We start from the raw sequence: 65,434 nt of genomic DNA, 5'->3' as shown, positions 1-65,434 counted from the left end.
TCTCTCTCAATCTCTCTCCCTCTCTCTGTATCACTCTCATTAAGTTAACATAAATAGGATCTGGGTGGTGGCGCACCTGGTTGAGTGTACATGTTACAATGCACAAGAACTCAGGTTCAAGATTCCAGCACCCACCTGCAGGAGGAAAGCTTTGCAAGTGGTGAAGCAATGTTGTAGGTGTCTCTCCCTCTCTATCACCCCTTTCCCTCTCAATTTCTAGCTGTCTCTATCCAATAAATAAAATAAAGATAATAAAAAATAAAAAGATAAAATAATTAAAATATTTCACAAGAAAGTGAAGTAGTAAGCTATAAATATGAGAAAATGTTTGCAAATTACATACCTGATAAAGGACTTGCACCTAGAATAGATAAGAACTCTCAAAACTCAGTGAGATAAACGCAGGAAAATGTTGAATAGGCATTTCACCAATGATATACTGATTAGCTGATAAACTCAGCATGATTAGTCATTGGGAAAATGCAAATTTAAATCAGAGGGAGATATTATTGTGCATCTCTTAAGAGGCAACAATAAAAAATAGACCAATAAGAGGTACAAAAAATACATCTATTAAAAAGGTATTGATAAGAATGTGAAGAAGTAAGAATTGGTTTATATTGCTGGTAGAAAATAAGAAATGGTACAGCCACTTTGGGAAACAATTTCCCACATCTTTAAGTCAAATATAAATTTAACATATGACCCAATGATTCTACCCCTAGGTATCTACCCCATAAAAATGAAATGAAAACATATGTTCTATGAAGATTTGTGTAATTTTTTCATTAAAGTATCAGCAATTAATAATCCTAAGGTGGAAACAACTAAAATATCCATGATCTACTGAATAATAAAAATGGCATGGCCATACAATGTAATACTATTGCACAAGGATCTAAGTTCAAGCCCCTGGTCCTCACCTACAGGGCAGGGGGAACTTCATGAGTGATAAAGCAGTGCTGCAGGTCTCTCTCTCTCTCTCACTTCCTTTCTATCTCACCTCCCTTCTCAAATTCTCTGTCCTTTCAAATAAAAAGAAAGGGGGGGAAATGACCACCATGAGCAGTGGATTTGTCATGCAGACAACAAGCCCCAGTGATAATTCTGGTGACAATAAAGTTTTTAAACAATGCAATACTATATGACAATAAAAGGAATGAAATAGTGACATATGCTACAATACGGATAAAACTCAAAAGCATTATACTAAGTACAAGAAGCCATACCTAAAAGACCATGAATTTTATGGTTCTGTTTATATTAACTGTCTGGATGAAGTAAAAACTATAGAGACAGAGAGTAGATTGACTAGTGGTTACCTGAAACTAGGGCTAGAATCAGGGCTTAAAAAGCTGTAAAGGGCATAAAGGGTCTTACGGGGTAACAGAAATGTTATAAAATTATACTGTAATGACTTCACAACTTGGTAAACTTAACAAATTTACAATAACAGCAGTGCACAGGACTTGCATGTGAGAGGTCCCAGGTTCAATATGTTGGTCAAAAAAAAGTTCAGAGGCCAGGTGATGGCACACCTGGTTGAGTGCACGTGTTACAGTGTGCAAGGACCGAGGTTTGAGCCCCCAGTCCCCACCTGAAGGGGGAAAGCTTGACAAGTGGTGAAGCAGTGCTTCAGGTGTTTCTCTGTCTTTCTCCCTATCACCCCCTTACCTCTCAATTCCTGGCTGTCTCTAACCAATAAATAAATAAAGATAATAGGAAAAAACTTTTAAAAGACCATTTTTGCAGTATTTAATTATACCTCATTCAAGTGTTTTTTTCTTTAAGTTAAAATGCAAACAGAATAATATCAGGTATGCAAAGAAGCAGGAGAGTATAACTTATAACAGGATCAGGTGATCAAATTGACCTACAAAAGACACAAAAACGGAACAGAACACTCTCCAAGTGAGCTATTTTGTGGGCCCTTTCTATTTGAGTCATCCCAGAGTAGCAAAGCCCCAGCAAAGACAAGAAAAAGTTACATTGAGTGCCTAGGATGTTCAAAGACTGGGTTAGATGCTATAGGATATACAATGTTACAAGTTCACAGTAAAATTATAATCGTCCTGTAACAAGTTTTGGCTGAGTCTCAGCCATGAAATGTAAGTCAGCAGGCCATCTCACAACTCTCCATAAAAGGTTGCATGGGGCTGCAATCTACTTTGAACTAGGATGGGGCAGTACCTACAGGGACTTGTCTCAAAGTTGTATTTGCAGAGCAAACATACTGTCTTTGCTTAGATTAAGTATAGATCAGCAAAAGGTCACTTTTTAAAAAAAGTATTTTCATTCATACTTTCTGTAAGATTAAGAGAGCACCTGTCTCTAGAAACATAATTTGGGGTCTAGTGGAATAATTCACTTGGATAGTGCATTATTTTGCCCCCTGCAGGACCTGGGCTTGAATCTGCCCCCACTATATTGAAGGAAACTTTGGTCTCTCGCTCTCGCGCTCTCGCTCTCGCTCTCGCTTTCGCTCTTTCTCTCCCTCCATCCCCCCTTCCTCTCTTCCTTCCTAAAAAGATACACTAGAGGAACTGGGTGATGATATACCTGGTTGAGTGCACATATTATAGTGTGCAAGGACCCGGGTTCCAGGCCCTGGTCCCCACCTGCAGGGAAATGTTTCATGAGCAATGAAGCAGTGCTGCAGGTGTCTCTCTCACTCTCCTCTCTCTCTCTCCCTATATATCTCCCCCTAACCCTCTCAATTTCTATCTGTCTCTATCCAAAGTAAATCAATAAATAATAATTTTTAAAAAGAGATACATTAAAATGAAAAAAGGGGAAAAAAGAAACATTTGGGGCAGGGGTAGATAATATAATGATCATACAAAGAGACTCTCATGCCTGAGGTTCCAAAGTCCCAGGTTCAATCCTCTGTACCACCATAAGCCAGAGCTTAACAGTGCTCATATATATATATATATATATATATATATATATATATATATATATGCTGGGCAGTGGCACACTTGGTTGAGCACACATGTTACAATGCTCAAGGACCTGGGTTCAAGCCCTGGGGGAGAGCCTCACAAGTGGTTAGGCAGTGCTGCAGGTGTCTTTCTCTCCCATTTCCCTCTTGATTTCTCTCTAATAGGTAATAAATAATTTAAAATATATATAACTATAATATATAATTAAAATTGGGCCGGGGGCTAATGACATCACTTATCAGAGGGAAAGTCTGCTGTGTCACACATGCAACCCAGACACGGGACCTTGGTACAACAAGGGAGTCCAAGGCACTGGGGACAGCTGTTTTGGTGCAATCAGTGGTGTCTCTTCCTCTAAAATTAACTAGACCAGGGAGTGCCTCAGTGAAATCATGGTGCCCTGAGTCCGATGCCCAGAACTTCAAAAAAATAAATTAAAATAACGATGGGGTTTATAGTCAACAATATTTATACATTTTTTCCATATTTGGGAGCTACTCTCTTCCCTGATCCAGCTTTCTAGCCCTTTGTCCAGCCATGACATCATCTCCCCAGACAATAACTTGGGTCCACCTGTGTATCAGATGTCAGGCTCAGAAAAACTAAAACAAAACACTAGTATAGTCATGGGCTCTTTGGAATATAACTAAAATAGGCCTACTAACTATCTACAAAACGGAGACCCCCTCCTCCAAATCTTCATCTGCACTTATCCAGTCTTTAGGTTCATGATTAGTCAACAATTTGTTTGGCTTTATATATTAACTCTTCTTTCAGCCACCAGGTTCCAGATGCTACCGTAATGCCAACCAGACTTCCCTGAGCAGATGACCTCACCAGTGTGTCCTGGAGCCCTGCTTCCTCAGAGCCCTGCCACACTGGGGAAAGAGAGAGACAGGCTGGGAGTATGGATCAACCTACCAATGCCCATGTTCAGCGGGGAAGCAATTACAGAAGCCAGACCTTCCACCTTCTGCACCCCATAATGACCCTGGGTCCATACTCCCAAAGGGATAAAGAATAGGAAAGTTATCAGGGGAGGGGGTGGGATATGGAGTTCTGGTGGTGGGAATTATGTGGAGTTGTACCACTCTTATCCTATGGTTTTTGTCAAAGGTTCTTTTTTTTTAGTATTTTATGTATTTATCAATGAGAGGGACAAGAAAAGAGAGAGAGAGAGAGAGAGAGAGAAAGAAAGAGAGAAAGAAAGAACCAGATATCAAGATATCACCCTGGCACATATGCTGCTGGGGATCAAACTCAGGACCTCATGCTTGAGAGTCCAATGCCCTATCCACTACGCCACCTCCCGTACCACAGTGTTTCTTTTTTTATAAATACAAATTTTAAAAAAAGAAACAGAAAAAAATTAAAAGAATCGCAAAGTCAGAAAGCTGCAGAGGTAAGATTCAAAGAGTTTCAGCTCAAAATTCACACTCTTCACTCAAAACGTACAATGTTGCCCTTTGCTGTTAAAGACGAGGGCCACCCCACAGGCTAGAAGCTGCAAGGTTCAGCTGGGATGGTGACAGTGACGTACATAAAGGTGGGGAGATATGTGAGAAAGATCTGGTGGCCAGATGGTGGTGCACCTGGCTAAGTGCCCATATTACCAAGTGCAAGGACCCGGGTTCAAGCCCCCACTCCTCACTTGCAGGGTGACACTTCACAAGCAGTAAAGCAGATCTGTAGGTGTCTATCTTTCTCACACAGTGGCACAAAGTGCAAGAACCAGCTTAAGGAACCTGGTTCCAGCCCCCGCTCCCCACCTGCAGGGGAGTCGCTTCACAGGCGGTGAAGCAGGTCTGCAGGTGTCTATCTCTCCCCCTCTCTGTCTTCCCCTCTTCTCTCCATTTCTCTCTGTCCTATCCAACAACGACGGTGTCAGTAACAACAACAATAATAACTACAACAATAAAACAACAAGGGCAACAAAAGGGAATAAATAAATAAATAAATAAATAAATATTTAAAAAAAGAAGAAGAGCAGAAAGGGAAACTAAAAGCATGATCTGAATGAGTTTGGAGTACCACACCAAAGGGTGGAGGGTGAAGGTGGATGTTCAGCTTCACCGGGGAAGCAAGGAAGATGGACGGGACACAATCCTTTGGTGATGGGAATGTTGTTTATTTACACTCATATTTACTTGTAGTTGTATAAATCACTATTTAATTAATATTACTAAAATTAAAAAATAGTAGTAAGTTCAATGAAGCCAGTGGATTAGTCTGTTTTGTTTACCAGTGTGGACAGAGCTGACACATAGATCAAAGCATCTCCTGAACATAGACATTAAAATACCACCCAAAGCTGAGAAAGAGAGTTCGAGAAGTGACCATGAAGGCAGCTTTGGGTCCGTGGAATGATGGAGGCAGAAGTCAGATGGGTGGGTGCCTTAAAAAGAATAAAAGCATAAAAAAGGTTTTGTGTACTACCCTAGTGGAAGATTTATTGATTTTATTTTTTAAATTTCTTTAATGGGGGGATTAATGGTTTACAGTCAACAGTAAAATACAATAGTTTATACATGCATAACATTTCCACATAACAATACAACCTCCACTAGGTCCTCCTCTGCCTTCATGCTTCAGGACCTGAATCCCTGCACCCCCACCCCAGTCTTTCACTTTGCTGCAATACACCAGCTCTGGTTAAAGTTCTGCTTGAGGGTTTTCCTTTCTGGTCTTGTTTTCCAACTTCTGCCTATTTGTTGAGTTTAATCTTTATTGTTTTCTGGTTTACTTATGTATTTATTTATTGGATAGAGATAGAGAAATTGAGAGGGGAGGGAGGGAGAGAGAGGCGTGGGAGGGAGGGGGGTGCAGCACTGCTTGCAAAGCTTTCCCTGAGAGCCGGTGGGAACTGAGGCTTGAACCCCGGGTCCTCTCGCATAGGTAGTAACTGCGATTTACTGGATTGGCAGTCAGCTGAGGTAAAGAACAAACACCTCATCACAGACCCCTGCAAGCGTCAACCCAGCTTTGACCTAGCACGTTATGATTGGGCCCTCCTCAATCACTATGGAACAGGCCATGGCCAGTGCGCGGCTATGTTCCATCGCTGGGGAGCCAGAGATGACCCGAACTGCCCCTTCGGCTACAGACAGACTATGACCCACATAGTCAACGACTGCCACCTCTCCAGATTCAAAAGAGGTCTCCAAACTTTACATCAGGCTCGACCTGACGCTGTTAACTGGCTACGGAAGAAGGGCAAACGCTAGAAGAAGAAGAACTGGATATGCCATTACTCGCCCCGCTTTTTGGGAAGACTTGAAAGAGAGAGGGGCTACAACACCACTAGGCATGGTGGGGGATTGATCCCCGGATCTCCTACAGGCAACTGCTAGGCTCCATCCTCAGATACAACTCCTGCCCTGTGCAGCGCTATTAACTTTTCAAAATTTCTTGACAAGTCGATGGGAGGCGCGGAAGTTGGTGCCACTTCCAAAGCCTTAGGGGAGGCGGAACTCTCCAGAGGCTACTGGCCAGGGGGAGTCTGGGGTGAAAGGGAGGACACTGGCTTTGTTCACAACCAGCCATTCACTGGGCGTTTCAGAAAGCCTCGACCTGGCTATCGGCGGGCTCGTAGGGCGCCACCATCCACACACGGACGCTGGAACCTTTCATCTGGGATCCGAGGGGACAAAAAAGGCTCGCGATCGGCTCCCCAACAACGCGACAGCCCAGCCAGCTGTTCAGTCAACAAGAGACACGTGGAAAGCCCGGCGGAGGAAGGTCCACGCGTCCAGAGCGCATGGGTGGGCTGGGAAAGCCAAGGCCCGCCACCAGGTGGGCGGGGAAAGCCAAGACCCGCCCCCTAGTGGTACTAACGCATCGGGGGCGGGCCACCGGAAGTGACATCACGCATCACGCGTGATTGGCGGAAGCCGAAATTGCTTTTCGACCGGCACGGAAACTGCTTTCCTTTCGGCTTCCGCCCCAGGCCCATGTGAGAGATCGGGTGCAAGGATGAGCGCGACTCGGGCTTCAAAGAGGTGAGGGGCTGGGAGGAGGGCGACAGGACACCGAGAGGTCGAGTCTGCTCTGGGACCCGAGTTCCACTGCTTTTCGCAAGTGGAAGTCACCTTTAGTTAAAGCAGATGACAGTTGCCTCCCCTTCTCAAGACCTCGTTCTTGGTGACTTTACGCGATCATCCCTTGTGAAACTCTTTACCTCTTACTTCACGCTCTTACCTGGCCTTCTCCCCGCCATCCTGATGTGGCTGCCGCCTCTCCAGCAAAGTTTATGTTGCACTTTTCTCGTCACGTGACTCCCCCCCCACACACACACACGCATACACACACACTGGAGGTCCAGCCCTGGCCGCAGGCAGTGCCTTTAATGTAAACACCCCTCCTGGAAAACAGATTAGACTCATCTGCAACTGTTTCCTCAGATGTTTCATGACACTCCCCACCCCACCCCCCAAATCTGGAACTCAACAGAATCTGTTTTAACACCGGTGGCCTTGGATAAACCAATAGATACTGTTAGTTCATAGTAACATCTCACTTGTTTCTGAGTACCAGTGTCACTTGAGCATCTGACTTTTGCTACCTCCCAGGCCCAGGGAAAATGGCTTGTTTAGCTATTTGCTGTCCAATTCAGTGTGTCCCCATTGCTAGGAGAAAGTAGCCAAGCTTGTCACTTGTGAGCAGGCTGCACTTATCAAGGTGTCTTGCATGTGAAGAGTCGTTAGAAATGTTAATGGTGAAACTCCCTTGCCTTGGAGGCCAGCAGTAGTGTCTGCTGTCATTTTAGCTACAGTCTGACTTTTTTTTTTTACAGCCCCTCAAAGGCCTATGGGAATTGCTGTGCCAGTCACCTAGGAGTGTGAGCACTTTTGTTTGCCATTCCCATGGAGGTCCCCAACCACTGTTCACCTCCTGGATGTGGTGCCTGACACTTGCGGTTACTGACGGGTGTTTAAAAAGTGGCTTGCGGTCCTTGGTTTGTGCCCCTTGCAGCACATAGGGCTCTCTGTCCTGACAATCCCAATGATAATGTAAAGGTTGTTTGAATAGAAGAAAAGTGAATGAACATGATATATTATTCCTCTTTTTGTCACCTTTCACAGCCTTCTGGCTTTAAGCCAGCAGGAAGAACTAGAGGATCTGCCAAAAGAAGATGACGATGACCCTTTGAACACCAGTGAAGATGAGGTAGGTGACAGCTGCTAAACCCTAGTGTCCTTTTGCCTCTCTCCTCCACAGACCTGGAAAGGAAAGGGTATAAACGCCATATATATATATATATATATATATATATATATATATATATATATATATATATATATATTTTTTTTTTTAAATGGATGTGTGTGCTGTTGTTCTTGTTTATTTTTAAGGAGAGAGACCAGAGCACTGCTCAGCTCGGGCTTGTGCTGGGGATTAAATTTGGGAACCTCAGAACCCCAGGCCTGAAAGTCTTTTTGCAGAACCACTATGCTATCTTCTCAGCCTGGCAACATTATTTTCATGTGGACCTCACAAGTAAACTATTGACTATTTCATGTATGATATTAAATGAAGTGCTGTGGGGAATGAGATAATTACTAAATCATCAGGCTGCAATATTTTTATGTCTACTAAAGTAAAATCCACAGTAGATGCTATAGGAATTCTAACTCATTGTTCTTCTGACAAAACTACTATAAAAGTTTTTTAAAAATGATGGCAGAGGAGTACCTAGTGGGGGTTGAACTTTTATGTGGGAAACTGGGAAATGGTATGCATGTACAAACTATTGTATTTTACTGTCAACTATAAACCATTAAGTGTGTGTGGCTTGGGACCAGGCTGTGGTGCACCGGGTAGAGGGAATATTTTACCATGTGCAAGGACCTGTGTTTAAGACCCTGGTCCCCACCTGCAGGGGGAAAGTTTCATAAATGTTGAAGCTGTGGTAGAGGTGTCTCTCTTTCTCTCCCTCTCTTCCTCCTCCTTCCCTACTACTCTCTGTGTGTCTCTAACTAATAAATAGATAGATAAGTATGTCTTTTGGGGGGAGATAGTGCAATGGTTATGCAAAAAGACTTTCATGCCTGAGGCTCTGAAGTCCTAGATTCAATCCCCAGCACCACCATAAGCCAGAACTATGCTCTAGTCTCCCTTCTTCGTTCCCTTCCTATATCACTCTCATTAAAGTAAGTAAAATCTTTTTGAAAAGGTGGTTTCACTAATGAACTTTTTGGAAGAGAGAGAGTGTGTGTTAGCTTCAATGTGAGACGACACCATATAGTCTCTGTAGATCCATTCTCGTGGCACTTCTCTCACCCAAAACAAGTTAAGATATATGGTCTGTGTTTCTGTAGCATTTCTTTCCCTTTGAACTGCAATGCCAGCACATCAGGCTGCATCTTAGCCCCCACCCCCAGCTCTCCACTGCTCAAAAGATGAACAGTTCTCACATGGGCCTCAGGTTCCACACTTTTCCTCCTCCCCTCATTGTTCTGACGGTTGTTTCTTTTCTATGTCTAGGGAAACAGTGATGGAGAGAGAAAGCACCAAAAGTTCCTGGAAGCAATTGTTTCCCTGGATGGAAAGAACAGGTAACATTCCTGTTGGCTTGGTTATAACAAGCTAATTCTGTGCATTTGATCTGTAACTTCCATTTACTAAAGACACAATGTCGGGGGAGGGGTGTTTGTTTCCAGAGCACTGCTCAGCTCTGGCTTAAGTGGTGCGGGGGATTGAACCTGGGACCTCAGAATCTCAGGTATGAAAGTTTTTTGCAGAACCATTATGCTGATTTCCCTACCCTGTCGGCATCACTTTTAAGAGTACAGATTTTAGAGATAGACTGTGTTGGAAACGTGCTATCCTCTGTGAATCTCGGAGTCTTTGCCTAGGGTGCACAAAAAGAAAAAGATTGATGATAACTCCTACCTCACAGGATTGCTGACATTTAAATGGTTGACCCCTGTAAAGATTATAAACCTAAACCTGAGATACAACGAACATTGTATAACTCTTATATATTCCATTAGAATCTCTGTACTTGGGAATTTTGCACGATGTCTCCTGAAATGTTAAGTAGGCATTCTTTATCCCTATTAGAAAAACTCATTAAGGGCATGGGGGGATCGTATAATGGTTATCCGGAATGATGCTTTCTTTTTAATACACACACACACACACACACACACACACACACACACACACACACATTTACTTATTTTGGATAGAGAAAGGGAAATTGAGAAGTAAGAAGACAGAGAGAGACCTGCAGCACTGTTTCACCACTCATGAACCTTCCCCGCTGCATGTAAGGGGGCCTTGAATGTTGGCCCTTGTGCACTGTAATACATGCACTCTACCAGATGCGCCACCACCGAGTGCCCTCTAAAATACTTTCATACCTAGGGCTCTGAAGCCCCAAGTTCAATCCCCCATACCATTAAAAAAAATAAAATCTGGGGGTCAGGCGGTAGCGCAGCAGGTTAAGCGCACATGGTGCAAAACCCAGGGACCAGCATGAGGATCCCAGTTCGAGCCCCTGGCTCCCCACCTGCAGAGGAGTCGCTTCACAGGCAGTGAAGCAGGTCTGCAGGTGTCTGTCTTTCCCCCTCTCTGTCTTCCTCTCCTCTCTCCATTTCTCTCTGTCCTATCCAACAACAAACAACAACAATAATAACTGCAACAAGGGCAACAAAGAGGGGGGGGTGGCTTCCAGGAGCAGTGGATTCATGGTGCAGGCACTGAGCCCCAGCAATAACCCTGGAGGCAAAAAATAATAAAATCCAGAGCTGACTGAGCAGTGCTCTGGTAAAATAATAGTTATTCTCATAATTAACTTGCCCCACAGCTTTCCTGTGGTAGATTCAAATTATACTTCCAAGGGTGTCTCAGTCTTAGTCCAGTACCATTTCCATTAAGCCTACTCCATACTGCCTTTTATTTTTTAAGGGGCCAACTATAAGAGATTGTTAAAGTCCAACTTAGGAACAGATTCCCTGCTTGCCTTGTGACAAAAGTTGACTGTGGAAGAGAAATAAACCCAAACCCTGCTGAAAGAGTGAAGTGTTTGTTCTCCAACAAAATGTGTTCATTCCTATTATCTTCTTTTTTTCCAGGCGGAAATTGGCAGAGAGATCTGAGGCGAGCCTCAAGGTGTCAGAGTTCAATGTCAGTTCTGAAGGTAAGTTGAACATGGGAAGCTATGTCTTTAATGTGATAAGCAAATCATGCTGAATACTTACCTGTAAATAAGGGTAGTTGTATGGCCTCCAGATTCTTCTGTTTCTAGACGAAAGCCTAGAAGGCCACAACCATGCATCAAGGTCTCTTGAGCTTGATGTACTACTTCTGGGACAGAAGTACATGAATGAAGGCAGCTGCCTCTCTCTAGCTCAATCTCGCTTGATATTTGTATAGTTCTCTTGTTTCCCTCCAGTGCCAGGGCCTCGTGCATACACTACTCCACCACTCCCAGGCCAACTTGCTCATTCTTTTTCATTTCAGAGAGAGATACCACTGCACAGCTCCATCATTCCTGGGAGCTTGCCCTGGTGGTATGTGTGTTTTTATATGGTGCCAAGGCTTGAACCTGGGACCTCATGTTTGGTAATGCACAAACTTGACTGGGTGAACTATCTTCCATCTATCCCCAGATCTTTTTTCTTATCTTTATTTATTTATTGGATAGAGACAGCCAGAAATTGAGAGGGAAGGGGGAGACAGAAAGGGAGAGAGACAGAGAGACACCTGCACCCCTGCTTCACCACTCGTGAAGCTTTCCCCCTGCAGGTGGGAACTGGGGGCTCAAACCTGGGTCCTTGCACACTGTAACATGTGCGCTCAACCAGGTGTGTCACCACTCGCCCCCCCTTATTTTTTTTAATAATATGGTGCTGGGAAATGAATGTATAGCCTTGCACATGTGCAGAACCACTGCACAGACCTCCCCCAGCCAAAGTTTTCATTCTTTATTTTTTTGAAGAAGACGTCGACGACAGAGGAAAGACACCACAGTACCACTCCACCATCCATGGAGCTTCGCCATTGCCAGGGCTCGAACCTAGAACCCTCGGGCTCAGCAAGGCATGTGCTCTTCCGGTGAGCCACCCACCTCCTGGCCTTGTATGGCTCTTTAATGTTCATGATGTCATTGTTTCCTCACCATGCCTGATTTTTTTTCCCCCCAGTTTTTTTGGGTTTGTTTTTCTCAGCATGCATTGAGTTTGGACAGGAAGATCATCTCTCCAGCTAGAGCTCAAAGGGGTTGTTTTACAATTTCAACCTCTGGGTTGGTCAGTCTATCCAATAGCTACCTAAAATAGCCCCCCTCTTCTCCCCACTAGATCAAATGCAAGCAACCAGGTTTTAGTGGATTGGGGGCAGAGGGAAGGGGTTGCTTTGGAGGATACAGCATTGTGTAGTTGCCCTGATATTTTTCATTATCCCAAGAACCAGTATTCTCTCTCTCTCTTTCTCTCTCATACACACACACACATACATAAACGGGTGGTGGAGTGATAACACCCCTATTGGAAATAAACCAACTAGTAAATGAAGGAGTTGGAGTTTTAACCTGATAATCAAATCGAGACTCGAAAAACATCTTCACCATCTTCACAACTTGGTTGGCTCAGGCAAGACCCAAATTTCCAGTAACCTGCTAATGCCACCACCCCAAAAATATCTCAGTGGTGTGCCAAACTTTTTCATTTGACAAATACTTCTTGAGCTACTTCTCTTTATCAGAGGGTAAAGAGTAAGCCGTGAGCTCATGGAGCTGGCGTTTTGGTGTATGGGCGGGGCATAATAAAGTGACTAAGTGGCTCCTTGAGCTTCCCTACCTGAAAAGTCTCTGAAGCAGCAAAATTAAAGCCAAGAGAATGTCCAAATTGAAAAGTATGCAGAGCCAGCAAGGCATTCCACAGGAATTCCACTCTAGGAAAAACATCCACCCAGCATGTTGGGAGAATGGAAAGGAAGCCAGTGTGACTGGGGACAGTACAGAGTCAGAACTCGCATGAGGCTGGAGAGGCAAATAACGACTAGATCCCATTGGGCTGTATCTTTCAGATTCATGTGATTCCAAGTACAAAGGGAAGCCACTGGGAGGGACATTTGTGGCTTTTTTGTTTTTTGGTCTTTTTTTTTTCTCTCGTTTATTGTTATTTGATAGAACAAAGACAAATGGTGGGGGAGAAATAGGGAGAAAGAAACGCAGACACCTGCAACCCTGCTTCAACACTCATGAAGCTTCCCTCTCACAGGTGGGGAATCAGGGGCTTGAACCAGGGTCCTTGAGCATGGTAACAAGTGTACTCAACTGGGTGTGTCACCGCCCAGCCTGATTAACATTTCTAAAACATCACTTTGGCTACTGCTTGAAGAAAGAACTGCTTTGGGGGCAGGCAAGAGTGGAAGCAGAAGAAAAGCAAATTATTATTATTATTATTATTAACTTCTTCCACCCTCTGAACCTGTTTGGGAATGTAGGAAAGCAGAGGTGTGTTACTGAGGGGAGCAGTTGAAGGAAAGGTTATCCCTGCTTCCCTGTACATTTGTCTGTCTACTAGCAGCTTCTCTGGGGCATCTCTCTGTGTGATCATGAGATTTCTTTGCCTCTCTTGTTTCTCAATCTAACCAGAAAGTTTGGCCTTTCTCCAGGGTCAGGGGAAAAGCTAGTCCTTTCAGACTTGCTTGGGCCTGGTAAAGCATCATCCTCATTGTCCAGTGTGAAAAAGCAACTGAATAGAGTCAAAGCAAAGAAGACTGTGGAGTTACCCCTTCACAAGGAAGAAATTGCCCGGGTGAGTCTCAGAGAAAGTGGCCGTTAAAGGGAAGACATTGACAATGGGGGAAAGAGGGTAAGAGGAGAAGGGAGGCAAGTTGGGATCTTCTCCTCACCTTGGAAAAGCTTCGAGTGAATCTGGGGCAAAGTGCAATCTTGAGAAGCAGACACAAATGGGTCTCTAGCACCCTACTTTCTTTCTGGAGTTGAAAACCATTGCCTCCTAATTTCCTTCTTGTTGTTTTTGAGTCCTGTACTGAACTTTGTGGTTCTTGGCCTTCTGTGTGCTTTGCCTGTTTCAGATCCACCGAGAAGTGGCATTCAATAAGACCTCACAAACCCTCTCCAAATGGGATCCCATTGTGGTGAAGAACCGCCAAGCAGAGCAGCTGGTTTTTCCCTTGAACAAGGAGCCAGCAGCCTTTGCTCCCATTGAACACACACTCAGCGGCTGGAAGGTGAGTGTAACGCACAGAGCCCACCACCTTCAAGGTGAGGTGGGACAGCAGGGAGATTCCTGTCTGTATGGGAGTCCCAGGCAGTAGCCAGTCTGCAGCGTACAGCACTTCGTGATTTCTGTGAAAACATCTGATAGCTGGGAGAGAAGGAATATACATCACATTCAGATCCAGAGTCCAGAAAACCAGCACCATTCACCAACCCTTGACAGGCACAGTTGTGCAGTAGACCCTAGTTTTCTTGTAAAAGATTGCCACAGAATTATCAGTTTTGTTTTTTCAAATATATATATATTTGAAAACACGGCTTTCCAAAATGATCCTGGCAAAATTTTCACTCATTGACAGAGGAAGAAGGGTTGGTGTGAGATTGTCAGCCCCAATTGCCTTGCTGAAATAGTTTTTCTTTCTTATGTTCTTATTTTTTCTCTCTAAATTTATTTGCTAGAAACAGAGAGAAATGCAAAGGGAAGGGGGAGAATAGAGAGGGAAAGAGAGAGACACCTGTAAAGCTGCTTCACTCATAAAACTTTCCCCCTGCAGATGGGGACTGGGGGCTTGAACTCATGTCCTTGCACATGTTAACATGGAGCTCAACTGGGTACACACTTACTGGCCCTAGCTTTTTTTTAACTCTTTATTATTATTATTATTTATTTTTAATGACAGACAGTAAGACACACAGAGAGAGCTACCAGAGCACTGCTCAGCTCTGGCTTCTGGTGGTACTGGGGATTAAACCTGCGACTTTGGAACCTCAGGCATGAAAATCTTTTTCATGACCATTATGCTGTCTCCCCAGCCCAGCTTTTACTTTTTTTTGAAAGATGAATTCATTGGGCTGGAGAGATAACATATTGTTTATACAAAATAATTTCTGTGCCTGAGGTAGCAGGGACTCCAGGTTCAATCCCCAGCATCAGCATAAGCCAGAGCTGAACAGTGCTCTGGTAAAAATACATAAGTAAGTAAGATTAAGATGTATTTATTTGGGAGTCGGGCGGTAGTGCAGCGGGTTAAGCGCAGGTAGCACAAAGCACAAGGACCGGCATAAAGATCCCGGTCTGAGCCCCCAGCTCCCCCCCTGTAGGAGAGTCCCTTCGTAAGCAGTGAAGCAGGTCTGCAGGTATCTATCTTCCTCTCCCCCTCTGTCTTCCCCTCCTCTCCTCTCTCCATTTCTCCCTGTCCTATCCAACAACAGTGACAACATCAATAATAGCAATAAAACAACAAAGGCAACAAAAGGGAATAAATATTTTTAAATGTGTTTATTTTATTTTTCTTGCCTCCAGGGTTATTGCTAGGGCTCAGTGCCTGCACCATGAATCCACTGCTCCTGGAGGCTAATTTTTTCCCTTTTGTTGTTGTTGTGGTTATTATTCTTGTTGTTATTGATGTCGTTGGATAGGACAGAGAAATGGAGAGGGGGAAAAGACACCTGCAGACCTGCTTCACCGCTTGTGAAACACCCCCACCCCGCAGGTGGGCAGTCAGGGGCTTGAACTGGGATCCTTATGCTGGTCCTTTAGCTTTGCACCACATGCACTTAACCCACTGCACTACCACCCGACTCCCCAATATGTATTATTTTATGAGAGTGATACAAACTAGGAGACTACTCTGTTCTGCTATGGCTATGCAGTGCCAGGGATCCAACCAAGGGCCTCCCCCATCCAAGTCTTGCATTCTGACCACTTGCTTCTCCTATCAGAACAGATAGCCAGCCCCTCTTGCCTCTTGGATATGGAGTTTCTGGTGGCATGCTCCAAGATCCAGATCCTAGACAGATGTCTTTATACCTTTTCTCTGCTTCCTAAAAATCCTAGAATAAGAATATCCATGGGTTGAGAAGTGGCAGGTTCAAGGGTCTGGGTGGTGGCGCACCTGGCTGAGCGCACATGCTACAATGTGCACAGACCTGAGTTCGAGCCCCCAGTCCCCACCTGCAGGAGGGAAAGCTTTGCGAGTGGTGAGGCAGTGTTGCAGGTGTCTCTCTGTCTCTCTTCCTCTCTGTCTCCCCTTTCCCTCTTGATTTCTGGCTGTCTCTGTCCAATAAATAAATATAATTTAAAATTTTTAAAAAGAGAAGTAGAGATAACTAAAGTTTTTTTTTTATTGGATAAAGACAGAAATTGAGGGGTGGGGGAAGAGAGACAGAGAGACACCTGCAGCCCTGCTTCACCAGTTGTGAAGCTTTCCCCCTGCAGGTGGGAACCGGGGGCTTAAGATCTTATTTACTTATTTATTTATGAGAAAGATAGGAGGAGAGAGACTGAGGAAGCATCAAACATCATTCTGGTATATGTGATGCCAAGTACTAAACTTGGGACCTCATTCTTGAGAGTCCAATGTTTTATCTGCTGTGCCATCTCCTGGACCACTCTAATTTTATTATTATTATTAGGACACAGAGAAACGGAGAGAGCATGGGGAGATAAAGAGAAGAAGAGAGGGGCCAGGCAGTGGTGCACCTGGTTAAGCATATACATGCCACTGCACAAGGACCTAGGCTCAAACCTCTGGTCCCCACCTGTAGGGAGAAAGCTTCACAAGTGGTGAAAAGCAGGGCTGCGGGTATCTCTCTTTCCCTCTCTATCCCCCTGTTTCCTTTTCAAGTTCTCTCTGTCTCTATCCAATAGTAAATAAATAAAATAAAAAGAGAGAGAGAGAGAAAAAGACATTTAAAGACCTGCTTCACAACTTGTGGAACAGACCCTGTGCAAGTGAGGAGCGGGGGCTCGAACCCAGGTCCTTGTTCGTGGTAATTATATGTGTGCTTAACCAGATGCACTGCCCAGCCCCTCACCTCTATATATCTACCAAGAAATGTATGCTTTTCTTTCTTTCTTTTTTATTGCCACCAGTGTTATTGCTGGGGCTCAGTGCTTGCACGACAAATCCACTGCTCCTGGCAGCCATTTTATTTTATTTTTTTTCCTATTTTATTGGATAGGACAGAGAAATTGAGAGGGGACAGGTAGATAGAGAGGGATAAAGATAGACACCTGTAGACCTGCTTCACGGCTCATGAAGCATCCCCCCTGCAGGTGGAGAATGGGGCTTCAGACCACGTGCACATGGTAATACGTGCATTTAGCCAGGTGCGTGCATCACAGCCCAGCCCCCGGAATGTATGATTTTCTATTGATAATATTTTCAGTGTTGTTTATGTAAGAGTTTTACCAACATGCTTACACTCGTGTTTACCTCTGAATAGATTTAAAAAAAAAAAGAAATGTACTGCTACACCCTGTTCTGTACCTTGCTTTTTTTCCAAATGGCACTAAAATCTTGGAGATAGCAAGAAAATGCCAAATTGGCTATAAAAGATGAGGTGAGACGGGGAAGTGACAAACTTGAATGTGTTAGTAGTGATGTCAGGTAATATCACCCCCCCTTCTCTTCGCTGGCAGTCTACACTAGCATTTCCCAAAAGAGATGTAGTGGGGCTCCTTTGCTAGAGAATGCCAAGGGGGGGGCAGTGTCAGGTGGTGGCACACCTCGTAAAATGTACACATTACATTGCGCAAGGACCTGGGTTCAAGCCCCTGGTCCCCACCTGCAGGGGGAAAACTTCATGAGTGGTGAAGCAAGGCTGCAGGTGTCTCTCTATTTCTTTTCATATCTCTACTCCTCTCCCATCTCAATTTTTCTCTGTCTGTATCCCATGATAAGCAAATAAAAAGATTTTCAAAAATAAAATGTTGAATGCCCCTACTGATGGTTGGTTGTCATCAACATATGCTAGCCTCTGTGGGGGTGATGGAAAGATAGCACAGAAACTATTTGACCTCCTCTTTTTTTTTTTTTTTTTTTTGAGAGAATTTAGAGTGAAGGGGAAGATAGAGAGGGAAGCTTCCCCCTGCAAGTGGGGGAGAGGTCAAGGACTTGAACGTAAGTCTTTGTACATTGATACGTGCTCAACCAGGTATGCTACTGCCTGGCCCCCATTTGACCTACCCTAACCTGGAGCATATAAGCAGATGGTAGCTGAAATCAAATACACTGAATTTTATGCTTTAAAAAAAAATGAAGTGGGGCCAAGCAGTGGCATTAAGCACACATATTACCAAGCACAAGGACGCAAGTCAAGCCCCCACTTCCCACCTGAAGAGAGGATGCTTCACAAGCCGTGAAGCAGGTCTGCGATGTCTTATCTTTCTCTCTTATCTCTGTCTCTCCCCCTTCTCTCAATTTCTCTTTGTTCTTTCGAATAACAATCCAAAAGAAAGAAAGGAAAAAATGGTCACCGAGAGTGGTGGATTTGTAGTGCTGAGCCCCCAGCAACAACCCTGCTGGCAATAAAAAAAGGGTGGGGTCTCATTGTATAATAACATGTTTTGGGGAGAGCTAGTCTCCTGTGCTCTCTCATCTTCCTCTGTTACCCTACCAAAAGTTCTCTTTTTTTACTTATCTTTTTTTTTTCCACTTAATGGCAAGCTATTAATATTTGTTGACTAGGGAAAGAAATTGAGAAGGGGCAGCACTCCACTGCTCTTGAAGCTTTCCCCCCTGCAGGTGAGGACGGGTTTCAACCCAGGTCCCTTGTCCCTGTGCATGGTAACGTGTGTTCAGCCTGGAGTGCCACCTCCCACCCTCCCAAAACTTCTCTTAAAGGAGAGTAATGAGGGGCCCCCATCTACCAAATCTCAAGCCAAGCCCTCTAAGTTCTTCAGTATCTGATATGTCACATTATTGGGGGACTGGGGGAGGACACAGCACTCTCCTCCCTTAGCCCTGACTCTGTATTTGTCTTGTCTCATTACTTGGAATGACCTGTTTATTCTTGTTCTGTGAAGTCCCTGACTTCAGGATATCTCCTGTGTATCCCACACACGACTCTCAGCCCCTCCCCTCCCCCCTTTTTCCCTGCTGCTATTCCAGCCTCTGAGGGGCAACAGCAGTGGAGACTCACAGTTGTCATTTGGTGACTTTTAGGTGATTTTCTCCTCCTTTCAACAGTCTTTTTGTTGGTAAAAACTCAGATGGGAGATGGTGTGTCAACTGGCAAACTGCTGGATTGGCACCAGCCGCTCCTGAGTACGGGCTTTTAGCCCCCAGGAATCTCTCCCTCAGCCCCTCTCTGTCCATGAGCCACACATGTTTGCATTCACCCCTGGTTTGGTGGGTTCCCAAAGTGATCCTGGTCTTATCTTGTTGCGTTCTCAGGTGATCCTCTTTGCTTTTCCTAGTTGATCAGGGACAGCAAAAAAACAGCTGCTGCTACTCCAAAGCCACGCCTCTGGAAGTTCCCCTGCCCCTTCTTCTGAGTATCAGTCCCATTTCAATATGATTACCAGTCCACACCTGGCCTGTTCCTTCCTCAGCTCTACCACCATCTTTATTCTGTCATGCCTTCAACAGTGTAACTCCCTGCCCCACTCTCCTAGACTAGAAGCTTCAGCCACCTGGGTCTTCCTTTGCCCTTTAAATACTGCCTCTCCCCTGCCCACACTGGGCTGATCCTATCAATTCCATCCCCTGTTCCTCTTTTATAGTTTGCATGCTCACCTTTATCCGGGCACTGTAAACAACCACCAGGATTTTCTCTCCAAAGCCTACTGCTTACACTCCTTCAAAAGTTCTCTACTTCATAGGATAAGACATAAAGCACCTAGCGTTGAGTGTTCTTCCCTCGGATTGCTCCTAGGGGATCATATTTAACCCATTAGATCACTGGCCCTTGTTCTCTTTCCTCTGAAAGGCTGTGAGCTCTATGAGGACAGGAATGATCTTAATCAATTGTGTATTCCTAGCACCCAGCACAAGTGCCTGGAATGTAGCTGCAATCAATAACTGTTTGTAAATTGAATTGAATTGGAGGGAGATTACAACATTGTAATATAAATCACTTTGTAGCCCATGATTGATGACTACTGCAAATACTAAAAATGGAACAACATGTACCTTTACTATTCAGTAGAATAGGTTTATGGTTCAATCAATAGCACCAAGGAACGTGTGATGATGTGTGTTTATGCATTTGTCCAGATATTTGTAAATCTAATACCCAACATGATGTATTTGGCTGTTGAAGAAAACCACACATGATGTGTATGCGTGGCCTTTTAACTGGCTCTGTTGCCTTGGGCTGTCTTTGTGCCTTGCCAAAGTCAACAGCGGCGTGGTCAGCCCCAAGATTTTCACCGTCCTCACAATGTCGGTCAAGCAGCAAATGGGGTTTTTGGTTTGACACATGAAGTAACCAGTGCACAGTCCATTCATTTTGTAAAGATAGACGCTGCCTAGCACACAGAGTTAGCTGGATACTAAGAAACTGGGGCCAACGTTCGTAAAGGACTAGAGTTGAATTTAAACAGTCAGGAGGCCGGCTAATTACCTGAAGGTGACATTTTAAAGACAATGTCCTTTTGTGTTCCAGAAATTTATACACACACACACATACACCCTGCTATAAAGTGCATTGGTTGAATGGACTTAAGAATACGGTGTTCTCATTTATTTCTTTTCACCAGTAATCAGTGTTATCAAGAACACACATGACACGCATGGTTTGTAGCAGCTGGCTGTGATCAGAAAAATTGGTATGCCCTCGATCTTTTTTTCTTTGTTTTTCTTTCTTCTTTTCTTTTTTTTTTTTTTTCCTTTTTTTATACCATTACACTGCCCAGCTCTGGCTTATGTAATGGGGGATGGGACCATGGAACCTGGGGCATGAAAGTCTGTTTACATAAACATTATGCTATCTCTCCTGCCCATCTTTTTAATGCTTTATTTTAACTAGAGAGACAGAGACCAGAGCACTGCTTAGCTCTGGCTTATGATGGGGCTGGGGATTGACTATGGGACCTCAGGGCCTCGAGCATGAAAGTCTTTCACAGAACCATTATGCTGGATCCTCAGCCCCTCCCTCTACACCTTTCTGTAGGCTGGTTTCCTGGATATATATTGGTGATTTCTTCAGTGTCCTTAGATATCAAATCCTCATAGTGGTTGTCATTTATTTGAACCATTGGTGAACTTATACAGGAGGAATTTCATTTTTTTTAATATTTAATTTTTTAATTTCTTTATTGGGGAACTAATGTTTTACATTCAACAGTAAATACAATAGTTTTTACATGCATAATATTTGCCTTTTCCATGTAACAATACAACCCCCACTAGGTCCTTTATCATCCTATTTGGACCTGTATTCTCCCCCACCCCCACAAGCCCCAGAGTCTTTTACTTTGGTACAATATGCCAATTAAAGTTCAGGTTCTACTTGTGTTTTCTCTTCTGATCTTGTTTCTCAACTTCTGTCTGAGAATGAGATTATCCCATATTCATCCTTCTGTTTCTGACTTATTTCACCCAACATGAATTTTTCAAGGTCCATCCAAGATCAACTGAAAACAGTGAAGTCACCATTTTTTTTCTACTAGTTTTTTTTTTCTTTTCTGATTTTTTTTTTAATTGGGGAATTAATGTTTTACATTCAACAGTAAGTACAATAGTTTGTACATACATAGCATTCCCCAGTTTCCCATATAACAATACAACCCCCACTAGGTCCTCTGAATCCTTCTTGGACCTGTATTTTCCAGAGTCTTTTACTTTGGTGCGATACAGGAATGTTATTTTTAATGACAGAGGGAAAGATACACATAGAGAGCTACCAGAGCACTGCTCTGCTCTGGCTTATGGTGGTGCTGGGGATTGAACCTGGAACCCCTGAGCCTCAGGCATGAAAGTCTTACATTACCATTATGTTGTCGCCTAGGATCTGAGTTTTATTGTTGTTGTTTTGTTTTGTTTTTGCCTCCAGGGTTATTACTAAGGTTTGGTGCCGGCACTACAAACCCACTGCTCTTGGCAGCCTTTCTCTCTCTCTCTCTCTCATTTTTATTTTACAGGACAGAAAGAACTTGAGAGGGAAGGGTAGATAGAGATTCTTAACTATACATTAACAGATATACTTCAGATCTACAGAGCCATGTCAGGACAATTTGGTTTTGAGACTAGCAGACTAACTTCTGTTCTCTCTGTGCTGACATTTACCTTAAGGGCATCCCGCTTTTTTTTTTTTTTTTAAGATTTTATTTATTTATTCATGAGAAATGATAGGAGAGTGATAAAGAACCAGACATCATTCTGGTACATGTGCTGCTGGGGATTGAACTTGGGAACTCATGCTTGAGAGCCCAAAGCCTTGTCCACTGCGCCGCCTCCCAGACCACAGGGTATCCTGCTTTATATGTTGGTAATCTGAACACAGCAAGTCCCCTAGCAATAAGAGAAAGTACTCTCACCGTCCCATTGCTAAAGCTGTCTTAAATCAGAATCAAACCTGGTTTTCTACATGGGGAGGTTGGGCTGTAATGGCCTGTTCTATCCAGTCAGTGATTCCAGTGACAGTGCCATAAAGTAAACAGTCATAGGGTTGCAGCCAGGGTGCTGCGAACACATGACGGAAGCCTTTCAGAGGACAGGCAGTGGCTCATCTGGTAGAATGAACATGAATCCCCACTTGCAGGGGAAGCTTCATGAGCTGTGAAACAGTGCTGCAGGTGTCTCTCTTTCTCTCTCCATCTTCCCCGCCCTAACGATGTCTACCTGACTCTATTCAATTAATAAAGGGGCTATGTGGTGGCACACCTGGCTGAGTGCACATGTCACAATGCTCAAGGACCTAGGTTCGAGCCCCGGGTCCCCACCTGCAGGGGGAAAGCTTTGTGAGTGGTGAAGCAGTGTTGCAGGGGTCTCTGCCTCTCTTCCTCTCTATCACCCTCTTCCCTCTCGATTTCTGGCTGTCTTTATCCAATAGATAAAAATAATTTTAAAAAAAACTTTAAAAAATTAATTGTTTTGTTTTCCCTTTTGTAGCCCTTGTTGTTTTTTAATGTTGTTGTAATTATTATTGTTATATTGATGCCATCATTGTTAGGACAGAGAGAAATGAAGAGAGATGGGGAAGACAGAGTGGGGGAGAGAAAGATAGACACCTGCAGACCTGTTTCACTGCCTGTGAAGCAACTCCCTTGCAGGTAGGGAGCTGGGGGCTTGAACTAGGATCCTTACGCCTGTCCTTGAGATTTGTGCCATGTGCACTTAACCCGCTGTGCTTAACTCCCAGTTAAGTAATTTTTAACAAGACTTTGTTCTGTCTCCTCAAGGCAAGAACTCCCTTGGAGCAGGAAGTGTTTAACCTCCTCAATAAGAACAAGCAGCCAGTAACAGACCCTTTACTGACTCCCATGGAGAAGGCCTCTCTCAAAGCCATGAGCCTGGAAGAGGTAAGCATGACAGGCCCTGCAGTGCACTCTGCCACATTCTGTTTCTCCCAGCCTTTGCCCTCCAGCCCAGGAGTCACCATGTGTTGTTTTTTATAGGCTAAGATGCGAAGAGCAGAGCTTCAGAGAGCCCGGGCCCTGCAGTCCTACTATGAGGCCAAAGCTCGAAGAGAGAAAAAAATCAAAAGCAAAAAGTAAGGACACCCCTGTCAATTGGCCTTGGATCCCACAGAAGGAAGTGATGGAGTCTTTTTTTGGGAAAGAGCTTTCAATGTGGCTACTGAGGTCATATAGAAGAAGTCTTGGGGGGGGGGGCATCCGGCAGGCGGTAGTGCAGCGTGTTAAGCGCATATGGCGTGAAGTGCAAGGACCAGCAGAAGGATCCCAGTTCCAACCCCGGCTCCCCACCTGCAGGGGGGTCACTTCACAAGCAGTGAAGCAGGTCAGCAGGTATCTATCTTTCTCCCTCTTTGTCTTCCCTTCCTCTCCTCTCTCTATTTCTCTCTGTCCTATCCAGTAACAATGACATCAATAGTAGCAACAACCATAACAACAATAAAACAACAAGAGCAACAAAAGGGGGGATAAAAGAAGAGGTCCCAAGGAAGACTGACTGCCATTTATTTATTTATTTATCACTACCAACCTCATAAAGTCTTAACTGCTTCAGTTATATTTTCTCCACTGGTTTTGGCTTTTTACTGGGTTTTGCTAAAAAAGAGAGCTGTTTGGTTACTCTCTCTCCCTTCCAGGGCATCTTGGGGTGGTTCTGTGGCATGAGCTCTGCATTCCACAGCTGTTGAGGCCAATAAGGCTTCCTTTATGCCTCTCTGAAACTTTTTCTACTCTCCCCTTATGCTATAAGCAGAAGGGACTCCAGGGGGTCAGCCCCCAGGGGCTGCAGGGAGCAAGTGTCCTGCCAGTCCCTCTCAGGCCCTGAACTGCCTCCCTCTAGTCAGCTCGCTCTGTGATGCCAATTCTAGCCTCTCCATCAGGGAGCCTCATTGGGCAGCAGGGGCATCTTCACATGTGGGCACAGGGGTCCTGGCTAAATCTCGTCCCTCATGCCCCTGTAGGTATCACAAAGTACTGAAGAAAGAGAAGGCCAAGAAGACCCTGAAAGACTTTGAGGTACTGCAGAAGGTTGATCCTGCAGCAGCCTTGGAAGAACTGGAAAAAATCGAGACAGCCAGGATGATGGTGAGTAGGCCCTCCCTCACCCACACCCCTCGGATGAAACTTCCCCCCAGACAGTCATCGGGGTCTTACTCTGCCCTTTCCTTCCAGGAGCGAATGAGCCTCAAGCACCAGAACAGTGGGAAGTGGGCAAAGTCAAAGGCAATTATGGCCAAATACGACCTGGAGGTAAGAAACCATCGGCGTGGAAGGAGAGGTGGACTTAGAGGAAAGAAAGAAAAAAAATGGGGTCTGGGAAATAGCTCATCCAGTAGAGGACACACTGTACTGTGTGTGAGGACCCAGGTTCAGGCCCCTGAGCATTGTACACAGCACCAGGAAAAGCTCCATGAACAATGGAGTAGTGCTGTGGTGTCTCTCCTCTCTTGTCTCTCAGCCTCTATCTGGCAGTGGGGTGGGAGAATCCCCCCACATACCCAGAGCTATAGAATCATGCAGGTACAAAGCCCTGGCAACAAAGGAAAATCAGTTCACAGAAATGTCTGGAAAACCAGGAATCTGGGGTCTGGGCAGTGGCGCACACGTTACTATGTGCAAGGACCTGGGTTTGAGCCCCCACCCCCCACCCCTGCTCTCCACATATAAGGAGGAAGCTTCATGAGTGGTGAAGAAAGTACTGCAGGTGTCTCTCTTCCTCCCTGTCTTTTGCTTCTCTCAATTTCTCTCTCTCTTATCAAAGAAAAAAAATGGCCTGCAGGAGCAGTGGGTTTGATGTCCAGGCACTGAGTCCCAACAATAACCCAGGTGGCGATAAAAAAAAGTAAATGAGGGAGTCGGGTGGTAGTGAAGTGGGTTAAGTGCATTGGCGCAAAGCACAAGGACACACGTAAGGATCCTGGTTCTAGCTCCCGGCTCCCCACCTGCAGGGGGGGGGTTCGCTTCACAGGCAGTGAAGCAGGTCTGCAGGTGTCTTTCTCCTCCCCTTCTCTGTCTTCCCCTCTTCTCTCCATTTCTCTGTCTTATCCAACAATGATGACATCAATAACAACAATAATAACTACAACAATAAAACAACAAGGACAACAAAAGGGAATAAATAAATAAATTTTTTTTAAAAAAGAATAAAAAAGTAAATAATATAAATTGGGGGTGGAACAGGCATCTGGAAAGGTATCGGAATATATAAGGCAGGGAGTAAAAGGACCGGAAACAAGGTGGGAAAGAAGAGAGAAAAAGGAAGCAATATTGAAGGCAAGCTCAGTCAAAGGGGTGTATGTGTGTGTTTACCTTGTTTCTCATGACGATTCCTAGAGGACAAAGAACTTGTCTTCTATTTTATTCCATAGCTATTAACACAGAGGTGTATATACAATGTAAACAGTAGACGCCCCTAAGAAATAACTCTGTCAAGTTGAGAAACAGAGCAGCTCTGGGGAACAGAACGGCCCAGGAGAAGTGTCATTGTAGTTTCTGATGACGAGACATTCTCTCACTGTGGCTCTTGTCCTCCAGGCCCGCCAGGCCATGCAGGAACAGTTGGCCAAGAACAAAGAACTGACACAGAAACTCCAGGCAACCTCAGAGAGTGAGGAAGAGAAAGGCAACTCAGAGGAAGAGGGTGAAGTCCTTGTCCCCGATGTAGTGAATGAGATCCAGATGAATGGAGACGGTCCGAACCCCTGGATGCTCAGGAGTCGCCCCAGTGACACAAGAAAGATTGAAGTCCAGAAGGAACCCGAACACCTTCCAGAGCCTGTGGCCAATGAGGCTTCAGAAAGTGAGGAAGAAGAAAGACCAGTGGCAGGGGAAGAAGAAACCTTGTTGAAAGAATTTGAGGAAAGGCGACAGCTTAGGAAGAAGTCCGAGCTCAGCCAGGACGCTGAGCCTGCAAACATTCGAGAAACAAAAGGTGAGTTGTGGGAGCTGAATGGAGATGTGCCAGGTACTAGATCCACAGACTGTAAGGAAACGCAAATATCCACCCACACATGCAACTAAGGGACAAGGCTCTAGGTACTGGTGAGAGAAGGACCCTGTACCAGAAATCCACTCGTAAGAACTGGTCTTTGAAGAAGGGCTTTTATTAAGACCTCATCTGCATGACTGAACACCATATGTTCAGAGGGCCTACACTTTTCAGAGAGACAGAAACACCATCCTTGGAGTGAGGGCAGGAGCTAGACTACAGGTACCTACACCCAAAGAGAGAAAGGAGGGCTCATAACAGGTCAGCACATCCAAACATCCCTTCACAGACACAGAAATGAGTTATTAGAAACTTTCTCCGAATCACTGCTGTGTTTTTCTTATTTCATTTGACAGGTCAAATGGCCTTTCTAACACTTCATAACTGCTGGTCAGTATGTGTCAGCTCAGAGCAGGAAGGTGTGTGTGTGGGGGGGGTGCTCTCATGACAGCCAGTGGCTCCACGTGGCAAATGAGAATTGTTAACCCCACACTCTGACTCGATCTAATCTAGCTCCTACCTGTTGGTCTTGAAGACATTTTGTATTAACAGCATCAGTACCCTGGAGACAGGTCAGAGTGTTCCCTTTCCTGGAATGAAGCAGGGTGTTAGAAAGCCTGCTGAGGAAGCTCCCTGCATTCAGACATCACCCGGCTGTTCAGTCTCAGCTCTGAGTTCTTTCCTGTAGGAATAATACATCTAGATGACGACGACAACAACAAAATCCACTTTTCCACAGTGGAAAATATTACTGGGGGGGAAAAAAGCAGTCCTTTCCAGTGTGTTCATAGGGCCTTTTTCCTCGAGGCTTTCAGTGGGGGGGGAGATGCTGGGATTGCCAGTAATGATCAGTCCCTCAGAGGATTTGGGGAAGTAGCACCGCAGGCCAGGATTGTGGGAGCAGTCCCTATACCAGCTGTGCCCCTGGGCCCCCTCAAAAGTTGGCAATCTAGCCAACAGGTAGAACAGTCCATTTGTGGTGTGACAGGTGGATTTGAGATTTCTTCATGTGAGTGGTCTGGGTTGTGGCGCATTGGATAAAGTATTGAACTCTCAACCATGAGGTCCCGAGTTCAATCCCCAGCAGCACATGTGCCAGAGTGATGTCTGGTTCATTCTTACTCTCCACACATCAATCTTCCCCCCCCCCCCCCCCGCCTCTCCTACCTTTCTAGTAAATAAATAAAATCTTAAAAAAAAAAAAAAAAGATTTCCTCAGGCAACACATAGAATGCCTCTCCCCCACCCCCAGCCTTCAGGGAAGCAATGGCCTGAAATGGTGGGAAGCCCTGGACCCCAAACAAAATGAGCTAGGAAACTTGATCCTAGAAGAATAAACATCCACATGTCCAGAGGCCAGCTATAAGTGGCTTCTTACTACTGTGGCTCCAAGCCAAAGCTAGAGAGCAGGGTGATCTTGGCCTGGGAGGCAACTCAAGTCACTGCGAAGGGCAGTTGCACAGCTGCACAGTATGTCACTGCTGTGTTGCCCTTAGGGCCCTCAGCACTGAGTGGTGTTTGTTCAGATGTTGCTGGTGGTGAGAAAGTGCCAGCTGCTTGATTCATCCACAGCGGGTTTTGAAATGTTGCCCTGACATAAGGCAGTGTGTGCATGCATGTGTATGTGTGCATGCCTGTGATTTTACAAACAGGAGGTACCCCTGTAAATTACAGATAGTAACTCACAGCTGATGTAATTAGACATAGTAAATCCCCACTGAGTTAAATGCAAGAGCCACCTGTTCCAGTGACTTTTAAAAAACTGGGATCTCCGGTTCGAGCCCCCAGCTCCCCACCTGTAGGGGAATCGCTTCACAAGCGGTGAAGCAGGTCTGCAGGTGTCTATCTTTCCTCTCCCCTTCTCTGTCTTCCCCTCCTCTCTCCATTTCTCTCTGATCTGTCCAACAATGAGGACATCACTAACAACAACAATCATAACTACAACAACAATTTAAAAGGAGGGGTGGCAACAAAAGGGAAAGTAAATTAATATATAAAATAAAAGAAAAAACTGGGATCTACACTCCCCTGCATCACCATAAACCAGAGATGAGCAGTGCTCTGGTTAAAAATAATAATAATAAAAATAAAAGGGGATCTCATGGCGATCTCCCCCAGTGGGGTTTACTGTACAGAGAGGGAGCCAGAGTTCCGGTTCCACAGTGAGTCACTGGCAGTGCTGAGAATAGGACCCAGGACATCTGTTCTCCAACATGCTGTTTTTAACTACTAAACCCCACTGCCAGCTCTGTGACAGGTAATGATTAGTGAACTCTCTAGGAGAGCCAACAAAGGGGATCTTCTCTCACCTATTTGCCCTCATTGAGACATCTTTGACAGTGCCCGGCCCCTCAGTGGGTGCTCAACCACCGCTTTGCTGTCAGCTGTGTCCAGTGAACGCTCATTGACGAGGCAACTTGTCCTGATATATTTTTTGCTTTCTTCTCCCCCCCCCCAGATTCTAGCAGCCAGGAGATGCTGTCCGAATTGAAGTCACTGTCTCAGAAACTCAGCAGGGCAGACCAGCAGCCCAGAAAGCAGAAAGTGAGGTCAGTGGGGCCAGGTCCCCAGGGCCAGAGAGAGGAGCCTGCTGAGGAAGAGGAAGAGCCCATGTTGTTCCAGCGGCCAGAGAGAGTGCAGACTATTGAAGAAGTTGAAGAACTGGGCAGAGATGAATCTCTTCAGCCTATGGAACTTCCTAGCCATGTGCCAGAAGGGCAGCCATTAGAAAGGAACACAAGTGATCAGCCCAGTACCCCCAAGGGGAAGAAAAGGAAGGAGCCAATGATCGATCTGCAGAGCCTCCTAACCGCAAAATCTTCTTCTGTGAAGTCTTTGGCAATTCCCACAGCAGTACAGGTGAGAAGAACCAGGGCCATGCTTCCTTGGGGGAGGTCGGCAGAACTGATTCAGAATGTATCACTCTTGTATAAGGAGTTGAATCAGTAGTCCTTGCTTTGTGCTGGGGACACGTTTCTTTAAATATTTTATTTTGTTTTCTAATGAGAGAGAAAACGGGGGTAGCCAGAACATTGCTTAGCTCCGGCATATGGTAGTGATTGAACCTGAGACCTAGGAGCCTGGAGGCTTGAAAGGTTTGTGCATAAACACTATACTATCTTTTGGGGTCACATTTCAGTAACTGAAAAGTCCTGAATAGTTTGAGACCAGTCCAGGCCCAGTGACAATTTAATAGATGCAGATACAGGAGTGCCACTGGGATGCCCACATCCTAAGTCCTGAGCCACCAAACCCTCCCTGGGGTGACTCTCAAACTGTCCACAGAGGAAAGAGAATCACTCAGAACTCTAATGAGCTCTTGGGGAGGGAAATTTGATATTGGGTCATTGAGCTCTTGCCAGAGTTTTTCCGTAGGGTCTTGAATGCTCTGGGGCTCCCAGGTTAAAGTCATAGAAGCTGCTCCAAGGAAGAACCTGTCTTTTTCAGGGAGGATGCCCACCTTCTGGACAGGTTACTCAGAGCCCCTTGTCCCAACACAAGCCGTTCCTAGCTCCACCCTGCAGCTCTCTTATTAAAAGTCTTAACAAATTATGTCATATGATAATAAGCTAGGAACACTTGAGAGAGAGAAAGGGGAGAGAGCATGATGGGCCTACCTTGTGTGGAAGCCCATCGTTGTTCCACACTCCCCCCCCCCAGAGGGCGCTAAAACGTCATGACCCAAAACTCAAGCTTTCATCAGCCCAGCCATAACTCTCACTCGCCCATTTCTTCCCAGGAAGATGAAGAAGAGAGAGCTCAAAAGCAGATGATAAATGAAGCTTTTGCTGGAGATGATGTCATCCAAGAATTCCTGAAAGAGAAGAGGGTAGCCGTGGAAGCAAGTAAGCCAAAGGCCGTGGACCTGACTCTGCCTGGTTGGGGCGAGTGGGGCGGTGTGGGCCTAAAGCCCAGCGCCAGGAAGAGACGCCGGTAAGCGCACAGGGAAGAAGGGTGCAGGGCTCCCCTGCCTCACCCGCTTTGATTCCAGCCATCATCCCCTTAACTCCTACTGTCACTTTCCAGGTTTCTCATTAGGGCCCCTAAGGGCCCTCCACGGAAAGACAGGAGTTTGCCAAACGTGATCATCAACGAGGAGCGAAACATCCATGCGGCAGCTCATCAGGTGAGGTCTAGTGAGCTCTCCTCCACTGCCGTCTCTTGGCTGCTGAGCTCTCTAGCTCAGGAGGAATATTCTGGTCGTTCTGTGGTCAAAAGGGATGTGTGATCACGACCACAGAATCAAATCTATTCTCGTTTGTACTTGACTGGCCCTGGGATGAATAATCTGAATAGACTCAACTGTTAACTGGTAACCGGGAAAGGAAGGCTGAGACTTCAGGGGTGGTCTTTGCAGCACTAGGGAGACACCCTCCCCCCCACACACACACCCAAAAAAAAAACCCCTGCATTTTTGACTAATGCTTTAGATGCCACCAATATAGCTGGGTCTTGCCAAACTAAGAATTACTGTTCTTCAGGTTTCTATTATAATCTTGGTAATATTCAGAGGTTATAAGAGTCACATTGTCTTTTTTTTTTCTTTATTGGGGGATTAGTGTTTTTACAGTCGACAGTAAAATACAGTAGTTTGTACATGCGTAACATTTCCCAGTTTTCCACATAACAATTCAGCCCCCACTAGGTCCTCCTCTGCCATCATGTTCCAGGACCTAACCCCCCACACACACACACACACACCCAGAGTCTTTTACTTTGGTACAATACACCAAGCCTTGTATTTTCTTTTCCCACTCCTCACTAGGGTTATTGCTGGGGCTTGGTGCCTGCATGCCAAACCCACTGCTCCCAGTGTGTGTGTGTGTGTGTGTGTGTGTGTGTGTGTGTGTGTGTGTGTGTGTTTCCTTTGTTTCATTTGATAGAGCAGAGAGAAATGGAGGGAAAGAGGGATAGATAAGAGAACAAGAGAGGAGGAGAGACACCTGCAGCACTGCTTCACCACTCCTGAAAACTCCTCCCTCTACGGGAGGGGGACCTAGTTCCTTGCGTGTGGTAACAGGTGTGCCCAACCTGCCAGCCTCCTCACACTGCATCTTAAGAACAAAGAGAAACCAGCCCTTGTTCAGGGTGGTAAAAGAATTGCAGATTGTATCGTATGATAATAAGCTAGGACTATTTACCCAAGGGAAGAACAGACAGCACAGTCCCAGTTTTCAATACTGAAGGCGGGGGGTGGGGGGCGTTTGCAGTGCGGTCACATCAAGTGGGGGTGCGGTGATCATGTGGGTTTCTAAGGATTGTAGTATGAGAGTGTGTACAAGGGACAAAAGAATGGCCCCGGAACTGGGTGAGCTTTATGTTCCCTTCAGTTCTTAAAGTTTGTAACCCTAACATGTGCCTAGCCAGTTTATCAAAAGCTAGTTATATGTTTCCTTTTAGGAAAGAGAAAAAAAGGGGGATAGGGAGCAGGGAGTGGTGCACCTGGTTGAGTTTGCTCGTTACCAGGATCAAGGACCAGGGGGAAAGCTTCACCACTAAACCCCAGCAATAACCCTGGTGGCAAAAGAAAAGAAAAAATAAGAAAATAATGAATAAATAAATAGAGAAAGGGAGGACTAAAAGGAACAATTTAATAGGTACAAAAGAGAGGTGAGAAAATGCCATTTCAGTACTGCTCTATAGATTATATTTTGCAAACCAATTGCTATGGAAATTGAATTGTAATCACTGTAATCCCAGGTGAGGCTATACAACCAGGAAAGAGGCAATGAGCGGGCAATTATGGGATAAAAGAGAGAGAAAAGGGTGCTTCAACACCCTTTGAAAGGCAAAAGATGGGCCTCAATAAAGATCACCCTTCCCAGCTGGGGATAGAGCCCCACAGTTGAGTGCATACTTCATGTGAGTGAGGTGTCCAGAGCTTTAACCCCCCCCCACACACACACACATAAAAATCACCCTTTCTAGGAGTCATACTTATTTTTTTTAAATACAATCACTGTAGAAATAGCAAATAGTTTTCCAAGAATCTTTAATTCCCCTCATCTTTTTAATGAGTCTATAGACTACAGAACACGACGGGTAAGTGTGCTTTGAGCTGAAGTGGAGGAGGAAAACAAAAAAACTCAGACTGAATACTCTGTCCAGGTGGCTTTTTCTTTCCTTTGTTTTTCCTTTTTTGCAAGTGCATGCGCACGCACGTGTGTGCATGTGTGTGTGTGTGTGTGTGTGTGTGTGTGTGTGTGTGTGTGTGTGTGTAGGAGCTTTCTTAGAAAAGGAATTAAGGGATACTTTATTTAGAAAAGAAAGTAAGTACTGGAAAGGAAGGAAGAAAGCAAAGGGGCTTTGGAGGGGGCAGGCAGATCTTTCAGCCTGGGAGCCCTACCCCAATCTAGCTATCAGGCCCAATAAGACAGTCCTCGCCCTAAAGAGAATCTGCCTCCTTCAGCACCAACAGTCGGTGCTCAGCTATTCTTGTGTGTCCCCTTAAATAGCTCTGAAGACTGACTCTTAACTTCCCCGTTTCTCTGCTGATGTTGTTTTTCCTCCTCTTTGGCCATCGAGGAAGTGTTTAAAGATGTTGAAAATGTCTGAAGTTAGCACAGTGAGAGGGGGTGGAGAGTGATTGGCAAAGGTGCAGGTCCTGAGTGCAGGTCACTAAGCCAAGCCCTGGGGCCAGGGGAGATGGGAGATGGCCTTTGCCATTGTCTAGGACCTTCCAACTCTGCCAATCTGCACTGTAAACTAGTTAAGCAGCGTGGCCCAGTAGGGTTCCGAATTTAGGAAGAAATCTTTGGAGCTCTTAAACCATGGATCTTCTGTGTCAAGGAGAGGAAATGGAATAATGAGCGGTATGAAGCAAGGAGGCCCAGCAACTGGTACAGTGGGTAAAGCGCTGGGCTTTGGGGCATGAGGTACCAAGTTCAGTCCCCAGCATAACATGTGCCAGAGCAATGCTCTGCTTGCCTCCCTCTCTCCTCTCTCACTGGTAAATAAGAAATTTTAGCATGGGGGCGGGGAGCAAGGAGGACAGCATCATAGTTATGCAAGAACACTTTCATGCCTAAGGCTCCAAGCTCCCAGAGTCCATTCCCTGCACCGTCATGAGCCAGAGCTGAGCAGTTCTCTGGTAAAATCAAAATGAATAAACTAAAAACTATGGTGGGGGTGGGGGGGTGATAGCACAGTGGTTGTGCCAAAAAAAAAAAAAAAAAAAACTTTCATGTTTGAAGCACCAAAATTCCCAAGTTCACTTCCCAGCTCCACCATAAACCAGAGCTGAGTGATGATCTGGGAAAAGGGGGAAGAAAGGGGCGGGCAGAGGGCCGGTGGTGATGCATGTAGTTGAGCGCACATGTTCCAATGTGCAAGGACCCAGGTTCAAGCCCGCCTGGTGCCCACCTGCAGGGGGAAAGCTTTGCGAGTGGTGAAGCACTGCTGCAGGTGTCTGTTTCTCTCCCTATCCGCCCCCCCCTTCCTCTCAGTTTCTGGCTGGCTATCCAATAAATAACTTAAAAGATTCAAAAGAAAAAAGAAGTATTAAGGAATAAGGTCATCAAATCTGCAGGGATATACAAATACCAGGCCAGGCGTTTCTTGCAGTTATCAGATTGTAGGGAAAGGACCACTTGGGGACAGCAGCTGATTCTTAGATTGTCAGGCCAGCCTGGGGTAAAAGGTCCCAACCCCAGCTAGGCCCCTTCTGCTCATAGATGTCCTCAAGCAGGTTGGGGCTCTTGAAGTTAGATTGTGAGGGAGGGGGGAGCACTGGGGGTGGCATAACGTCAGTAGCATCACTGCAGCCACCACCTAGGTGCCCAAAAGTGACCAGACCCAGTGCACCTCAGGCCTGCCTCATACTAAGTCACTCTGCCTTCCTTTGCAGGTTCAGGTGCTTCCGTATCCATTCACCCACCACCACCAATATGAAAGAACCATTCAGACCCCTATAGGATCCACCTGGAACACCCAGAGAGCTTTCCAAAAGCTGACTACACCCAAGGTCGTAACCAAGCCAGGCCATATCATCAAGCCTATAAAAGCTGAGGATGTGGGCTACCGGTCTTCCTCAAGGTCTGACCTCTCCGTCGTGCAGAGGAATCCACCAAAACGTCTCACTTCACATCACAAAGAACAGCTGAAGAAGAACTCTGCCCATTGAGTCACTGGAAGGCTTGTGCCAGAGCCCGGCTGAGAGCCCTGGGCACGACTTCCTCCAAGCTGCAGGATCAAGTCCCAGACTGGCTCAGCCCACTCCTGGTGTGGCTAAGCCTCATTTTAAAAATAAAGGCTCTTTTTTAAAAATCTACTTAACTGGAATGTATATGCTGTTGTCTCTCAGTTGAATTGTTATTTAATTGAGAAGCCAAAGCACTGCTACACCACCTTCTGCAGTGGCAGGAATTGAACTCTGGGCCCCACATTACTGAGCCCATTCCCCCTCCCATCATTTTCTCCCCAAGAAGTATGGAATTAGTTATAAATCGGTGAAGGGGGCTGGGCAGTGGCGCACCCAGGTTGGAGCCCCCATTCCCCACCTGCAGGAGGGATTCTTCATGAACGGTGAAGCAGGTCTGCTGGTGTCTATCTTTCTATCTCCCACTCCTCTCTCAATTTCTCTGCCCTATCAAATAGAAAGGGAATAAAAAAAAAAAAAGCCCTGGGAGTTAAGCACACATGGCATAAAGATCCCCCGGCTCCCCACCTGCAAGGCAGGTCGCTTCATGAATGGTGAAGCAGGTATCTATCTCTACCCCTCTGTCTTCCCCTATTCTCTCCATTTCTCTGTCCTATCCAACAATGACATCAATAACAATAATAATAACCACAAGAATAATAAAAATGGGGAAAAAATAGCCTCCAGGAGCAGTGGGTTTGGGGGGGCAAGTGGTGGCACAGCCAATACAGCACATGTCGCAGTGTGCAAGGACCCAGGTTCAAGCCCCCGATCCCTACCTACCATGAGTAATGACATGGACTGCAGGTGTCTCTCCCTCTATCTCTCCCCTTACCTCTCAATTACTGTCTCTACCCAAAATAAATACATCACAAGACATGATCCACCATAAGTAAGCAATTTGAAAAGCCAAAGAGACTAGATAGATATCTTTAACCTCTAAACCTAGAAAGAGCACATAAACCACGCCATCACATTCTGCCCTGGGCAGGTCCTGTGACAGTTGGCAGAAGCTGGTTTTAGCTTGAAGTCTAACCACTTCCATTGTCTTTTCCAGTTTGAGCCTCCCTACCTTGCTCTCCAGAGTAACTCACACAAATGTTCTCATTCTGGAGCCAGGCTGAGAGGTTTTACCTTTAACTTTATAGATGAAGTGATTAGCTTTCCGAGGTAAAGCTCTGTTCCTTTTATTTCCTAACTCTGAACCAACTTCTGGCCATTGATAAAATTTTCATTTATTCAAGCATTACTTTGCAACATGGGCTTCTCAACTCTGAAAACCCTTCATCCCTTTGCGTGATAGAGACTTTATGTGCACTAAGAGCCCCGGTAGCCAAGATTCCTAACAAGAAATCAAAGCAATCCCTCCCTCATGCCAAAAGAACATTCATATCATCCCAGTGCTTCAGCCATGGAGACACTTGTAGCCCTGCTTCACTGTTCATGAAGCTTCCTCTGCAAGTGGGAACAGGGGGCTTGAACCCAGGTCCCTGTGCATGGTAACCTATGCTCTACCATTTGCATCACCACCCTGGCATCTCCAAGCCTTTATTTAGATTGCTATAAACAGTTGATTTTTGTGTGACATGTATCCTGAAAATGTGATGAAATTGAGCTCTGCCCACCCTACCCCCCACACCTGCCACAGAAATGTAGAAATAGAAATAGGGAAGGGGTAGAGAGATGGGGAGGTGGCATATCTGGTTAACTGCACATGTTACAGTGCACAAAGACCCAGGTTCAAGCCCCCAGTCCCCACCTGCAGGGGAGAGCCTGTATGAATGGTCAAGTATTGCTACAGGTGTCTCTGTCTCTACCTCTCTATTCCCCTTCCTTCTAAGCTTCTCTCTGTCATACCAAATAAAAAAAATAAAGTTAAAAGAGTCAGAGAGCAAGGCCTGCAATACAGCATCACCGTTTGTGAAGCTTCCCCCCCTGCAGATGGAATCCAGGGGCTTGAACCCTAGTCCTTGTAGTATGGTAATATGTGCGTTCAACCAGGTGCGCCAACACCCAGCCCCTTAGAAAGTTTCAAGAGCTTGACAGACATTTGGAATCCCTGAGTAAAAAGTAACCCCCACACACACACACCTCTGATCCTCTTCCAGACACACCAATCCCATTGAGTTCCCAAGTGTTCAGACTCCCAAGATGATGTGTTCCAATGTCTTTATTGTATCATAGACTAAATATTTTAGGGTGACATGTTAACGACCTTGCAGGCGTTAGAACCCTAGGCTAGCTGAAGCCCAAAGCCACACCATTAAGTCTCTACAAATTCCCCGTGTGGGCTGTGGGCCTCTCCTTCCAACGTCCATCCTTTCTTGGAGCACCTTGAGCTGAGAAGGGATATGGGTCTGCTAGTCGTGCTTGGAGCCCAAGGAACATTTTAAAGTTAGCTAGTGGCTCGAGATCATCTGCGATCCACTTGCTGACTGACACTTCAGTCGGTAGCCAGAGGGTGAGGTAGGGGGAACGGAAGCCCACTGCCCACTCTCTCCTGTGTTTTCCACTCCGCTGAGCACAAAGCTGCCACCACCACCCCAAATTTTAAGCGCCCCCCAGTGAAGGGGCGACTACTTTGCGGGGACCCTCCTCAGTTCCGTGAGCTCCCCAGGAGTGATGCGAGCGTCCCTATCACTCAGCGGAGAGGGCAGGCTCCAGAATGTGCCACAAATGACGCCCACTCCCTGCCTCCCAAGCCCCCAAATGGATTCGATTGTTGTTTCGTGGGGCTTTTTATTTTTTTTCTTCCTCCGAACCTCCGAAGTGTTCTCCCTTCTCATTGGCCGAAGTTGCCCCTTGACGTCACCCTGGTCTTGCTCGCTGATTGGTCCGTTCTGGATGTGCCCAAGCCTTTTTCCCAGGGTGTGGCTCCTCCCGCCCCCAACAGGGTTCTGACCCCTGGCTCCTCCCTCCCCCCCAAGCCCCCCTGTCAGTTCTGAATGGTACCGCCCTGGCTCGGCTTCCCCACTGCTGGGCCGCTGCCCTCAGGGCCCCCGGACGGGGCGGGGCACGTTGGGGACGGGCAGAGGGCGGTGGTGGCGCCTTCCTGCCGAGCCCGAGGGCGCCCTCGCCACCCTGCCCCAGTCCCCGGTGGGTCCCGCTTGCCCCTCGGGCAGTTTTCGCCCAGCTCTGGAGCACCGTCCCGTCTGTGCAAACCGTCCCCGGGATCTGCCCGAGCCGCAGCAGCGTGAAATCCCCGCCCTCAGTCCTGCACACATGCCCAGCCGCCTCCACCCTTCGCTTCACTCCCCAACTCCGCTCCCGCGGGAGCCTGGCTCCCCCACTTCTCCCGTGGGGACTGTGCACCCCGGGACCCCTCTCCTCAGTGGCCAGTGTGAGGGCGCTCCTGGCCCACACCCCTTCCCAGCCCCAGCGCTCCCTCCTTATGTTGTCCCTTCACGTCCCATTAGGCCCCGCCCACACCGTGCCCCCCCCCGACCCCTCCCTCCCAGGCGGGCGCCCCTCCCCTCCCCTACCCCCGCGCGCCTACGCCCCTCCCACCCACCCCGTCCTTTTGTCTCCTCTTTGGTCTCTCAGTGCTCCGCCCCTCCCGCCCTGGCTCCCTGCGAGCGAGCTCTTATCTACTCGGGGCCGACGCCCCGCCCCCTGGCCGCGCCCCGCCGACTCCCACCCTCTCCAGCGGCCGGGTCTCCGCCCTCCGCGCTCCGCCCTCCCCGCGGCCCGAGCCCTGCAGACCTCGGAGCTTTCTGGCTCGTTCCTCCCGCTGCTGCCGCCGCTCCCCCGCCTACCCTGCCCGGGCGGGCCGCCCGTGCTCCTTGCGCACACGCACTCCCTCCGCCCTGCCAACCCGCCCGCTCACTCGGGTCCTGCAGCGGCCCGGCCCAGGGGGGGAGCCTCGGCACCCCGCGGCCAGCACACCCCTGGGGGGAGCAGGAAGCCAGGCTGGGTGGCCCCCGCCCTGCCTGGCCCACGGAAGCCGCCCTAGAGGCAGGCGCCCCGTCGGAAGTGTTTGGGAAACTGGCCGGCTGCTGCGCCTCCAGCTGCCTGGGCCTGGCCCGCGCGGGATGACTTTACCTGCAGCCGACCAGAATAGGTGCACCGGCTTGCGACTAGCGCGACGTTGCGGGGGGCAGCGGTCCTCAAAATTTAGAACAAGAGGCCCCAGAAAGCTAGGGCCAGTGACACGCCCCGGCCACCTGGGGAGAAAGGGTGATCACACGCTGAGTCCCCCGCCCCCCCATCTACAGATCGGGTGTCCCCCCACTACCACGACGCACAAGAAGATGTGGCCTCTGACCCCTTTGTATCAACCCTGCGCACGGAGGAGGGCAATTAAACCCTCATTCAGGAGGTGGGGGATCTGTCTTGAGTCGCCCCCAAAACTCAGGCTCAGGCCAATAAACACTTGAGAATAGAAGAGATTAATAAATAAAAACTCGGCTCGGTTAAGTCCAAGTTGACAGCGTTTCCTCTCCTGGACCTCCACTCTTCAAACTCTCACCTGTTTATCCACCAGACTGGAAGCTCTTTGAGGGGGACCCTGTTGGGCACTAGGACTTGCTCACTCAATGAAGCCCTTGTGGCCGGCAGACAAATGGTTGTGTTTGTTAACTGTGTGACTTAAGGTTGTCAACTCTTGGAGGATCAGGACGGGTTGGGCTTACTAGCTTGTGCCAGGCACAGCATGATGCCCAAAGGGATGGGGCCAGCGACTTTTTTTTTTTGAGACTGATGGAGCCAATTAGGCAGGAGGCACGCATGTCTACCCACCCCCTGGTCCCCAGAACTTCCAGTTCCAGAACTGGCTGCCCTGAATCAGAAAGAAATGAAGGAGCTGCCTTAGTCTATTCCCAACCCCAGGACCAGACCCTGCAGTGCTCACTGGAGACAGAAAATACTGGGCAGATGGTGACTTCGCAGGATTGGGAATGGATTTGCGGGGAGCCAGGACCACCCCCACTATAACTCCTGTCAGTTTGCAAGTGGAACTGGAAGGAAGTAGTCCTATCTCTCTCTCTCTCTCTCTCTCTCTCTCTCTCTCTCTAAGGATCAGACCTTTAGCTCTTCATCCATTTGCCCCCCAAGGTCAAACTGAGCGCTAATGTCAGAGGAGGAACAACTGGGCAGAATCAGCAGCAGCAGCCACCCCAGGGGAGGGGGTGGGTATGGTGCCAGGGCTCTTTACTCCCATTTATGGATGCGGGATTCACCCTGCACTTTGTAGCAGCTCCTTTGTAACCTGGTCATTTGAGAACCAGGTCTGCCCCCTGCCCACCTCATACCACGATCCCCAGCCTGAGAGGTCTGTTCTTCCTTCACCCCTGCACTGCCTTCACTCAAGCCAGCCTGCTCTAAATGGACACGGCCAGCGACCCGGGCAGAAACTGCAGCAGGAACAATCAGACAGTGTGTCAGGAGACCAGGACAGAGATGCCTCTGAGCACCCAGCCTCCTCCTCGGCCTTGGCACAGCTGTTTTTATTGTCCTGCAGAGAAATACAGTATTCCCCTCCCCAACCAAGGGGAGGCACTCCAGAGGTTATAAACCCCCCTCCACTAGGACAGGGTTGCTGGCCCAGCCATTCTAACCCCCACCCCACCCTACCCCCACTATTCAGAGCAGGACTGTCACCTTGCCTCTCTCCCAGTCTGGCCAAGCCTGCACCCAGACTCCTCCTTAGGCCATAGGTCCCCCCTCACCAAGGAGATTTGGGGGGGGGGGGGAGGCTGAGGCTGGAACTGCTGAAGGTTACCAAACTGGTCCTGATCTCAACCAGGGACCATTAGCACATCAAAATACATATTTGGAAATTGCTTACAATTAACTCGCGGGAGAAAACCAGTAAACACGGTGTCACTTTGCCAGGCTCAACAGTTTTGTTTTGTTTTGTTTAAATGCTAATGGCCTCAAATGGGGAGCAGCATCCATCAGTTAAATAAACAAGCCATTAGACTAAGACTAGAAGTGTCAACACATGACTAATCTACTAATTGGGGGAAGGCACAGCCTAGTGAGGAGCAAGACAGCAAAGCACGCTGGGGACTGCTGAGTGGACATATGTGTGCAAGTATGTGCATGGGTTCCAGCATGTAGTATGGAGGTCTTTGACTAGTTGAGTAATGAGTTCGAGTTCCGCCTCAACCAACCAACTGTTGGCTATGTGGCCTTCAATGAGTCACTTGAGTTCTTTCATTAATCTCAGCTTGTGTCTGGGCTGTAAATTCACAGTGAAGGCAAGAAAGAAACAGCATAGAAGAGTGATGGTGCAGCTGGTAGAGTGCACACATTAACATGCACAAGGACCCAGGTTCAAGCCCCTGGTCCCCACCAGTAGGGGGGACGCTTCACGAATGGTGGAGTCATGCTGCAAGTGTCCCTCCTTTTCCCTCTCTATATCCCCCTTTTCGCTCAATTTCTCTATGTCTATCAAAAATAAATAAAACTTATTTTTTGATCACCGGGGTTCTTGCTGGGACTTTGTGCCTGTACAACAAATCCACCACTCCTGGTGACCATTATTTTATTTCCACTTTCTAAATTATCTTTTGAATAGAGACAGAGAGAAATTGAAAGGGATGGGGGAGATAAAGAAGGAGAAAGAGAGACACCTGCTGCACTTTCCCACTGTTTGTGAAGCTTTCCCCCTGCAGGTAGGGACCAGGAATTTGAACCTGGGTCCTAGTGCATGGTAACATGTACACTCAACTGAATTCACCACCACCCGACCCCAAATAAAATATATATTTTTAAAAGACTGAAATAACAATGCAGTTAGATAGCCATCAAAGGAGGACTGGACCCCTCGTCTCCCCTAAACTCCCCCCCAACTACAACTATCAAAGGAAAACTTTATGGTACATTGCAACTTATTTTTAATCATTTTATTTATTTATCTTAATGAAATAGAGATACAGAAAGACAGACCAGAACACTGCTCATCTCTGGCTTGTGGTGGTGCCAGGGATTAAACCTGGGATCTTAGATCCTCAGGCATGAGAGTATTTTTTGTAGAACCACTCACTATACTGTCTCCCTAGCCTTTATTGCAACTTCTCAAAGGCATCCCTTTAAAGTGGTAAGGAAGCACCCTGGACCCAGGGTTGTGGAGTCTGGAGCTTTTTCTCCTGGAACCTGCCTCAGAAGCCTGAGCTTAGATGGGCCTCCCCTGTGGAGAGATGCAGGCATTGCAGTCCAGCATCTCTGCTCCAGAGAGTTCTCTAGACTGGGGTTGTCTCCTCCCTGCTGTGTGAGCAAATGGGGTGGGGGTGTATTGGGAGGAGACAAAGTGAGGAGGCAGAGGTCCTCTCCCCCCACAGTAAAAAGAACTGAGGACTGGGCAGAGGGTAGATAGCATAATGATTATGCAAAAAGACTCTCATGCCTGAGGCTCCAAAGCCCCAGGTTCAGTCACCAACACCACCATCAGCCAAAGCTGAGCAGTGTTCTGGAAAATAAAATAACTGGGGAACAAGATAAAATAAGTCTTTGCATCCTTACCCCATCCTGTTTTGTTTTGTTTATGTTTGATTGGTTTGGTTTGGTTTGGTTTGATTTAGTTTGGTTGTCATCACTGGGGATTCACCACTGTGGATTGACTGGACTTTCTCAGCTAACCAGAAAAAGATACAAAGGAGGAGAAGAGGAAGGAGGAGGAAAGGAAGAAGGAGAAGGAGGAGATGAAGAAGTAGAAGAAGGAGAGGGAGAAGGAGAAGGAGAAGGAGAAGAAGAAGAAGAGGAGGAGGAGGAGGAGGGAGAAAGAGAAGGAGGAGAAGAAGGAGGAGGAGGAGAAGAAGGGAGTCAGGCGGTAGCGCAGCGGGTTAAGCACACAAGGCGCAAAGCACAAGGACCGTTGTGAAGATCCAGGTTCCAGCCCCCAGCTCCCCACCTGCAGGGGGGTCCCTTCACGGATGGTGAAGCAGGTCTGCAGGTGTCTATCTTTCTCTCCCCCTCGCTGTCTTCCCCTGCTCTCTCCATTTCTCTCTGTCCTATCCAACAATGACGACATCAATAATAACAACAATAATAACTGCAATAACAATAACAATAAATTAAAAAATAAGAAGAAAAGGGTAAATGAGAACAGAAAAGAAGACACCACAGCACAGAAGCTGAAGCTTCCTTCAATGCAGTGGGAGACAGGCTCAAGCCTGAGTTATGCACATGGCAAAGCAATGCACTATACAAGTGAGTTATTTTGTGTTCTCTCTCTCTCTCTCTCTCTCTCTCTCTTTCACACACACACACACACACACACACACAAATACATACACTCCTTTTGAAGTGCCGTTTCTTCCCTGTCACCTGCCAAGTTGTGTCCTCAGCTCAAAGGGGTCTCCTCCCTGACTTGCCCTCCATCGAGTTCCTCTCCCTTGTTTGCTTCTTTGTTTGTTTGTTTATACCAAAGCCCTTTTCATCTCTGGTTTGTGGTGGCATCAGGGATTGACCCTGGGACATTTGCTGCCTCTGACATGAAAGTGTTCTCATATAAACATGATGCTGTCTCCCCAGCCCTATTCCCCTAGTCTCTTCATGCTCTTCATCTGAAAGGTTGGTTGAGAGTAGGAGTGGGGAAGGGTTTTTTTTTTCCTGCCAAGGGCCATTGGGGTATTTATAACATCATTCACAGGCCAGACAAAGGTATCAGCTTAACAACTAGCACTTGTGTTGCTATGAAAAAAGCTTCCAGATTTATTGAATTTCAACTCCCTCTACCCGTGACTGCCTGGGAAGGGTTAGACTAAATCATTCTGCAGGCTGTATATGACCCACAGACAGAAGCTTCACAAGTAGTGAAACAGGTCTGAAGGAGTCTCTCTCTCCATATCTCTCTCTCTCCATCCCCCTCCCTTCTCAATTTATCTCTGTCCTCTCAAATAAATATTAGAAAGGATTTTAAAGGGGGGGCAATGACCTCCAGGAGCAGTAGGTTCAGAGTGCCAGCACTGGCCCAGCAGTAACCTTGGTGGCAGAAAGAAAGAAAGAGAGAGAGGGAGGGAGGGAGGGAGGAAGGAAGGAAGGAAGGAAGGAAGGAAGGAAGGAAGGAAGGAAGGAAGAAAGGAAGTAAAAGGAAAAGAAAATGGGAAGCTTCAGCTTCATCCACAACTGCGGAGGAGTGGAAGCAGCCTAAAATGCCCATTGACCAAAGACTAGTTGAGGAAGCTATAGGGGCCAAGGAGGCAGCATAATGGTTCTACAAAAGTCTCTCGGGGCCAGCCGGTGGCGCACCTGGTTAAGCGCACACATTACAGTGTTCAAGGACCCGGGTTTGAGCCCCCACCCCCACCTGCAGGGGGAAAGCTTCACTAGTGGTGAAGCAGAGCTGCAGGTGTCTCTCTGTCTCTCTCCCTCTCTATATCCTCTTCCCCTCTCAATTTCTGGCTGTCTCTATCCAATAATAAAGCAATCATATATATATATATATATATATATATATATATATATATATATATATATATATCACTCCAAGGTCCCAGGTTCAATCTCCAGCACTATCATATTGTCAGAGCTAAGCAGTGAGTGCTCTAGTCTCTGTCTCTTTCTCTCTGTATCTCTCTGATTAAAGTAAATAAGTGCTTTTTTTTTTTAAAGCAGCACCTATTAGACATATCTTCAGATGAGTACTATTCTGAAATTTTTTAAAAAAGGTCAAAATAGATGGAACTAGAGGTGATTATACTTAGTGAAGGAAGGAAGGAACGAAGGGAGGGAGGAAGGGAAGAAGAAAGGAAGGAAGGAAATGAAACAGCTACCAGATGGATTCACTTGTATGTGGAATAGAAGGAATTGAAACATATGAGCTTGCAAAAAAAAAAAAAAAAAAAAAGGAGTGACCAAACTGTCCCTTAGACTTTGTGAGAATTATTAGGGTAGTTATTGTGGGGGAGGGAGGAATCACAAAACTCTGCTGGTAGTAGGCATGACACTTATACCCTTGTAATCTTATAATATCGTACACATTGTTAAATCACCAATACAATTTTTAAATATATATTTTTAATTTTACTAGCAGTATTTTTTTTTTACCAGAGCTCTGCTCAGTTCTGGTTTATGGTGATGCTAGGGATTGAATCTGGGGTTTTGGAGCCTCAGGCAGCAAAATATTTTTGCAGAAGCATTAAGCTATCTTCCCTACCTCCTTTTAAAAAAATATTTATTTATTTATTTTCCCTTTTTTTGCCCTTGTTGTTTTTCATTGTTGTTGTAGTTACTGATATCATCATTGTTAGATAGGATAGAGAGAAATGGAGAGAGGAGAGGAAGATAGAGAGGGGGAGAGAAAGACGCCTGCAGACCTGCTTCACAGGTGGGGAGCCAGGGGCTTGAACCGGGATCCTTAAAGTGGCCCTCGTGCTTTGCGTCACACGCACTTAACCTGCTATGCTACCGCCCAACTCCCCCCCCCACACTTTTTTTTTTATCTCTGGCTAATGGTAGTGCTGGGAATTGAACATGGGAACTTAGAGCCTCAGGTATAAAAGTCTTTTTGCATAACCACTCTTCTATCTCCCCAGCCCTCAAATATATATATATTTCAGAGAGAGTTAGAGAAAGTAAAACAGACCACATCATCAAAACTTTCTCCAATGCAGTGGGGGCCAGGCTCAAACCTGAGTCATGCACAAGGAAGAAACAGCACATTATCCAAGTATGCTATCTTCCTAGCCCGATAAAAATACTTTTAAAAAAAGAAAGAGCAGCTTCACCAGTAATGGAGCAGTGCTGTATTGTGTGTATCTCTCACCTTCTAACTCAAGAGAGAGAGACAGAGAGAGAGACGGAGAAAGAGAGAGAGATTCCATTGGAAACTGTAGAATCATGCAGACAAAAAGCCTCAGCAATAATTCTGGTAGAAAAAAACAGAGGGGAAAATATTAAGATCAGATGGGCCTGGGTGGTAACACATGTGATAAGAGTGCATATATTAGTGTGCAAGAACCTAGGTTCAAGCCTCCAGTCCCTACCTGCCTCATGAGTGGTGAGGCAATGCTACATGTCTGTCTCCCTCCCTCCCTCCACCTCCCCTCTAATTTAGTTTTAAAGTTTTTATTTACATTTATTTATTTTCCCTTTTGTTGCCCCTTTTTATTGTTGTAGTTATTGTTGTTATCGATGGTGTCATTGTTGGATAGGACAGAGAGAAATGGAGAGAGGAGGGGAAGACAGAGAGGGGGAGAAAAAGATAGACACCTGAAGACCTGCTTCACCACCTGTGAAGGGACCCCCCTGCAGGTGGGGAACTGGGGGCTCAAGCTGGGATCCTTATTTCAGTCCTTGCGCTTTGCACCACATGCACTTAACCTGCTGTGCTACCACCTGACCCCTCAACAGTGTGTTATAAATCATGAGGGCTAGGGATGTTGATTTTAGGAGCAGAGTAATGTGTAGTCGCTCCTACAAGCACCAAGAAGACCTGATTAATGTAGACAAAGGTCAAACTGACCTAACATTAACTGCACTCTTTTTTTTATTTTTGCCTCCAGGGCTATCACAGGGGCTCAGCACCTGCACTATGAATCCACTGTTCCTGATGGCCATCTTTTTTTTTTTTTTTTCTGTTTTCTCATTGTTTTTGTTGTTGTTGGATAGGACAAAGAGAAGTTGAGAGAGATGGGGAAGACAGAGGGTTAGAGAAAGACAGACACCTGCAGACCTGCTTCACTGTTTATGAAGGACTTTTCATGTCTGAGGCTCCAAAGTCTCAGCACCACCAAAGCCAGAGCTCAGCAGAGCTCTGGTAGCTCTCTGTGTGCATCTTTCTCTCTGTGTCTCCCTGTCATTCATAAATAAATAAATAAATAAATAAATAAGGGACAAGGTGATGGTACACCTGGTTGAGCACACAAACCCAGGTTCAAGTCCTCATTCTCCACTTGCAGGGGGAAAGCTTTGTGAGTGGTGAGGCAATGTTGCAGGGGTCTCTCTGTCTTGTTCCCTCTCTATCACACCCTTCCCTCTCAGTGTCTGGCTGTCTCTAGCTAATAAATAAAGATAGTAATCTATAATAATCTATCTAATAAATAAAGATAGTAAATAAATCAAAAAAAATTTTTTTTTAAAGTGGGGTCAGGAGGTCGAGCACCTGGTTGAGTGTATATGTTGCAGTGCACAAGGACTCCAGGTTCAAGCCCCCGGCCCCCACCTACAGAAAAACAGCTTCTTCTTCTTCTAGCGTTTGCCCTTCTTCCGTAGCCAGTCAACAGCATCAGGTTGAGCCTGATGTAAAGTTTCGAGACCTCCTTTGAATCTGGAGAGGTGGCAGTCGTTGACTATGTGGGTCATAGTCTGTCTGTAGCCGTAGGGGCAGTTCGGGTCGTCTCTGGCTCCCCAGCGGTGGAACATAGCGGCGCACCGGCCATGGCCTGTTGGATAGCGATTGAGGAGGGCCCAATCATAACGTGCTAGGTCAAAGCCGGGTTGACGCTTGCAGGGGTCTGTGATGAGGTGTTTGTTCTTTACCTCAGCTTTGCACCGTTGCAGCAGGTGTGTGTGTGTCTCTCTCTCCTCTATCTCTCCTTTACCTCTCAACTTCTATATCTTTTTTTAATTAATTAAAATTGTATTTATTTGTTTATTTTATGAGAAAGGTAAGAGGAGCAAAACAACCAGACAACACTCTGGTACATGTACTGCTGGGGACTGAACTCAAGACCTCATTCTTGAGAGTCCATCCACTGTGCCACCTCCCAGACCACTCTATCTCTATCCAGAATAAATAAATAGCATTCTGTTAAAGTTATATAAAACAAAAGAATAAGAACAGACTGGAGGTGGTGGGTGGGCCATAGTGCAGCAGGTTAAGTGCACATGGCGCAAAGCGCAAGGACTGGTGCAAGAATCTCGGTTTGAGGCCCGGGTTCCCTATCTGCGAGGAGGGGGAGGGTTGCTTCACGGACGGTTAAGCAGGTCTGCAGGTATCTATCTTTCTCTCTCCCTCTCTGTCTTCTCCTCCTCCCTCGATTTCTCTCTGTCCTATCCAATAACAACAGCAATGACAATAATAACAGTAATAAGAATAACAAGGGCGACAAGGACAACAAAAATGGGGGGAAAATGGCCTCCAGGAGCAGTGGATTCGTAGTGCAGGCACCGAGCCCCAGTGATAACCCTGGAGGCAAAAAAAAAAAAAAAGAAAGAAAGAAAACAGACTGGAGGGAATCTGGAACTACCACAGAAGTCCTTGCCTGATCAGACATCCCCCCATCCTCCCCAGAAGTCTCCATTCTCCATTTCCACACCTGGGGTGCCCTCCCCCCCCACCTCCGCAAGTCAATTCTCAAAGACTCACCTTGCTGATTCCATTACCTCCCACCTGTGGGCAGACTGAGGCCCCCACCTCCAAAATCTGCAAGGCCCAGCAAAGATCAGGGTCAAGTGCCCGCCAGCAGCATGCTCCTCCAGCACCAAGGGGCGAATACTCCCTGCTCCGGTCACACCCAGCTGCCCTGCAGCTTTCTTTGCTCACCAGTCACGTTCTGTTCTGTTCCAGGACCCTGAAACCAGAACCGCTACCCCCACCACACCCCCGGTTTCTCGGCCAGCTGACTTGCTCCTATTCTCAGGGCACTGCCACCAGCCCCAAGTCAAGTCGTCCCGTGCTGGCTCCCACACCAGCATGGCTGCTCAGCTCCATGTCCCCCTCAGGGGCCCTCCTGGCACAATCTGCCTGGCACGGAAATCACTTGCTGGCTGGCTAGCTCGCTTCAGCTGTGTGACAGATGTGACCTGCTTGTGGACACACAGTGCTCTTGCTGCCTTTTACAGGGACTCGTGGGTCCCCTCACCTAGGTTCCACAGACAAGCCAGAAAGCGCCAGTTGGTTTCAGAGGCCACTCCTAACCATCTTATAGATGGCACCTGGCACTGCCCTGAGCAGCCAGGACTGGGAGAGAAATGGGAATTCAGGCCAGGGCTGGGAGAGTGGGGATCTGGGGGTGGGTGGAGCTAGAGCAAATGTAAGCAATGTGATCCATGGGTTGGATAAATAGTTCAACTGGTAGAGCATAGGACTTTCATGCCTGAGGCTCCCAATTTGATCTCAGGCATCACATGTACTCAATGAATGGTGCTCTAGCTCCCCTCACCCTCCCATGTGAAATTCTCATATGTAATATGTAATTTTTTTTAAAAAGGGCCAGGGCTGAGTGGTGGTGCACTTGGTACAACACACATATTACTATGCACAAGTACCCAAGTTCAAGCCCCCTCCTTGTGTTGCAGCTGTCTCTCTGCCTCGCTATCTCCCCTTTCCATCTCAATCTCTCTGTCTCTATCCAACAAATGAATAACTAAACAAAATGATTAAAGGGAAAAAAAAAAGATCAGGCTGGGGAGACAGCACAATGGTTCTGCCAAAACTCTCATGCCTGAGGCTCTGAGGTCCCAGGTACAATTCCCAGTGTCACCATAAACCAGAGCTGAATAGTGCTTTGGTATCTAGCTAGCTAGCTGAATCCATTTTTTGCCCTGTATCTCTCATTAAATAGACAAATAAAATATTTTAAATAAAAAAGAAAAATTTTTATGTAATAAATAAAACAAATCTCTTTTAAAAATTTTTAAATTTGTATTATCTTTAGTTTATTTACTGGATAGAGACAGAAATTGAGAAGGAAGGGGGTGATAGAAAGGGAGAGACAGAGAGATACCTGCAACACTGTTTCACCACTCTCAAAGCTTTCCTCCTGCAGGTCAGGACTGGGGGCTCAAACCCAGATCCTTGTGCATTGCAACATGTGCACTCAACCAGGTGTGCCACCACCCAGCCCTGAGTCTAGCACTTTATGATTGTTCTCATTTCACTGCTGTGGCCCCCATTTTTTAAAGATAGAGACAGAGGCTGGGGCCCTAATGGGGGAATCCTGAGATTCCCAAACAGACTTGATGGGCCTAGAACTCAAATAAATCCCTCTCTCCATTGTTACCGGTCATTTATATCAGAAACAATAAAATAGACCCCTTTGTGGGCCCCCATAGGACCTTGCCCTCAACTTGGATCAACAGTGGTAGAGAATGTTCCATCCTCCGAAGGGAGGATGGACAACATACTCTATGCTACACCTGAGGAAGATGGGTCGATACTGAGGCAGCATGGAATGTTCCTACTCATGACCACAGAATGTGAGCTCAGATCTAGAGGGATGCAGAGGTCACACAGGCTCCTAAGCTAATTATGGGCCCCTGATCACATCAAATTGATGGGGTTTACAGTAATATTTATACCCCTTTCCCATATTGGGGAGTTGCTTTCTTCCCTGATCCAGCTTTCTGGTCCTTTTCCCAGCCATGACATCATCTCCCCAGACAATAATTAGGATCCACCTGCATATCAGATTTCAGACTCAGGCAAAAAAAAAAGGGGGGGGGAAACACTGGTATGGCTATAGGCCCTTTGAAATATAACTAAAATATGCATACTGACTATCTACAAAATGGAGGATACCCCCCCCCAGCACTTCATCTGCACTATTCCAGCCTTTGGGTCCATGATTGTTCAACAATTTGTTTGACTTTGTATGTTGACTCTCTTTTCAGCCACCAGGTTCCAGATGCTAGCAGGATGTGACCAGACTTCCCTGGACAGACAAACCCACCAATGTGCCTTGGAGCTCCGCTTCCCAGGAGCCCTTCCCCACTGGGGAAAGAGAAAGACAGGCTGGGAGTATGAATCGACCTGTCGATGCCCATGTCCAGCGGGGAAGCAATTACTGAAGCCAGACCTTCAACCTTCTGCATCCCACAGTGATCTTGGGTCCATACTCCCAGAGGGTTGAAAAGTAGGAAGGCTGTCAGTGGAGGGGATGGTATGTGGAGAGAATGGTATGCGGAGGTCTGGTGGTGGGAATTATGCAAAGCTGTGCCCCTCTTGTCCTGTGGTTTTGTCAGTGTTTCCTTTTTGTAAATTAAAAGTTTAAAAAAAAGATAGAGACTGAGAGGGAGGGAGGGAGAGAGAGAGAGAGAGAGAGAGTCCACAGCATTGAAGCTTCCTTCATTGCAATGGAGACCAGACTTGAATCTGGGTTACTCACATGACAGAGTAGTGCACTATCCAGGTGAGCTATTTCACTGGTCCCACTGTTAACCCATTTTGCAGATGAGGAAACTCTATTCACAGAGGTGAGGGGTGCCCCAGTTGAGCAACAGTTAGATAGGGACCTGAACCCAAGGCCTGTGTCCTTCTGGCTCTGCCTGTGCAGCCAGCCTTGGAGGATACCAACCAGACTACCACATGCTCTGCTTGGCTTTGACAAAAGTGCTTTGTGTGCGCTCTCCTGGCTGTCCACATACAGGCACACACACAAACACACTCACGCACGTATATAGCGCCTCATATGTTCTCAGACAGGTTATCTTTGGGTGTCCCCACAGCGCAGAGGGGATTGAGATGCAAGGGCATGAGAGGCTGAGCCTCAGCATGTGACAGGACAGGCCCAGGCCTAAGTGTTGGAGGGACAGAAGTTATCTCCCTCTCAAGGTCTCTTGGGGCCCTTTTGTCCTCGAAAAGGAAACAAAGTTTCTCTTCCATGGCTCCAGACAGTACAGAACATTCTCTTCAGAGCTTCACAATGCCCTCAAACATTGCTCTTAGCAAACTTGTGGCCCCTCCCCACAACACAAGGATTCATGGTGCTCCCTTAGGAGGCCACCTTCCAAGCCATAATTCTCCAAGTTAGGATTCAAGAGCTCTCCTCCAGGAAGCCTCTCCTGATTCAGCCCACTTTTCAGCTTTACATCTCTCTCTCTATTTTTCGTGTCTTCTCTCACATTCTTCTCTAGTCGGTCTCTTGCAGATAGATAGATGGATAGATAGATACCATAGCACCGAAGCTTCCTTCAATGGGGTGAAGGCTATGCTCAAACCTGGGTCACACACATGGCAAAGCAGCACATTATCCAAATGAGCTATCTCCTCAGCCCTCTAGTTGTTTCTTTTTAAACTGTTTCCCCCACACACACTGTAAACCCCTTGAGCCCACGGCTTGGGCGACAGAGAGAAAACAGGAGGGCCCTTCAAAAAAGTAAGTGGTTGGCTACCTTTTCCTCCCAAGGCCCTTGAGCTTCTTTCATGCATCTCTTGGGCTGCTAGCTTAGCTGCCACTCAGTTTTTCTACAGCGATGGGGGGGGGGGGGTTTCCACTGTTTACCTAGCTTTCTCTTTGGTTTTCCTTTTTTACTATTATTAATATTTTAACTGTTTCTATTTATTTATTTATTGGATTGAGATAGCCAGAAGTTGAGAGGAAGAGGGAGATAGAGAGGGAAAGAGAGACAAACACCTGCAGCCCTGTTCCACTACTCCTGAAGCATCCCCCCTTCAGGGTTTTTTTTTTTCAAACCTGGGTCCTTGAGCATTGTAATATATGTGCTCAACCAGGTGTGCCATCACCTGGCCCCCTTCTCTTTGGTTTTTCATTCCTGCCTTTGTCCAGGAAGGCAGAGGGCTAAATGGAATCTTTCTCTGAAAAGCCTTAAGCACAAGCAAATGGTACCTGAGGCTACTCTCTGAGTTTGGCGGGTCTTGTTAGCATCAGTGGGTGGGAAATGACCGGGTCTAGGGATTATGTGGGCGCCTGCAACATTGTTACCCATTCCTCAACCCTGGATCAGCCTTGCATTCCCCTTCCCCCCAAAAAAAAGATCCCCCCACGCACACATACACACACTTAAACTAGGAAAGAGGCAGCCTATTGAATCCCAGCATTCAAGAAACGCAAATAGAGCAATGCTCCCCCAAATCCGAGTTGGAGTCACTGCAAAGTTTTGGTTCCTTTGCTTTATTTCCTCCCAATTGGCCAAAGACAGCGCAGGGCTGGGTCACCTTGGAACCCTTGGTAATTGGACCAGGTTTCTCTCCCCCTCCTGGAGTGGAGGACCATAAGCCCAGGATTTAGCCCCGCCCCACCCACATACCACCCCTGATAGCATTGGAAGAATTTCCCGGCTTTGTTTGGGGGTGTGTGGAGCGGGGGCGAAAACACCCTAATGGATTGTAACCCCCTGGGTGCTACTGAGCCATCCGGCCTGCTGAGCCTGAAACTGGAGCTGCTTGAAGACTATGCCACCTGATTCGGATGGGGCCTATGCATTCTCACACACACACACCCCAAGGAGGGAGGGTGGAACCCGGAAGGCTACTGCTGCCCCCATTATACAGATGGGGGAAGCGAGGCAATGAAGGCAACGGGGCAGTTAGAGACATTTCTTTATAGTATTGGGTGTGGATGAGGGGGTCACTTTTCCCTTGGGCGAGTCCCATTCGTCTCCCCCGGGAACCCCAGCACTGAGGACAGAGCTTCCTGGCTTGGAGGCGAAGTGGAATGGGGCTACCTGATGACTTTCTATCTCATCGCGAATGGCACCTCTGTTTGCCTACCGGCAGCTGGGGCTCGCCCCGCCCCGCGCCCCACCCCTGCTTCCCAAAGGCCTTTGGAGAACCGAGAACCGTCCAGGGCCGGCCACGCCCTTCCCGCGGCTAACTCGGGGACCCCGGGAAAGGCCTCTGACCCACGGCTTTCGTGATTCCGTGAGCTGCCTAGACTGGGGAGAGCTGTTTTCTCAGGAGACTAGGACTTGCCACCCCACTCCCACCCCCACACCCCAACTGACTCGTCGGCCCTGGCACCCTTCGCTGGAAGTATGAACTTGCCCTTGTCCTTCTCGTTAAAGAAGGGCGGGGGCGGGGGGAACTCTGGTTCTGCCTGTAACAACGTGCCACCTTGGACCCTGGAAGGGAGGAGGTCACATAGATTTACCCTTACTCTCTGGGACCCAGCCCCCTTTCTGAGATTTGTACCACAGGATTCAGACTCTAACCAAGGTTGGGGAGATCTGGCTGTGTGGAATTCAGAGGTCCACTGCAGCCTAGACTAACTCGGAGAGAGCTGAGGCCAGGAATAGAAGCCGCGGCAAGGCTAATTCATTAGCTCATTTGGATAGTGTGCTTCTTTGAAGCAGGTGGAATCCAGCCCCTACCGCATTGAAGGAAGCATCGGTGCTGTGTTGTGGTATCCCTCTTGTTTGTTTGTTTGATTATGAGAAGGATAGAAGGAGAGAGAAAGAACCAGCCAGACATCACTCTGGTACATGTGCCGCTAGGGATTAACTCGGGACCTCATACTTGACACTACAATGCCTTATCCACTGTGTGGTATCTACTTAAAAAAAAAAAAATCTGAAGTTGGCCTCAGGGCCTGTACGTCTATAGAGTCCTCTCTCTGACACACCTTTTCTCCAGAGTTTAAGCAAGCCACTTCCCCTCTTTCACCCTCAGTTTCCTCATCTAAACAATGAGACACTCAGTCTTTTGAGTTTCCATCCAGTTGGGAGAAAATACTACTTGGAGTCTGTGAGAAAAAATGCTCTCCTATTGATCTCATAGGGTAAAAAATACAATGTAAGGAAAAGGGACCTAGAAAAAAATGTGAATTACCCAACAGAAGTGAAGACACATGCATGTTATAGAAATTTTCAAATTACAGGGAACTATGAAGATCATGAAACTCGCTTGTAATCACACCACACAGCCGCCATAATTAGCATTCCAATTGTGGTTATATTTAATACACACAAAAACAGTGTGTGTGTATGTGTGTTTGTGTGTGTTTAACCAGAGCACTGCTCAGCTCTGGCTTACAGTGGTGTGTAGGGGTTGAACCTGGAACTTTGAAGCCTCAGACATGAGAGTCTTTTTGCCTAACAATTATGCTATCTCCCTCAGCCCCATTTTTCTTTCCTCAGAGCCTTAGAAATGAATGTTGTTTGCAAAATTGTATGCTGTTGCCCCAGTCTGGGTTACATTTTTTCAAATATATTTTATTTATTTTATTTTAATGAGAGAGAGACAGAGAGAAAGCTACAGAGAGAGACCAGAACACTGCTCACTCTGGTTTATGGTAGTGCTGGGGATTGAACTTGTGGCCTTAGAACCTCAGTCTTTTTGCAGAACTGTCTCCCCCAACTCCAAGTTATATCTATTATATATGTTTTGAGATGGAATTATGCTATTTATAACTATTCTGCAACTTGTATTTTTCATATAAACATATTAAATTCACTGATGTCATTAGATTTTCTTAAAAGATTTTATTTAGTTATTTATTAATAAGAAAGATAGAAGAGAAATAAAGAACCAGACATCACTCTGGTACATGGGCTGGCAGGGACTGAACTCAGAACCTCATGCTTGAGAGTCCAGTGCATTATCCACTGTGCCACCTCCCAGACCACATCATTAGATTTTCTTTGAAAGCAAAGAAAAAGAAATCATAAGCAAAATTTGTTGCTAATGGGTAGCTTCTGTATCTTGATTGTGGCAGTTGTTTCATAGGAGGAAACATCTGTCAAAACTCACTGAATTGTGGCAACTAAATGGACATATTTCATTGTAGCCAAATCACCACCACCACCCCCGCCCCGGCCCCAAGTAAAGCTGGTTTTTACATTCTCCAAATAGATCACTTGGATAATGCACTGCTTTGCCATGTGTGCAGTCCAGGTTAAAGCCCAGCCTCCATGGCACTGAAGTAAGTATCTGTTCTCCCTTTCCCTCTCTCTTTCTCTCAAAAATCGGCATCTCTAAACTTTTACTGACTTTTAAGCATGCTTTAAGAAAATAAAGACATTGTGAAAACACATACATGTTTGTCAACTTTGATCAGTAGAAATTTGTCTATTGGGTTGGGGAAACAGCATAATGGTTCTGCAAGTCTTTCATGACTGGGGCTCTGAGGTCCCAGGTTTAATCCCCAGCACCACCATAAGCCAGAGATGAACAGTGCTTTGGTATTCTCTCTCTCTCTCTCTCCCTATTTATATTTCTTCTGTAGCTCTCTTTCAGGAAAAAATAAATAAATAAATAAATAATTTTAAAAAAGAAATCTGTGGTCCGGGAGGTGGCATAGTGGACAAAGCATTGGACTTTAAAGCATGAGGTCCTGAGTTCGACCCCCAGCAGCCCATGTACCAGAGTAACGTCTGGTTCTTTCCCTCTCTCCTCCTTTCTTTCTAATTAATTAATTAATTAAAAAGAAAATTTTCTGCTGGGGACTGGAAATATAGTGGTTATGCAAAAAGAATTCCATGCACTATTCCATCATCCATGGAGTTCCCCTAGCCATAGTGCTCCCATGTAATGTTGGGACTCAAACCCAGGGCCTCACACATAGGTAGGCCTGCGCTTTACTAGGTGGGTGACTATACAGCCCAAGGTCTTCTAATAGTGCTTATGTTGTTATCATTTTTAAAGACACTATAATGAGGCTGGGTGGTGATGTTAAGTGCACATGTCACAATGCACAAGGAACCTGGGTTCCAGCCCCCAGTCCCCACCTGCAGGGGGAAAGCTTCATGAGTGATGAAGCAGGACTGCAGGTGTTGCCCTTCCTCTCTAACCTCCCTCCCTCTCAATTTCTGACTGTATCTATCCAATAAATAAATAGACAATAATTTAAAAAATTAAAAGATGCAGAATTCTTTTAAAAAGACACTATAGGGAGTCGGGCAGTAGCACAGTGGGTTAAGCTCACACGGCGTGAAGCGCAAGGACCAGCGTAAGAATCCCAGTTCAAGCCCCTGGCTACCCACCTGCAGGGGAGTCACTTCACAGGCAGTGAAGGAGGACTGCAGGTGTCGATCTTTCTCTCCACCTCTCTTGCCCTCCTCTCTCCATTTCTCTCTGTCCTATCCAACAACAATGACATCAGTATCAACAACAATAATAACTACAACAATAAAACAACAAGGACAACAAAAGGGAATAAATAAATAAATAAATATTTTATAAGATGAGTTAAAAAAGACACTATAATAAAATACAGTTGATGTTTTTAAAAGGACTGTTTTATAAGCAATGGCCATTTGGGATAGAATGGGTAGCACAACTTGGATTATTTATTTTTTTTAGAATATTTATTTAATTCATGAGAAGAAAGAACCAGACATCACTCTAGCACTCTGGTACATGTGCAGCTGGGGAGTGAACTCGGTACCTCATGGTTGAGAATCCAGTGCTTTATCCACTGTGTTATCTCCTGGACCACACAACTGATTTTTTTTAGTCACATGTTTATTTATTTGATAAAACAGAGAGATATTGAGAGGGGAAGAGGAAATAAATAGACAGACAGACAGATAGACAGACCTGAAGCACTGTCTCACCACTAGTGAATCTTTCCCTACCCCTGCAGGTGTGCAGGTGGGGATGGGGGGGGCTTGAACCCAGGTCCTGTGCATAGTAATGTGTGTGCTCAATTGAGTGTGCCACCACCTGGCCCCTTGCTTACGAGTTTTTTTGTTTGTTAGTTTATTTGTTTGTTTTCAGAGCACTGATCAGCTCTAGCTTATGGTGGTGTGGAGGACTGAACCTGGGACTTTGGGGGTCAGGTGGTGGCACACCTCGCTAAGCGCACACATTAGAGTGTGCAAGGACCCAGATTCAAGCCCCTGGACCCCACCTGCAGGGGGGGAAGCTTCATGAGTGGTGAATCAGGGCTACAGGGGTCTTTATCCCTCTTTATCTCTCATTTCAATCTCAATTTCTGGCTGTCTATCAAATAAATAAAGATAATAAAAAATAAAATAAACGTGGGACTTTGGAGGCTCAGGCATGAGAGTCTCTTTGCATAACCATTATGATATCTACTCCCAGCCTTCTTCTCACTTTTTAAATAAATATTTTTGTCAGGGTATAATTACTTTTTTATGTTTTACAGTCAACAGTAAATACAATAGTTTGTATATGCATAACATTTCTCAGTTTTCCACATAACAAAGCAACCCTCACTAGGTCTTCTGTCATCCTTTTTGGACCAGTACTCTCCCTCCCACCCATCCCAGAGTCTTTTACTTTTATGTAATACACCAACTCCAGTTCAGGTTCTACTTGTGTTTTCTCTTCTGATTTGTTTTTCAACTTCTGCCTGAGAGTGAGATCATCCCATATTCATCCTCCTGTACCTGACTTATTTCACTTAACATGGTTTCTTCAAGATTCATCCAAGATAGGCTGAAAATGGTGAAATCACTATTTTTAATAGCTGAGTAGTATTCCATTGTGTATATATGCCACAACTTCCTCAACCACTCATCTGTTGTTGGACACCTGGGTTGCTTCCAAGTTTTGGCTATTACAACTTGTGCTGCTATGAACATAGGTATACACAAATCTTTTTGGATGAGTGTGTTGGGTTCCTTAGGATATATCCCCAGGAGAGGAATTTTAAATAACCTATTTTAAAAAAATATTTCTATGGGGGTCAGGCAGTAGCTCAGCAGGTTAAGCGCACATGGCACGAAGCACAAGGACTGGCGTAAAGATCCTGGTTCGAGCCCCCAGCTCCCTACCTGTAGGGGAGTCACTTCACAGGTGGTGAAGCAGGTCTGCAGGTGTCTATCTTTCTCTCCCCCTCTCTGTCTTCCCCTCCTCTCTTCATTTTTCTCTGTTCTATCCAATAACAATGACATCAATGACAAGAATAATAATAAGCACAACAACAATAAAACAACAAGGACAACACAAGGGGGGAAATAGCCTCCAGGAGCAGTGGATTCGTGGTGCATGCGTAGAGACCAAGAAATAGCCCTGCAAGCAAAAAAATATTTCTATTTATTTATTGGGTAGAGACAGAGAGAAATTGATAGGGGAAGGGGGATACAGAGACGGAGAGAGAGGAAGAGACACCTGCCTTGCTTCACTGCTCATGAAGCTTTCCCCTCTGCAAGTGGGAGCTAGGGCTTGAACACAGATATTTTCACATTTTAACAAGTGTTTTCAACTAGGTGTGCCACTGCTAGGCTCTGCTTATGATTTTTAAAAAGATGTTATTTATTCACCAATGTGAGATAAAAAGAAAGACAGGGAACCAGAACATCACTCTGGCACATTCAGTGCTAGGGCTCAAACCCAGGACTTCAAGCTTTGAAGTCCAGCATTCTAGCCACTGTGCCAACTCCCAGAGCACTGCCGCTGCCTCTGATTGCATTGTCTGCTGTTCTTGACCACTCGGGCACATGGTGGAGAAGTGCAAATGCAGACTCTGAAGCCAGATTGAGCTGGGGCCAAGTCTCAGCTCCATGTCTCACTCGCTTGTCACATGACCAAGCCATCTTAGGCTTGTACAGTGGAGATAATAACTGTTTTCGGGACCAGCAAAATAGCCCACATGGACTGTGCACCTGCTTTGTCATGAACACAACTCAGATTCAAAGCTAACTCTCATCACATTGGAGGTGGCCTTGGTGTATGCTCTCTTCCTCTCTCTGTCCTTCTTCCTCTCCCCTCCCCCTCTCAATTTCTCTGTCTCTATCCAAAACTTATTAATTAATTATAAATAAAGTTTAAAAGAAGAAAAGAGGGAAGAGGAGGAAGAAGAGGAAAAGGAAGAGAAGATGAAGACAATGAAGAAAGAAGAGGAGGAAAAAGAAGAACAGGAAGACAGGAAGAAGAAGAAGGGGAGGAAGAGAAGGAGAAAGGGAGCAGAAGGAGAAAGAACCAGAACCACAACTGCAACATGCACCACAACAAACACCAGAATCAGCACCAGAACCAAAACCAAGAAAATGAACAGTGGTCTGGGAGGTGGCACAGTAGGTAAAGTATTGAACACTCAAGCATGAGGTCCTGAGTTTGATCCCCAGCAGCACATGTACCAGAGTGATGTCTGGTTCTTTCTCTCTTTCCTCCTATCTTTCTTATTAATAAATGAATAAAATATTTTTTTAAAAGAGGGAGTTGGGCGGTAGCGCAGCGTGTTAAGTGCACGTGGCACGAAGCGCAAGGACAGGAGTAAGGATCCAGGTTTGAGCCCCCAGCTCCCCACCTGCAGGGGAGTACCTTCACAGGCGGTGAAGCAGGTCTGCAGGTGTCTGTCTTTCTCTCCCCCTCTCTGTCTTCCCCTCCTCTCTCCATTTCTCTCTGTCCTATCTAACAACAACGACATCAATAACAACAACAATAATAACTACAACAACAATAAAACAAGGCAACAAAAGGGAAAATTAATAAAATTTTAAAAAAGGTTTAGAAAAAAAAAGAAAGAGAGAAAATGAACAAAGACCAAGGACCAGAACAGAAAGAGCACCAGAACCAGGTGACTAGTATCAAATTTCTCAGGGTTGTTGTTCAGAACCAAGTGAAATGTTCGGAAACCCACTGAGCCCAGCACCTAGTGTATAGGGACAGAGGTATGCTCCCTTAAGCCCCGCCCTCCAGCTGCCAGGGACAGCCAGCCAGGTGCATTTCCCTCTGGACTTTGGAGCCTTTGCGTTACAGCACTGCAGAGGGTGGGGGGGAAGCACCAGTGACTGCTGCCCTCCCCCCCCATCAGCTTTCCCAGAGTACACAGGCAGGTCTCTGGAGAGGACCCTGCTGCCACAGCATCCTGTGCGGTGCCTGTTCTGTGGCGCCATTCCCTCTGCCTGCATCCTTGTGTCCCTGGTTCTCTGGTGTGTATATGTATGTGCACGTGTGTAAGTAATTATTTTTTAAAAATTTAATTCATTTATTTTAATTGGAGAGATACAGAGAAGAGAGAGTGATAAAGAGAGAGGGTGAAAGGATGAGAGGAGGAAGACTAGAGCACTCTCAACTCTGCTTTATGGTGGTGCTGGGGATTGAATCTGGGATCTCAGAGTGTTAGGCATGAAAGTCTTTTTGCAGAACTATCTCCCCAGCCAGTAGTTTTACTTTTTTTTAAAGATTTTTTCTTTATATTTGATATAGAAGTCTAGAGAGAAGGGGAGAGAGAAAGAGATAGAGAGATGCAACACTGCTTCACCAATTGTGAAGCACCCCCCCCTGCAGGGGGGGGGAGCGGGTCTCTGAACCTTGGGTTCTTGCACATGGTAATGTGTGTACTCAACTGAGTGTGTCACCATCCAGCCCCTCTGGTTGTTTTTTGTTGATCATGTTTATTTTGTTCATTTTAAAAATTGTATTGATTTTTTGCCACCAGGGTTCTTGCTGAGGCTCAGTGCCTGCTCACCGTATACACTACTCCCAGTGACTTTTCCCACCCCCATTTTTAGCTGGATAAGACAGAGATAAATTGAGAGGGAGACAGAAAGGGAGAGAGGAGAGACACCTGCAGCACTGCTTCACAACTTAAGAAGCTCCCCCTCTGCAGGTGGGGACAAGCGGTGTGAACCCATGTCCTTGCACATGGTATCGTGTGTGCTCTCAACCAGGTGCACCTCCACTCAACCCCTTGTTTTGTTTTAGATACAGACCAATGGGTGGGGGAGATAGCATAGTGCTTACTCAAAGAGACTCTCATGCCTGAGGCTCCTAATAAACCCCAGATTCAATCCCCTGTGCCACCATAAACCAGAGCTGTCCAGTGCTCTGGTAAAACAAACAACTAAATAATAGAGACAGAGAGAGTGTACATGAAAGATACCAAAGCACCAAAGATTCCTCCAGTGGGAGGCCAGACTTGAACCTGGGTCTTGCGCATGGCAAAGTGTCACACTATTCAAGTGAGCTATTGGTTCTGGGGTTTTATTTGTTTACTACTGTGACTTCATTGTGGAGGTCAATTTGAGGGCAGCCTGGGGAGCTCATTTTCCCCCAGAAAATAATCAGAGAATCTCAAACACTTTTTTAAAATTATTTATTTATTAGAAAGGTAGGAGGAGAGAAAGAAACAGACATCACTCTGGTATATGTGCTGCCGAGTACCAAACTCAGGACCTCATGCTTGAGAGTCCAATGCCCTTTCCACACTGCCTCACCTCCCGGACCACTCGCAAACACTTCTCTATTTAAAAAATAAAATAAAACCTCCCAACACTTCATCTGCACTATTCCAGCCTTTAGGTCCATGATTGGTCAACAATTTGTTTGCCTTTGTATGTTAACTCCCTTTTCAGCCACCAGGTTCCAGATGCTAGCAGGATGAACCAGACTTCCCTGGACAGACAACGCCACCAATGTGCCTTGGAGCTCTGCTTCCCCAGAGCCCTTCCCCACTAAGGAAAGAGAGAGACAGGTTGGGAGTTTGGATCGACCTGTCGACACCCATGTTTAGTGGGGAAGCAATTACAGAAGCCAGACCTTCAAGCTTCTGCATCCCAGTGATCTTGGGTCCATACTCCCAGAGGGGTAAAGAATAGGAAAGCTATCAGGGGAGGGGAGGGGATGGGATACAGAGGTCTGGTGGTGGGAATTGTGTGAAGTTGTACCCCTCTTATCCTATGGTTTTGTCAATGTTTCCTTTTTATAAATAAATAAATAAATAAATAAATAAATAAATAAATAAAAATTTTAAAAACTTTATCAATGAGCGGGATAGGAGGAGAGAAAGAAAGAATGTCATCACTCTGATACATGCACTGCCAGGGATATGATCTGGGACCTCAAGCTTGAGCATCCAACACCTTATCCATTTCTCCACTTCCCGGACCACTCAAATCGTCCTTGTTTCATTCTATTTTTCTTATATTTGATAGGACAGAAAAATTGAGAAAGGGGGGAATAGAGAGGAACAGAGTTAGATACCTGCACACATCTTCCCCACTTGTGAAGCCCTCCCCCCTCTCCGCTCCCCCCTTCCCACTGCAGATGGGGAACAGGGGCTTGAATAAGGGCCCTTATACAAGTGTAACAAGTGTACTCACTCAAGTGTGCCACAGCCGGCCTCCAGTTCCGACTGAGTTTAAAATGGCTAACAAGGTTTCCCATTGAATCAGCACTTGCGCTTGGTGTTATTTTTTGAACTAGAGTCTCAAATCCCTCCTGAAGCACAGAGGGCTTTTACTCTTCCTCAAATCAAGTCCCACTTGCCTGATACTGAACACTCACGTAGCTAAGAATTTCTTTATCCTCATACAACCGGAGACCAGCCTTCTGAGACATCTTGGAGTGTTCGCAGAGCTAGTGGTCTTGCTAACAAGTCCTGGCCTAGTTTGGAGAAACAAAGGGTTGGAGAAGGGGACGCCTAACTAGGAAGAGAAGCATCCTGAAACCAAAAGTCAAGCTGGCTCAGCAGTAGAGTAGAGTACAGACTTGCATGCACGAGGCCCTAGGATCAGTCCCTGCCACTGCATAGACTAGAGTTAAACAGGGTCTTTGGCTTTCATTTAAAAACATTTTCTTGGGAGTCAGGCGGTAGCACAGTGGGTTAAGCACAGGTGGCGCAAAGCGCAAGGACCGGTGTAAGGATCCCAGTTCGAGCCCCCTGGCTCCCCACCTGCAGAGAAGTCGCTTCACAGGCAGTGAAGCAGGTCTGCAGGTGTCTATCTTTCTCTCTCCCTCTCTGACTTCTCCCGCTCTCCCCATTTCTCTCTGTCCTATCCAACAACGACTGACGACATCAATAATAACTACAACAACAAAACAACAAGGGCAACAAAAGTGAATAAGTAAATAAAAAACTATTAAAAAAACTCTTAAAAACATTTTCTTTTTATAAATACAAGTAAATAAATAAATAAATAAAAGAAATCTAACTGAAAAAGAAAAAGAACAAAGTGAAAGAGGATGAAAACAAAAATAAAATGCATATAATGCACAAGTAACAAAATCCCTTTTGAGAAGATAAAAAAAGAGGGCTATAGGATGGGGAGATTGCATAATGGTTATATACAAAGACTTTCATGTCTAAAGAACCAAAGGTCCCAGGTTCAATCCTCAGCACCACCATAAGCCAGTGCTCAGCAGTCCTCTGGTAAAAAATAAAATAAAATAAAATAAAATAAAATAAAATAGATATACACAGCCTGGGAGATGGCACAGTGGAAAGCATGAGGTCCCGAGTTCAATCCCTGGCATCACATGTGCCAGAGTGATACTCTGGTTCCTCTCTCTCTCTCTCTCTCTCTCTCTCTCTCTCTCTCTCTCTCACCATAGCACTCTCTATAGCTTTTGGTGGTGACAGAGATAATTGAACTTCAAGTCCTCAGGCAGGAAAGCCTTTTGCATAACCACTATGCTATCTCCCTAGTCCACTAATATTTTTCATTTATTTGCCATCTTCACTGAAATATACTTGACATGTAACCTAGAAGCTTTAACTTTTTTTTATTTGATAAGACAAATAGAAGTTGAGGTGGTGGGGCCAAGTAGTGGTGAACCTCGTTAAGCACACTACAGTGCGCAAGGGCCTGGGTTCAAGACCCTGCTCGCCACCTGCAGGTGGAAAGCTTCATGAGTGGTGAGTGAAACTGGGCTGCAGGTGTCTTTCTGTTTCTTTTCCTCGCTGTTTCCCTTTTCCTTCTCAATTCCTCTATGTCTCTATCCAATAATAAATAAAATATTTTTTTAAGGAATGATCCTTTAAAAACCAAAACAAGGGAATTGGGTGGTGGCCCAGCGCATTAAGCGCAAGTGGCACAAAGCTCAAGGACCGGTGTAAGGATCCCGGTTAGAGCCCCCAGCTCCCCACCTGCAGGGGAATCACTTCACAAGTGGTGAAGCAGGTCTGCAGGGGTCTGTCTTTCTCTAACCCTCTCTGTCTTCCCCTCCTCTCTCTCCATTTCTCTCTGTCCTATCCAACAACGACATCAATAACCACAACAATGTTAAACAACAAGGGCAACAAAAGGGAAAATAAATAATTTTTTTAAAGTCCAAGGTTTAGTTTCCTGTACCACCATAAGCCAAAGCTGAGCAGTACTCTGGCAAAAAACAAAAACAAAACAAACAAAAAACAAACAAACAAGGTGGGGGAGATAGCATAATGGTTAGGCAAAGAGACACTCATGTCTGAGGCTCCATAGTCCCTGTTCAATCTCCCATACCACCATAAACCAAAGTTGAGCAGTTCTCTGATTAAAAAAAAAGGGGGGGATGGCATCAGGTAGTAGCACGCCAGTGCGAAGCCCAAGGATCCACGTTTGAGCCCCTGGCTTCCCACCTGCAGGGGGTCAATTCACAAGTGGTGAAGCAGGTCTTTCTCCCCACCCCACCCTCCCACCCCTGTCTTCCCTCCTCTCTCAATTTCTGTCTGTCTTATTCAACAACAATAATAGCAACAACAGTGGAAAAAATGATGGCTGCCAGGAGCAGTGGATTCATAGTGCTGGCACATAGCCCCAGCAATAACCCTGGAAGAAAAAAAAAAAAAAGAAAGAAAGAAAGAAAGAAAGAGAAAAAAATGAGGAGGAGGAGGAGGAGAAGGAGAAGGAGGAGGAGGAGGAGGAGGAGAAGGAGAAGGAGAAGGAGAAGGAGAAGGAGAAGGAGAAGGAGAAGGAGAAGGAGAAGGAGAAGAAGAAGAAGAAGAAGAAGAAGAAGAAGAAGAAGAAGAAGAAGAAGAAGAAGAAGAAGAAGAAGAAGAAGAAACTGAAAAGGGAGGGAGACAGAAAGACACCTGGAAGTCAGGCTGTAGTGCAGCCGGTTAAGTGCAAGTGGCACAAAGAACAAGGACCAGCATAAGGATCCCGGTTCGAGCCCCCAGCTCCCCACCTGCAGGGGAGTTGCTTCACAAGTGGTGAAGCAGGTCTGCAGGTGTCTATCTTTCTCTCCCCCTCTCTGTCTCCCCTCCTCTCTCCATTTCTCTCTGTCCTATCCAACGGTGACAACAATAACTACAACAATAAAACAACAAGGACAACAAAAGAGAATAAATAAATTTTAAAAAGAAAGAAAAACACCTGAAGATCCAAAGGTGGAAACCGGGGTATCAAACCCAGACCCTCATGCATGGTAATGTGTGCTTTGTGCACTCAACCAGCGTCCCAAAGCCTGGTCCCTTTATTTTTCTATTTAATTGATTTATTTGGTGTGGTGCTGGGGATTGAACCCAGAGTCTCCTACATATGAGGCACATGCTCTATCATCAAGATTATCTATCTAGCCTTCTGAGAGGCTGGGGAGACAGCCTAATGGTTATGAAAATGACTCTCATGCCTA

The 65,434-nt window shown here is 46.2% G+C and overlaps 1 protein-coding gene and 1 long non-coding RNA gene across 2 annotated transcripts; one reads left to right on the top strand and one right to left on the bottom strand.

Annotated features, from left to right (window-relative positions):
* Nucleotides 1-5,821: 5,821 nt before the first annotated feature.
* On the bottom strand, nucleotides 5,822-7,176 carry LOC132535822 (uncharacterized). Its single transcript, XR_009547553.1, has 3 exons — nucleotides 7,123-7,176; nucleotides 6,197-6,951; nucleotides 5,822-5,873 (listed from the first exon to the last, which is right to left on the bottom strand). It is a non-coding gene; the product is annotated as an uncharacterized LOC132535822 (long non-coding RNA).
* UTP14A (UTP14A small subunit processome component) lies at nucleotides 6,829-34,758 on the top strand. The gene is made up of 15 exons (XM_007527646.3): nucleotides 6,829-6,943; nucleotides 8,027-8,111; nucleotides 9,429-9,499; nucleotides 11,024-11,088; nucleotides 13,569-13,711; nucleotides 13,995-14,150; nucleotides 23,270-23,389; nucleotides 23,486-23,580; nucleotides 24,463-24,586; nucleotides 24,674-24,751; nucleotides 26,036-26,432; nucleotides 28,948-29,348; nucleotides 30,229-30,422; nucleotides 30,516-30,615; nucleotides 34,336-34,758. The coding sequence occupies exons 1-15, from the start codon at nucleotides 6,918-6,920 to the stop codon at nucleotides 34,609-34,611; spliced, it is 2,331 nt and encodes a 776-aa protein (XP_007527708.1). The 5' UTR covers nucleotides 6,829-6,917; the 3' UTR covers nucleotides 34,612-34,758.
* The last annotated feature ends 30,676 nt before the right edge of the window (nucleotides 34,759-65,434 follow it).

Source organism: Erinaceus europaeus, chromosome X (assembly GCF_950295315.1).
Source record: "Erinaceus europaeus chromosome X, mEriEur2.1, whole genome shotgun sequence".
NCBI lineage: Eukaryota > Metazoa > Chordata > Mammalia > Eulipotyphla > Erinaceidae > Erinaceus > Erinaceus europaeus.
The sequence above is the reverse complement of the archived record's forward strand: the minus strand, read 5'-3'. Positions and strand labels throughout refer to the sequence as shown.

Coding starts and splice junctions, on each gene's coding strand:
- UTP14A (XM_007527646.3), top strand. CDS start 6,918: ATGAGCGCGACTCGGGCTTCAAAGAG. Junction 9,500..11,023: donor TCCCTGGATGGAAAGAACAG/GTAACATTCCTG, acceptor CTTTTTTTCCAG/GCGGAAATTGGCAGAGAGAT. Junction 11,089..13,568: donor GTTCAATGTCAGTTCTGAAG/GTAAGTTGAACA, acceptor GCCTTTCTCCAG/GGTCAGGGGAAAAGCTAGTC.